Below are 55,467 nucleotides of genomic sequence, written 5' to 3' on the forward strand. Positions count from 1 at the left end.
CGTGTTCCCCTGGAACCAACATCAGAAAATATAAAAATAAGTATTTTGCTTATAAAAAAGAAAATACTGGAGAGATATCAAATGCAGACATTTTAACATTAAAAACAAACACATACAACAAAAATCTGGTACAGTACTAAAAATGGCCACCAGCTACAATAACTTTCTCCTGCAAGTAGTTAACTGAAAGTTTTTTTCAATTTAAAACACAGATATGGCATCCACCGAGTGTTGTCCTGTCGCGTCTTCTTTATATTATTGCCAAGAAGATGCAAAACAATGAAAATAATAAAATCATTATTTACCAAAAAAATAGAGTAAGTCAAAAACACATTGCAAATAAACATTCATTACAAATAAAGAAGCAGGGCGCGTCCGAGGGTGAGTATATACCTAATAAGAATATAATCACCCTCGGACGCGCCCTGCTTCTTTACGACAGCCTTCCTTCCTAAGAATCAGCCCTTCCGTGGTGTAGAGAGAGGGTGTGTTACACTCCAAGGTGTTCCCCAGGTTGCCTTTCCTGAGCTTCGATCTTCATGCTCTCGTTTAGTAGTTGTCGGAAAGTAGGCTGCATTAGGCCTACAAATTGGGTATGGGGTGGAGAGAGATGGTGTGTTACACTCCAAGGTGTTCCCCAGGTTTCCTTGCCATTGCTTCGGTCTTCCGACTCTCGTTTAGTAGTTGTAGAAAACTACACTGCATTAGGCCTACAAAATGGGTATAGGGTGGAGAAAGATGGTGTGTTCCACTCCAAGGTGTTCTCCAGGTGGCCTTTCCAGAGCTTCGATCTTAATGCTCTCGTTTAGTAGTTGTTGGAAACTACACTGCATTAGGCCTCCAAATTGGCAATGGGGTGGAGAGAGATGGTGTGTTACACTCCAAGGTGTTCTCCAGATTTCCTCGCCATTGCTTCGATCTTCAGACTCTCGTTTAGTAGTTGTAGAAAACTACACTGCATTAGGCCTACAAAATGGGTATCGGGTGGAGAGAGATGGTGTGTTACACTCCAAGGTGTTCCCCAGGTTTCCTTGCCATTGCTTCGGTCTTCCGACTCTCGTTTAGTAGTTGTAGAAAACTACACTGCATTAGGCCTACAAAATGGGTATAGGGTGGAGAGAGATGGTGTGTTCCACTCCAAGGTGTTCTCCAGGTTGCCTTTCCAGAGCTTCGATCTTAATGCTCTCGTTTAGTAGTTGTTGGAAACTACACTGCATTAGGCCTCCAAATTGGCTATGGGGTGGAGAGAGATGGTGTGTTCCACTCCAAGGTGTTCTCCAGGTTGCCTTTCCAGAGCTTCGATCTTAATGCTCTTGTTTAGTAGTTGTTGGAAACTACACTGCATTAGGCCTCCAAATTGGCTATGGGGTGGAGAGAGATGGTGTGTTACACTCCAAGGTGTTCTCCAGGTTTCCTCGCCATTGCTTCGATCTTCAGACTCTCGTTTAGTAGTTGTAGAAAACTACACTGCATTAGGCCTACAAAATGGGTATCGGGTGGAGAGAGATGGTGTGTTACACTCCAAGGTGTTCCCCAGGTTTCCTTGCCATTGCTTCGGTCTTCCGACTCTCGTTTAGTAGTTGTAGAAAACTACACTGCATTAGGCCTACAAAATGGGTATAGGGTGGAGAGAGATGGTGTGTTCCACTCCAAGGTGTTCTCCAGGTTGCCTTTCCAGAGCTTCGATCTTAATGCTCTCGTTTAGTAGTTGTTGGAAACTACACTGCATTAGGCCTCCAAATTGGCTATGGGGTGGAGAGAGATGGTGTGTTACACTCCAAGGTGTTCTCCAGGTTTCCTTGCCATTGCTTCGATCTTCAGACTCTCGTTTAGTAGTTGTAGAAAACTACACTGCATTAGGCCTACAAAATGGGTATCGGGTGGAGAGAGATGGTGTGTTACACTCCAAGGTGTTCCCCAGGTTTCCTTGCCATTGCTTCGGTCTTCCGACTCTCGTTTAGTAGTTGTAGAAAACTACACTGCATTAGGCCTACAAAATGGGTATAGGGTGGAGAGAGATGGTGTGTTCCACTCCAAGGTGTTCTCCAGGTTGCCTTTCCAGAGCTTCGATCTTAATGCTCTCGTTTAGTAGTTGTTGGAAACTACACTGCATTAGGCCTCCAAATTGGCTATGGGGTGGAGAGAGATGGTGTGTTACACTCCAAGGTGTTCTCCAGGTTTCCTCGCTATTGCTTCGATCTTCAGACTCTCGTTTAGTAGTTGTAGAAAACTACACTGCATTAGGCCTACAAAATGGGTATCGGGTGGAGAGAGATGGTGTGTTACACTCCAAGGTGTTCCCCAGGTTTCCTTGCCATTGCTTCGGTCTTCCGACTCTCGTTTAGTAGTTGTAGAAAACTACACTGCATTAGGCCTACAAAATGGGTATAGGGTGGAGAGAGATGGTGTGTTCCACTCCAAGGTGTTCTCCAGGTTGCCTTTCCAGAGCTTCGATCTTAATGCTCTCGTTTAGTAGTTGTTGGAAACTACACTGCATTAGGCCTCCAAATTGGCTATGGGGTGGAAAGAGATGGTGTGTTACACTCCAAGGTGTTCTCCAGGTTTCCTCGCCATTGCTTCGATCTTCAGACTCTCGTTTAGTAGTTGTAGAAAACTACAGTGCATTAGGCCTACAAAATGGGTATCAGGTGGAGAGAGATGGTGTGTTACACTCCAAGGTGTTCCCCAGGTTTCCTTGCCATTGCTTCGGTCTTCCGACTCTCGTTTAGTAGTTGTAGAAAACTACACTGCATTAGGCCTACAAAATGGGTATAGGGTGGAGAGAGATGGTGTGTTCCACTCCAAGGTGTTCTCCAGGTTGCCTTTCCAGAGCTTCGATCTTAATGCTCTCGTTTAGTAGTTGTTGGAAACTACACTGCATTAGGCCTCCAAATTGGCTATGGGGTGGAGAGAGATGGTGTGTTCCACTCCAAGGTGTTCTCCAGGTTGCCTTTCCAGAGCTTCGATCTTCAGACTCTCGTTTAGTAGTTGTTGGAAACTACACTGCATTAGGCCTCCAAATTGGCTATGGGGTGGAGAGAGATGGTGTGTTACACTCCAAGGTGTTCTCCAGGTTTCCTCGCCATTGCTTCGATCTTCAGACTCTCGTTTAGTAGTTGTAGAAAACTACACTGCATTAGGCCTACAAAATGGGTATCGGGTGGAGAGAGATGGTGTGTTACACTCCAAGGTGTTCCCCAGGTTTCCTTGCCATTGCTTCGGTCTTCCGACTCTCGTTTAGTAGTTGTAGAAAACTACACTGCATTAGGCCTACAAAATGGGTATAGGGTGGAGAGAGATGGTGTGTTCCACTCCAAGGTGTTCTCCAGGTTGCCTTTCCAGAGCTTCGATCTTAATGCTCTCGTTTAGTAGTTGTTGGAAACTACACTGCATTAGGCCTCCAAATTGGCTATGGGGTGGAGAGAGATGGTGTGTTCCACTCCAAGGTGTTCTCCAGGTTGCCTTTCCAGAGCTTCGATCTTAATGCTCTCGTTTAGTAGTTGTTGGAAACTACACTGCATTAGGCCTCCAAATTGGCTATGGGGTGGAGAGAGATGGTGTGTTACACTCCAAGGTGTTCTCCAGGTTTCCTCGCCATTGCTTCGATCTTCAGACTCTCGTTTAGTAGTTGTAGAAAACTACACTGCATTTGGCCTACAAAATGGGTATCGGGTGGAGAGAGATAGTGTGTTACACTCCAAGGTGTTCCCCAGGTTTCCTTGCCATTGCTTCGGTCTTCCGACTCTCGTTTAGTAGTTGTAGAAAACTACACTGCATTAGGCCTACAAAATGGGTATAGGGTGGAGAGAGATGGTGTATTCCACTCCAAGGTGTTCTCCAGGTTGCCTTTCCAGAGCTTCGATCTTAATGCTCTCGTTTAGTAGTTGTTGGAAACTACACTGCATTAGGCCTCCAAATTGGCTATGGGGTGGAGAGAGATGGTGTGTTACACTCCAAGGTGTTCTCCAGGTTTCCTCGCCATTGCTTCGATCTTCAGACTCTCGTTTAGTAGTTGTAGAAAACTACACTGCATTAGGCCTACAAAATGGGTATCGGGTGGAGAGAGATGGTGTGTTACACTCCAAGGTGTTCCCCAGGTTTCCTTGCCATTGCTTCGGTCTTCCGACTCTCGTTTAGTCGTTGTAGAAAACTACACTGCATTAGGCCTACAAAATGGGTATGGGGTGGAGAGAGATGGTGTGTTCCACTCCAAGGTGTTCTCCAGGTTGCCTTTCCTGAGCTTCTATCTTCAGGCTCTCGTTAAATTGTGGTTAAATGGAACAACTGCATTTGGCGTACTAGTTGGTTTGGGGCCTACTAACAGTGTCTGCCGCTCCTTGCTGTTCTCCTGGTTTCCTGTCCTGAAATTCCGTTTTCAGGCGCTCGTTAAGTAGTTGTTAATGTTAGACTGCATTTGGCCTACTAGTTGGGTTGGGGCCTACTATCGGTGTCTGCCACTCCTTGCTGTTCTCCTCCACTGAACAAAGCTGTGCCGCCTGTTTACTACGGTTGCCAATTTTGAACTGCATTTCGACTACTTACTGATTTGGGCCTACTCTCTGTGTCAGCCTCTCATTCCAGTTGTCCTCCACTGCAATGCCCCCTGGTTATTCCTGTGTTACCAATTTTGAACTGCATTTAGCCAACTTTATTCTTTGGGCCTATATCTGTGTTTCCTCCTCATCCTGCCCATTGCCCAGCCAGTGATAGATGAGTCTGCTGGTACATTGACCCATAACGCAACATTCCCCGTGCACGCTACACAACAACATTGTGACCCTGCTGAAAGTCAGGTTGCTCTTCCCGCATACCATACCACCTTACACGGGGACAAAGAGGAAGGTGCAGATGAAAGTGCAGGTTCCTTCATCAGGTGGGGGGAGGAATACTAGTTGGCGACGTCACTGGCACAGGGCCTCTCATAGTACGCAAAAGTGTTGCTGCCGGTGGGAGGCGCCCCCGCCGTGCAAACACACCGCTGTACTTTGAGGGGCCCTGTGCCAGTGCCAATGCCAACGAGTGGGCCCCCCCTGCTTGCTCAGGTTCACAGCACTTGCAAAGTTGAAATACTTACCTCTCCCTGCTCCACTGCCGTGACGTGGTCCAGATTTCCTGGGCCCACTAATTACTTGAACCAGCCCTACCCACCACAACTTTAGCCAAATGACCCCCAATTTCAAATGCCTTCCAATTATTATAAGGTAAATTACGCTTGACAAGCTTCATTAAGAAGAATGGATGGTTTTGACATTAAAATGGGCACTCTAGGTGTTTTCCTGGCCCCCACTCACTGCCGACTATGCTGCCCCATTGACTTGCATTGGGTTTCGTGTTTCGGTCGATCCCGACTTTACGTTATAATCGGCCGATTTCACTCGACCCGACTTTTGAGATAGTCGGGTTTCGCGAAACCCGGCTCGACTCTAAAAAGGTCAAGGTCGCTCAACTCTAGTCACCACGTAACAAAGAAATAATGATCTTTACTTGTTGAACAGGATCACCTGAGGAGCAAGGTTTCAAGGCAAGAAACAATTTACAATTATTTTTGAAATTCAAGAACTTAGATCTATCACCAAAAAACAAATCAGGAATTGGAATCCTAGGCTCTAACATCGGATTCTGAACCACAAAATCTTGAATGTTTTGTACCCTTGCAGTGAGATTATCCATACAAGAGAACAGACCTTGAATGTCCATGTTTACACCTATGTCCTGAACCACCCAGAGGTAAAGGGGAAAAAAGAGACAAAACACACTGCAAAGAAAAAAAAATGGTCTCAGAACTTCTCTTATCCCTCTATTGAGATGCATTAGTACTTTGGGCCACCTGTACTGTTATGACCTGGTGGTCAGGACAATAATGGACCTGGTGGTTAAGAGCACACGGAATGACCTGATAGTTACTGATAATTAAGGACGAGCTCTGGGACGTGGGAACTCTGCTAACCGCAATCCCTAATCCTATCAAAACACACTAGAAATAGCCGTGGATTGCGCCTAATGCTCCCTATGCAACTCGGCACAGCCTAAGGAACTAGCTATCCCTGAAGATAGGAAAATAAAGCCTACCTTGCCTCAGAGAAATTCCCCAAAGGAAAAGGCAGCCCCCCACATATAATGACTGTGAGTAAGATGAAAATACAAACACAGAGATGAAATAGATTTAGCAAAGTGAGGCCCGACTAACTGAACAGACCGAGGATAGGAAACGTTACTTTGCAGTCAGCACAAAAACCTACAAAAAGACCACGCAGAGGGCGCAAAAAAGACCTTCCGCACCGACTCACGGTGCGGAGGCGCTCCCTCTGCGTCCCAGAGCTTCCAGCAAGCAAGACAACAAAAAATAGCAAGCTGGACAGAAAAATAGCAAACCAAAGAAATACAAGCTGGAACTTAGCTTCTGCAGGGAAGACAGGTCACAAGAACGATCTAGGAGGGAACTAGACCAATACTGGAACATTGACAGGTGGCCAGGAGCAAAGATCTAAGTGGAGTTAAATAGAGCAGCCCACTAACGAATTAACCTCGTCACCTGTGGAAGGAAACTCAGAAACACCCACCAGAGGAAGTCCATGGACAGAACCAGCCGAAGTACCATTCATGACCACAGGAGGGAGCCCGACAACAGAATTCACAACACCACAGATATTTCATTGATGATGCTTATATTGTATAGCATCCAAAATATCTGACAGATTTTCATAACTTCCTTTAGATGACATGAGTGAGCAATAGGGATTGATGGTTTCATATTTCCATTGTGAAGCAACACTGCTTTCAAACGTCTCTGGTATGAGTTAAAACCCTGCTGTACTGTTCGGGTCAATATGACCCGAAATGATTTTTGAGACCGTGTAGATTTTTTTATATGAGGATTTGAAACTAGTGGTATATTGACTTCTCCTCATTTGTGGACCTCTATATATATTTTTTTGTTTACTTTTTGCTACACGCTGATTGTTACACTTGTACTGTTTGGGTCAATATGACCCAATAGCAGTTTATACTGTTCTACAGGTCTCTGATTATTTCTGACTGCAAAAGTTATGTTTTTTTATGTGTACTTCATCTGAAAATGGTGGTGGTTTCACTGTTCTTATCAGTAAACAAGTAATTATCTAGTATTATCCATTTGATGTTTGTGAGAGAAGAGACTGTTGTTCTCGATTTGACTCATGGACTAAAAGGACAAAATGTCACATGTGACAACTTTTTAACATCCTATCAACTAGGCCAGATGTTGAAGAAAAAACAACTTACCATGCTGGGTACTATAAGAAAAAACAAACCTGAACTACCGCAAGGTATCCTTAGCAAGAGAGAGGTGTACAGGTCTACTTTTTTTTCTGGAAATACTGGAAACATGACTGTTGTTTCTTATGTTCCAAAAAAAACCAAGCAGGTAATTCTAATGAGCACAATGCACCATGACAATGCCGTAAGTGATAGAGAAGACAGAAAGCCTGACATTATTTTGGATTATAATGCCACAAAGGGAGCAGTTGATGCTTTAGACCAAGCAATATCAACATATACATGCAAACGCAAAACCAATCAGTGGCCAATGATTTTATTTTATAACATACTGGACGTTTCTGCATACAATGCATTTGTCTTATGGAGAGAAATCGACCCCGATTGGAACCGGAATAAGCTGCATAAAAGAAGATTATTTCTTGAGGAATTGGGCAAATCCCTGGTTAGGCCATATATTAAAGGGACTCTGTCACCTGAATTTGGCGGGCTCTCTGTCCGGTCCGATGGGCGGTGTTTTCTCTCCTTTCATGCACCCCTTCGTTTCCCGCTGGCTGCAATATGGTCTTGAATTTGATTCGGTTTCCTCCGTAGTACACGCGTGCGCAATGCAATCTTGCCTTGTGCACGCGCAGTATGCTTTGCCCAACTGCGGGCAAAGCCGAAAAGCATTAGTGCGCATGCGCCGGCACACAGCAAAATACTTCCGGGACATAGTGCGCCGGCGCATGCGCACTAATTCGGCTTTGCCCGCAGTTGGGCAAAGCATACTGCACGTGCACAAGGCAAGATTGCATTGCGCACGCGTGTACTACAGAGGAAACTGAATTAAATTCAAGACCTTATTACAGCCAGCGGGAAAGGAAGGGGTGCATGACAGAACCGAAAACACCGCCCATCAGACCGTAAACAGAGCCCGCCATATTCAAGTGACAGGTTCCCTTTAAGAGCAGAAAAGTGACCCCCAGAAGTGAAGTAGCAACAGCCATTGTAAAAAGTGTCCAGCATGCTCAAGAAAGAGACTCCACATCCACGGCCTTCACCAGCACAGCTACCAGCAGCACAGCTGCCAGCAAAAAATGGAAGAGATGTAGGTTCTGTCCATCTTCCTGTGACAATAAGACTAATCTGACATGTGCTGGATGTTCAAAATATCTGTGTAAAGGACATGTATCTTATTATTGTGTTCAATGTAAAAACGCATGAACATGTTCAGTTTTTCTGTTTTCTTTCTAAAAAGGCTGAAGTTTTTATGATTTTTCATTTGTTGATTTATAAATATTGTTTTCAAAAAGTTAAATTTCATGTTTTAGTAATAGTAATGTAAAGCTTCTTTGTTATTTGTGTGCAGAATGCCAACAATCAAAGATAATTGTAAAAAGCCTGTATAACCTTTTTCCGAAAAAAAATAAAGTTTAAATTTAAATTTTTCATTTGTTTATGATCAACCATGTTCACATACAGTATAATAATAAAAAAAGTATTCAAATAAAACACTTAGAGTAGCTAAAAATCAAGAATTAATAGGTCGGGTCATATTGACCCGGGAACAGTACAAGTGTATAGCAAATACGAACAGAACAGCAGGGTTAATAAACAATCGCCAATCTGCAACAACATACTCTACGATTTAGTTCTTCAAAGAGTCCATTCACATTATTACAGTACACCATTGATCCATCAACTGCGAAAATTTGTGTTACAGTGTTACTTCTGTTTTGTCATTAATATACTTTGACATCATCAAGAAGATTCTTCTCTTTCAATCTAGATGCAAGAAGTTCAGCGTTATCTTTTGACAATGAAAGGTCTCTGATGAGGTCATTTAATTCATGTTGAGTAAAGCATTCTGGCTGCTAGGCTGCTCCATCCAAATCATGACAATCCAGGCAACAATGGTACAGGAACTGGCAAGGTACCATCATATGGAACTGGCCTAATCGCAGATTCAAGTTCAGGGTATTTAATCTTATGTTTATTCTTTGTAGAAAAGGTCTTCAGTTTGACAAAACAAAAGTAGCAGTCATCACTATGATTTTTGGGCTCCCTCCAAATCATGGGAACAGCAAAAGGCATAGCCACTCTCCTCATATTCAACCAGTCATGAAGACCATTTGAACAACTTGAGCATATCACATGAGGGGCCCAGCTTTTGTCTTGATCACCAAGTGGACACTTAAAATACATCTAGCACTTCTTTTTAATATCATGAGTAATTGAATGTACTTGGCCTTTTGGGGTGAAATAACCACTCACATAACAGAATCTTTTCAGATGATTGATACTGTCAGGGCATTTGTCTCCTTTAAATGAGATCAAACAGTAAGTAGAGTAACTTCAGTTCAATGGTGGTGGCAAACTAAAAAAAAATCCTATGACCCGATCGAATATATGTAGATATTTCCCCAGAGATGACAGAACTGTATTTGGAACTGATTTTACTGGAGGTAATCTGGTAGATAACTATATACAGTTGTGAGGTAAACAGGTCAGCCTATTCCTTACAGATGAACATTTTCAGACAGGCAATTTCTCAGTGTGATATTGGCTGCATTCAGGTTCTCTCTCTGTGGAGACCCTCACTCAGTTACACCTCAGTGGCTGAGCTGTTTTTTTTCCTTCTGAGGGGACTTGCCCTTCCAGACATGCAGTAAAAATCCTCTCACAATGGAGGCTGTCCGCTGCCTTCCCTTCTATCTCCCTGTGGCAGGGCTCAGATCCCTTTAGAGACCAGCCTCCTGAGTCTCACATACCAGTCCTTGCTGCCATCACCATCCTTTTTCTGACTGACTCAAATCTAACCGACTCATAATAGTTAGCTCCTCCTCATAACATATGACTTTCCGAGAAGCAGTCATTGGTTGACTGCACTGTCAATACTCTTTCCCATAAAACTCACTAAATCCTTTACTGATGTTGTCCCTGTAAGAACATTCACAATTAAGTAAGACAAGCAAAGAAAAGGGAATAACATAGGAAAAACCACATACATTGAAAATAGTATAGGGGCTGCATCGCTCAGGTCCCAGCAGTGGAGATTTATGGGTAAGGACATTAGCAAGGCCATTTGGAAACTCTGACCTTTTTTGAAAGGTCCCATATTTAATTACTAAACTTAAGATAGGTTAAATGACGTGGCAGCTTTTGAATTATTAGCACTTTATGCACTTGGCACTTTAAAAGACTAGTACTAATTTACCACATTTAAAATACCGTATATACTCGAGTATAAGCCGAGATTTTCAGCCCAAATTTTTGGGCTGAAAGTGCCCCTCTCGGCTTATACTCGAGTCAAGGTGGGCGGCAGGGTCGGCGGGAGAGGGGGAGAGGGCGCTGAGGTATACTTACCTAGTCCCAGCGATCCTGGCGCTGTCCCTGCCGTCCCACGGTCTTCGGTGCTGCAGTTCTTCCCCTCTTCAGCGGTCACGTGGGACCGCTCATTAGAAAAATGAATAGGCGGCTCCACCTCCCATAGGGGTGGAGCCGCCTATTCATTTCTCTAATCAGCGGTGCCGGTGACCGCTGATAGAGAAAGAGGCTGCGGCACCGAAGACCAGCTGTGACAGGCAGAGTGAGCGTCAGGATCGCTGGGACTAGGTAAGTATTTTATATTCACCTGTCCACGTTCCAGCCGCCGGGCGTCGCTCCATCTTCCCGGTGCCTCCATATTCCCGGCGTCTGCGCTCTGACTGTTCAGGTCAGAGGGCGCGATGACGCATATAGTGTGCGCGGCGCCCTCTGCCTGATCAGTCAGAGCGGAGAGAGACGCCGGGAAGATGGAGGCGCCGGGACCGGACGCCGGGAGCTGCAAGCAAGAAAGGTGAGTATGTGTTTTTTTTTTTTTATTGCAGCAGCAGCGGCACAGATTTATGTGGAGCATCTATGGGACAAAATGAACGGTGCAGAGCATATATGGGGCACAGATATGGGACAATAATGAACGGTGCCGAGCACAGTATGGGACACAGCTATGGGGCAGTATGAACGGTGTAGAGCATTGTATATGGGGCACAGATATGGGGCAATAATGAACGGTGCCGAGCACAGTATGGGGCACAGCTATGGGACAAAATGAACGGTGCAGAGCATATATGGGGCACAGATATGGGGCAATACTGAACGGTGCCGAGCACTATATGGGGCACAGATATGGGACAATAATGAACGGTGCAGAGCATATATGGGGCACAGATATGGGGCAATAATGAACGGTGCAGAGCATATATGGGGCACAGCTATGGGACAATAATGAACGGTGCAGAGCATATATGGGGCACAGATATGGGACAATAATGAACGGTGCAGAGCACTGTATGGGGCAGAGCTAAGGGACAAAATGAACGGTGCAGAGCATTGTATATGGGGCACAGCTATGGGACAAAATGAACGGTGCAGAGCACTGTATGGGGCACAGCTATGGGGAAATATGAACGGTGCAGAGCACTATATGGCACAGCTATGGGGAAATAATGATCTATTTTTATTTTTGAAATTCACCGGTAAATGCTGCATTTCCACCCTAGGCTTATACTCGAGTCAATAAGTTTTCCCAGTTTTTTGTGGCAAAATTAGGGGGGTCGGCTTATACTCGGGTCGGCTTATACTCGAGTATATACGGTAGTCTGTCTAGCGGCTGCGTCATTAAATGTGATAGTGATACCTACTAATTACGAGCTTAGTGTTTTGTTATGTCCTCCCATCCACTTACATATGCTGGTTCTGGGTTTTATACCCATGAAGTCATACATTCCACCTTGTCCATATGTGATTGTTCTTGTTGGTTTATGTTATGACCTAATTGTATTTATGAAATAAACTATTTGGATTTTATTCAGGATATTGTACTCTCTTATTGGTTCTTTTGTGTGGTACAGTTATTTGAGAGTGTTCTGAGATAAATTTAGCACCCCCATGATGGTATTAGAGGTGAATTGACGCTGTAGGAAATGTTTTCTGCTTTGAAGTTTGTGTTGCATACATTGAAAATGCAGAAATAACGTAATAACAAAAATCCTTCTATCTCCGAAACTTTATGTGATAGAGCAAAACTAAGCATATTTTTGTAATCAGCACATCAAACTCCATAAAACAGCCATGTTATCTTTGCTGATGAGTTTTTTGTGTGTTGACTAGTGTTGCGCATTCCGATACCGCAAGTATCGGGTATCGGCCGATATTTGCGGTATCGGAATTCCGATACCGAATTCCGATACTTCCCGCGTATCGGATACCGGAATCGGAAGTTCCCAGAATTCAAACAGAACGCAGCAGCCAATGAGGAATGATTGGAAGTGTGGGCACATCCTGTTTAGCATGGTGGGCATGTAAGTACTGGCAAGGCTGTGATTGGCTGCTGAAATGATGTCACTCTGCACTATAAAAAACGCTGCCGCCATTTTGCGCTCACTCTGCTGTGATTTCAGTTAGGGACAGGACGCTGTGTTCTAACTGAGGGCCAGTTGAGCTAGCGAATTGCTTTATTTTCCTTTCCAAAGGCTAATTTAGCAAAACGCTGTGTGTTCTTCACTGTTCACCTTGCTCTTGCCTTGCAGCGCTGTTTTAACAGCGTTCTGCAAGGTCTCTGTGTGTGTGTGCAGCTCACTCTGTAGTCTGTGTGCAGCCATATACCCGGTTGTATTCAGCTCAGGGGGGGTTCACACTGCCTCACACAGTTGTCCTTTTTTGCTCATAGTGCAGCCTGCTGCACATTTTTTCTCAAATTTCCTATTAGTGTTTTTCCACCCGTCTCCAGCTAAATTGTGGAAAAACACTACATAGGATAACCTAGAGGGGGGTTTTTGGGCCTTGCAGCGCCGTTTACGGCTGTCTGCACGGTCTCCGTGTGAGCCCAGCTCGCCCTGTAGTCTGTGTGCAGCCATAGCCGGTTGGATTCAGCTCAGGGTTCGTTACTGGCTCATAGCTTGAGAAAAAATTTCCTTTTTTTCAAATAGTGCAGCCTGTTTAAAATTTAAAAAAAAAAATTCCTATTAGTGTTTTTCCACCCGTCTCCAGCTAAATAGTGGAAAAACACTACATAGGATAACCTAGAGGGGGTTTATTGGGCCTTGCAGCGCCGTTTACGGCTGTCTACACGGTCTCTGTGTGAGCGCAGCTCGCCCTGTAGTCTGTGTGCAGCTATAGCCGGTTGGATTCAGCACAGGGTGCGTTACTGCCTCATACCTTGAAAAACAATTTACTTTTTTTCAAATAGTGCAGCCTGTTTAAAATTTTAAAAAAAAAATTCCTATTAGTGTCTTTCCACCAGTCTCCAGCTAAATAGTGGAAAAACACTAAATAGGATAACCTAGAGGAGGGTTTTTTGGCCTTGCAGCGCCGTTTACGGCTGTCTGCACGGTCTCCGTGTGATTTAAACTAGCTCTGTAGCACGATCTGCACAAAAAAAAAGTAAAGTTCACCAAACACAACTTAACACTTGTGTAGGCCACAATTGAAAAATAATAAAGTTTAGTCCACACTTTACAACATTAGTGTTTCTTACACCTGTTAGGAGGAGCATTTCAGGAATAAGCACACTAAGGCCTTAGTACTTTTCTGCTTATCTTTATCTGTCAACCAAGATGAAGAGGGCAGGGAGTAAGGCACGTGGGCGTGGGCGCGGAGCAGGGAGAGGAGCAGGGAGAGGACGTGGTGATTCTGTGCCTGCTGCGGGCGCCGGTGACTCGTCGTCACTCAGTTTCAGCAGGGAACAGTCCTTCATGCGCAGCTTTGTCGGAGAGCGCCGTGCACCGCTGCTGCGTGAAAACCAAATTGAAGCCGTTGTCGGGTGGATGGCAGCTAACGCCTCGGCATCGACTTCAGTTAGTGCCACATCCTCTCAGGCACAGAGCACTGGAGAGCAGCCATCTGTCTCTTCACCACCTGCCAAATTGGCCAGGCAGTCAGAGAGTCCAGGACAGGAGCCGTCTCTACTTCTGTTCTCTGAATCTCTTGGCTTGGAAACAGGGGGCCAGCCAAGCAGCATTGGAGAAATGGAAGAAGAGGCAGTGTGCAGTGATGCCCAACAGCTTTTTCTCTCTGACTCTGAAGAGGCAGGTGGGCCAGTGCCTCCGGTGACCACAGCGCAGTACGCATCTGATGATGAAACTCAGGTGCCGCTTTCTGATGCGTACTGTGCTGCCGAGACTACCCAGGAGGAGCAGTTGGTGGCAGAGGGTAGTGGAGATGATGAGGTCCTTGACCCATCGTGGCGTGAGGAACAGGAAGGTGGTGGGAGCAGCTCTGAGGAAGAGCTTCCCCTTACGGGCCAAAGAGGGAGAGGGAGGGGGAAGACTGCGGAGCCTGTAGCCTCCACTTTGGCACCCGTTAGGAGCCTGTCTCTTTCCAAAGCCAAAAAGGGTGCTCCCAAGACTTGCAGTGCCTGGTCCTTTTTTGACACAGTTGCAGATGACATTTGTTTTGTCAAATGCAAGCTGTTTCATCAGAAAGTAAAAAGAGGGAAAAATGTCAGCAACCTCAATACCACAAATATGTGGAAACATGTGCGGACCAGGCACGCGGTGGAGTTACAGAAACAGACTGAAGATGTAGGCCAACCAACAGCGGCAGCTACCACCTCTTCAGCTCATGTTGCCTCTTCCTCCAGCTCACGCACAGCTGGTTTGGCTTCCTCCCAGGATCGCCATGGAAGAACCTCTGGCACTGTTGTCCAGAGACCTTGTGTAATTCCACCCACAGCACCACCTTCCCAGTCATCCTCACACTCCCAGTCTACTCTACAGCCATCGGTAGTACAGGCATGGGAGAAAAGGCGGGCATTCTCGGCCAACCACCCCCGAGCACAGGCTCTGAATGCAGGCATTCCCAAACTGTTGTCCCTGGAAATGCTCTCGTTCAGGCTGGTGGAGACTGACAGCTTCCGTGACTTGATGGCATTGGCAGTCCCACAGTACAAGGTGCCCAGCCGCTTTTACTTCAGCAGGCAGGCTGTCCCTGCCCTGCACAGGCATGTTGAGGCAAACATAAAACATGCGCTACTGAACGCCGTCAGTAGCAAGGTCCACCTCACCACCGATGCGTGGACCAGTCAGCATGGACAGGGGCGATATGTTTCCCTCACTGCCCATTGGGTTAATGTTGTTGAGCCAGGTACAGATCGTGCGAGTGGCGCAGGACGTGTCCTGCCCACTCCAAGGATTGCAGGAATCCAGTCTGTACGCATCGACTCCTCCTCTTACACCAGTCCCTCAGATTCCTCTCTGCAGGATCCGTCACAGTCCACCTCCACATGGACCCGTGAACGTTTACCTATGACCGACATGAGCACAGCCGTGGCCAAACGTCAGCAGGCCGTCTTGAAACTAGTTTCATTGGGGCATCGAAGCCACACAGCGCAGGAGCTCTGGAATGCCATCAAGCAGGAGAGCGATGTGTGGTTACTGCCAGCGAATCTCCAGCCAGGCATGGTAGTGTGTGACAATGGCCGAAATCTGGTGGCAGCTTTGGCCCTTGGCAACCTCACTCACATCCCATGTCTGGCACATGTGCTCAATTTGGTTGTGCAGAGTTTTCTGAGGGACTATCCGGATCTTGATGCCCTGCTGCACAAGGTCCGCCTAGAGTGTGCTCACTTGCGGCGTTCCAGCTTGGCCAGATCCCGCATTGCTGCTCTGCAGCGCCGATTCCGCCTTCCGGAACACCGCATCATATGTGACCTACCTACCAGGTGGAATTCCACGTTACATATGTTGGAGCGGTTGTGTGAGCAGCAGCAAGCAGTTATGGAGTACCAGCTGCATCAGGCGCAAAGAAGTCGCAGTCAGCGCCGATCAGACTTCACAACCACAGAGTGGGCCACTATGAAGGACGTCTGCCAGGTTTTGCGTCCTTTTGATTATTCCACGCGGATGGCAAGTGCAGATGATGCACTAGTCAGCATGACTGTCCCCCTTATCTGCCTGCTTCAGCAAACTTTGCAAGGGTTAAGGGATGATGTTGTGGAAGAGGTGGAGGATGAGGAGTCACCTTTTCCATCAGCTTCTGGAGAGTCAGCGCCACGTGGTTCCTCACAAAGGGGTACGCAGGGGCCAATTTGTGAGGAGGATGAGGAGGAGTCAATGGAGGAGGAAGAGCTCCGTCCAGAGGAGGGAGCGACACAATTGTCCAGTGGTCAGTGTGTACAGCGAGGGTGGGGTGATGACGAGCGGGCAGAGATCATGTCTCAAGCAGGGGACAGCGTTTCTGGGCCAGTTGGCACTCTGCAGCACATGGCGGATTTCATGCTGCAGTGCCTGAGGAACGACCGCCGCATCGACCACATTCTCAACATGCCTGATTATTGGGTGTTCACCCTCCTCGATCCTCGCTACCGGGACAACGTCCAAAACCTCATCCCTGCGTTGACCCGGGAGCGTAAATTGCGGGAGTACCACGACACACTGGTGAATTCCATCATCTTCTCCTGTCCAACTGAGAGGAGTGCTGCTAGTGCTTTACAAAGCAGCTCAGTGCGTCGAGGCAGTGGGGGAGGCTCTGCCCAAAGAGGGAGCAGAAGCAGTGCCTCTGCCCAAGGTAAGCCCAGTATGGCACAACTCTGGCACACTTTTGTGTGCCCGCCCCAAATGTCTACACCATCACCGGCGGCTCCAGTCAGCAGGAGGCAACGGTTCCGTCAGATGGTGACAGACTACATGGCTTGCCCTCGTAGTGTACTCCCAGACGGCTCTTCCCCGTTCAAGTTTTGGGTCTCTAAGCTGGATACATGGCCAGAGCTAAGCCAGTATGCATTGGAGGTGCTGGCTTGCCCTGCGGCTAGTGTCTTATCGGAACGTGTCTTTAGTGCCGCAGGTGGTGTACTAACAGACCGTCGCATGTGACTATCCTCCGATAACGTTGACCGGCTTACTTTCCTGAAAATGAACCAGGCCTGGATCTCACAGGAATTTGCCACTCCTCTGCCTGATTAAGTAATTGGGTGTCATCCAGGTCTCCTGCTGTGTTCATCTTTCTACCACCTGAACTGCTATTCCTGGGCTCCAACACCGCCAGTTGCGGCTCAGAAGTGCAGGCTGCACAGTAAAAACATATGACCCAGTGTTATTGGGTTTCAGTAACGTCAGCTGATCCCCAGCTGTGTAGCCGGCAATGTGTCCTGCGACCGCCACGCTGGCACAACAACCTAAATGTAAGGGAACCTGCCCCCCCCCGTCGTTTGTTACTGAAAGAGCCATCTTGTGCAGCAGTAATGCTGCACAAGGAAAAGGTAGCTCTTTTTTTTTAGCTCCTTGCACACGCAGAACTTAACACTTATAAAATGTGTTCACTGATACCGTTATACTGTCCCGGAGCTGGGACTTTCCTTCGTAATGTGACGCAGCACAGCCGTCATTCCTACCCCCTTGGTGCCATGCGCTGCCTCCTCAGCGTTGTTTTAAGCTGTCACGGAGCCTGCGCTGTTCTGTTATCCCTTGGGCATGCCCTATTTGCGCTGCCTGTCTTCTGACATAATTTGGTGTCAGGCTGGCTGCGCCTGTGCGGCCGCGCTGCCCGAGATCCCGCCTCGCAGTGTCTTCTGATTGAGTCACACTGCGGGCCTGGGATCCATGGGCATGCGCAGTGCATATCTTCCCCTCGGGCTCTCGCTCATTTCCCTCTGCCTTCTTTAGACTGTGCGCCGTCAGCTGATGCCTAATAGCATGCCACGGCCGTGACACCGCACAGTCTGAAGAAGAGGGAAGGAGGGGAGTGAGAGTCGAGGATATGCACTGTGCATGCCCATGGTTCCAAGGCCCGCAGTGGGATTACGTTAGACGAGACTGCGAGGTGGGATCTGGAGCAGCGTGGACGCACAGGCACTGACAGCCTGACACCAAATTATGTCAGAAGACAGGCAGCGCTAATTGGGCATGGCCAAGGGCTAACAGAACAGTGCAGGCTCCGTGACAGCTTAAAACAACGCTGAGGAGGCAGCGCACGGCACCAAGGGGATAGGAATGACAGCTGTGCTGTGTCCCATTACGAAGGAAATTCGCACCTCCGGGACGGTTTAACGGTATAAGGGGACACATTTTTAGTGTTTACTTCGGTGTTTGCAAGGAGCATAATTAAAAGAACCACCTTTTCCTTTTGCATCCTTAGTGCTGCACAAGATGGCTCTTTCAGCTACAAACGTCTTGGGGGGGGGTTAAAGGTTCCCTTTCAACTTGCTCCAATCAGGCTTCGGCCTACACTCTGTTCCTCTGCTCCTCCTGCTGTCCCTGGGCTCTAACACCGCCAGTTGGTGCCTGGAAGTGCTGTGTGCACAGTCAACAGTCGCTCCTCTGTTATTGGGGTTCAGTAACGTCAGCTGATCCCCAGCTGTGTGTGCGGCAATACCTCCAATCTGCTCCTCCTGCTGTCCCTGGGCTCTAACACCGCCAGTTGGTGCCTGGAAGTGCTGTGTGCACAGTCAACAGTCGCTCCTCTGTTATTGGGGTTCAGTAACGTCAGCTGATCCCCAGCTGTGTGTGCGGCAATACCTCCAATCTGCTCCTCCTGCTGTCCCTGGGCTCTAACACCGCCAGTTGGTGCCTGGAAGTGCTGTGTGCACAGTCAACAGTCGCTCCTCTGTTATTGGGGTTCAGTAACGTCAGCTGATCCCCAGCTGTGTGTGCGGCAATACCTCCAATCTGCTCCTCCTGCTGTCCCTGGGCTCTAACACCGCCAGTTGGTGCCTGGAAGTGCTGTGTGCACAGTCAACAGTCGCTCCTCTGTTATTGGGGTTCAGTAACGTCAGCTGATCCCCAGCTGTGTATCCGGCAACGTGTCATGCGACCGCCACGCTGGCACAACTAAAATGTAAGGGGACCTGTCCCCCCCCCCCAGGCGTTTGTTACTGAAAGAGCCACCATGTGCAGCACTAATACTGCACAAGGGAAAGGTCGCTCTTGAAATTATGCTCCTTGCAAACGCTGAACTACACACTCATGTAATGTGTCCCCTCACACCGTCCAACCGCCCCGGAGGTGGGACTTTCCTTTGTAATGTGACGCAGCACAGCCGTCATTGCTACCCCCTTGGCACCGTGCGCTGCCTCCTTAGCGTTGTTTGATTCCGTCATGGACCCTGCGCTGTTATGTTATCCCTTGGCCATGCACAGTTTGCGCTGCCCGTCCTCTGACATCATTTGTTGTCGTCCTGGCTGCGCCTGTGCGTCCACGCTGCCCGAAATCACACCTCGCAGTGTCGTCTAATGTGATCCCACAGTGGGCCTGGTATCCATGGCCATGCGCAGTGCATATACTAGCCTCTCACTCCCCTTCTTCACGCTTCTTCAGACTAGGCGGCGTCAGCTGATCCCTAATAGCATGCCACGGCCGTGACGCCGCACAGTCTGAAGAAGCAGGAAGGAGGTGAGTGAGAGGCGATGATATGCACTGCGCATGCCCATGGATCCCTGGCCCGCAGTGGGACTACATTAGATTACACTGCAAGGTTGGATCTCGGGCAGCTTGGACGCACAGGCACTGCCAGCCTGACACCTACATGATGTCAGAAGACGGGCACCGCTAACTGTGCATGGCCAAGGGATAACATTACAGCGCGGTCTCCGTGACAGAACCAAACAACGTTGAGGAGGTGGCGCACGGCACCAAGGGGGTTGGAATGACGGCTGTGCTGTGTCACATTACAAAGGAAAGTCCCACTTCCGGGATGGTTTGACGGTGTGAGGGGACACATTATATGAGTGTGTACTTCAGCGTTTGCAAGGAGCATAATTTTCGGAGCCACCATTTTCCATGTGCAGTATTACTGCTGTACAAGATGGCTCTTTCAGCAACAAATGCCTGGGGGGGGGGGTTAAAGGTTCCCTTTCAACTTGCTCCACTGCAGGCTTCGGCCTACACTCTGCTCCTCTTTGATTCCCTGGGTTTCAACACTGTCAGTTGCCACCTGGAAGTGTTGTCTACACAGAAAAAACACTAGGTGATTTGTCAGTGGGGTTCAGCACCGCCAGCTGTTCCCCTGCTGTGTAGTCGGCAACGTGTCCAGCACAAGCCACGCTGGCACAACAGAACAAAAGCTGCCACCAGTGCAGGCTTCGGCCTACACTCTGCTCCTCTCCTCCTCCTGCTGACCCTGGGCTCAAACACCGCTAGTTTTTGCCCGGAAGTGCTAGCTGCACCGAGAAAAACACCAGCCAATGTGTTAGTGGGGTTCAGCAACGCCAGCTGTTCCCCTGCTGTGTAGCCAGCAACGTGACCTGCAAACGCCACGCAGGCACATGAACTGAAATTAAAGGGAACCTGGCCCCACCCCCCCAGGTGTTTCTATGTATAACAGCCACCTAGTACAGCAGTACTGCTGCATTTGTACAAGGTGGTTGTTTTTTTATCCTTGCCCACGTAGAATTAAACACGTAAAATATGTGTCTCATTACAGACCATTACAATGTCCCTGAGGTGTGACTTTCCTTTTTAATGACACGCACCAACCCCCTTGGTAGCGCTGCCCATCTTCTGACATCATTGGTTGGCTGCCTGTGCCTGTGCGTCCGCCCTGCCCGACACAACCCCCCTCGTTTCATATATTTTGGCTGCGAGGGTGTGATTGATGGGCATGTGCAGTGCATATGTTCGCCTGTCTTAACTCATCTCCTTCCGCCTTCTTCAGACTGTGCGGCCTCCTGGCCGTGGTAGGCGATAAGGGATCAGCTGAGGCCGCCCAGTCTGAAGCAGGTGTAAGGTCATGTGTGAGCGGCAAACATATTTACTGCACAAGGCCACGAATCCCAGCCATGCAGTGTGATTTTTTGAAAACACACTGTGGGCCAGGGATTCATATCCATTGCTAACCGCAACGGCCAACATGAAATGAGGTGAGAAGACAGGCAGCGCTCACAGCGCATGTCCAAGGGATCACAATAGCGCAGACTCCTGTACAGCTAATACAACGCTCAGGAATCTGCGCCCACCACCTAGGTGTAAATTTTGACACCTGTGCTGCGTCTCCTTAAAAAGACAAGTCACGCCTCGACTACGGTTTGACAGTATAATGGGCTAAATAGTGTACGTGTTTTATTCAGCGTGTGCAAGGAGCAAACTAAATAGAGCAACCTTTTACTTGTGCAGCATTAATGCTGCACAAGGTGTGGCTCTTGTACCTTGCAACACCTGAGGGGGGGTTAAAGATTACCTTTGAAATTGGTTCAACTAGGCTTCGGCCTACACTCTGCTCCTCTCCTTCTCCTGCTGACCCTGGGCTCTAACACTGCTAGTTTTTGCCAGGAAATGCGAGTGTTACGTACGCTGCGCACGCTGCGCATACTTACCCAGCTTCTCCCGTCCCTCGGCGCACTCGCGATCCTGTCCAGTGCCGCTCTGCTTCCTCCTTCGCCGGCTCACGGCGTCCGGTCCCTCTGCGCATGTGCGGTCGCGTCTCCTCCATCGCAGAGCCTTCTGGGAGGTCGCGACCCGGTGGCTCCGCCCCAACATGGCGGAGCCCATCGGGTATTTCTTCCCGGCGTCTCCCTAGGTAAGACGCCTTTGCTTTGTAGGTGCACTGTCTGCCGTCAGTGTCCCTATGCCCTAGGCTCCCCTGCACCAGTGTCTTCTCTCAGCCCAGTCTTTACTTTGTCGTAGTGTCCTGCCAGCCCGTGTTCCTGCTGTGTCTTGCCTGTCCGTGTTCCTGCTGTGTCCTGCCTGTCCGTGTTCCTGCTGTATCCTGCCAGTCCGTGTTCCTGCTGTGTCCTGCCTGTCCGTGTTCCTGCTGTATCCTGCCAGTCCGTGTTCCTGCTGTATCCTGCCAGTCCGTGTTCCTGTTGTATACTGCCAGTCCGTGTTCCTGCTGTATCCTGCCAGTCCGTGTTCCTGCTGTGTCCTGCCTGTCCGTGTTCCTGCTGTATCCTGCCAGTCCGTGTTCCTGCTGTATCCTGCCAGTCCGTGTTCCTGTTGTATACTGCCAGTCCGTGTTCCTGCTGTATCCTGCCAGTCCGTGTTCCTGCTGTATCCTGCCAGTCCGTGTTCCTGCTGTATCCTGCTAGTCCGTGTTCCTGCTGTGTTCTGCCAGCCCGTGTTCCTGCTGAGTCCTTCCGGTCCGTGTTCCTGCTGAGTCCTGCCAGTCCGTGTTCCTGCTGTGTTCTGCCGTTCCGTGTTCCAGTCATTTTCAGTTAAGTCTTGTTTTCCTATCATTCCCTGCCATCCTTATAGCCTGTGGTTTCCTTCTTTATCTTGGGTCGCCCCTTTGGCTCTAGCTGTTGTGTCTCCATTCCCCCGAGGTCCTGCTCCTAACACTCCCTGTATAGGGGGTGATTCCATCTGGTCCGCTCGACCCCGGGGGCTCTAGAGTCACGACCCAGAGGGTCCACTCTCGGATTTCAGCCCGAGTACTTACAGTAAGCAAAGGCCATGGACCCCGCTGGGGCCTCTGCTGCGCAGAAAGAGCTACTCTTTTTGCGAGAGAATCAGTCCCGCATGATGTCTTTTATGAAAGCTATGGATTCTCGTTTGTCCACGCTCCAGTCCTCCGATCCTGGCAACGCCGCTCTACTCGTTGGCTTACAGCAAGAGTTAGCTCAGCAGCGTGACACCCAGGCCCATATACTTAGTTATATGTCTTCTATTGACGATCGGCTGCTTTCCATCCAGACAGCCGCTTCTACGTCTGCTCCTGCGTCCCACCCTCCACCCCGCTTGGCTAAACCGCCTCGGTACAATGGGGATCCTAAGTCCTGCCGAGGATTTCTAAACCAATGCCGTCTTCACTTTGAGCTTCTGCCCCAGCATTACCCGACGGATCGGTCCAAAGTTGCGTTTTTGATTTCCCATCTGGAGGGTGACGCCTTGGCATGGGTTAATCCACTCTGGGAGCGAGACGATCCTCTAGTCTCCCGGTTGTCTGAATTTTTGGAGACTTTCCGTCTTGTCTTTGACGAACCTGGACGTCTGGCCTCTACAACTGAAGCTCTATTTTCTCTCCATCAGGGGTCGTTATCCGTAGGCCAGTACGCTATTCAGTTCCGCACACTCTCCTCTGACTTGGGCTGGAACAATGAGGCGTTGGTGGGTGCTTTTTGGCGGGGTCTCTCTGGGCGCATAAAAGATGAGTTAGCCGGTCGGGACACCCCTACTGTTTTGGAGGAATTAATTTCCTTAGCTACCCGTATTGACCTTCGGTTCCAAGAACGCGCCCGTGAGCGGAGGTCTCTTCCTCCTTCTTCTGCCACCCGTAAGCCACTCAGTCCTCAGCCTAGAACCTCCTCTCAGGCGTCCGCACCGGAACCTATGCAAGTGGACCGTCTTAAGATGTCCGAACAACGTCGTAAAGAGAGGCGCACTCAGGGGTTATGCTTTTACTGCGGGAGTGCTGCTCATTTATTACGCTCTTGCCCTGAACGTCCGGAAAACTCCTCCGCCTAGGTCAGGTAAGAGAGGCCTCCCTAGGTGTGTGTGATCCCTCTCAACCCCTTACTTTGTCCGTTCTTTTGCATATTGTGGGCAAAGGCATTTCTCTGGATGCGTATGTGGATTCGGGCGCAGCAGGGAATTTTATTAGGTTGGAGGAGGTTTTGAAATTCTCCGTTCCAGTCAAAACCTTACAGGCTCCTGTGATTCTTGCATCTGTGGATGGTAGACCGTTACAGGAGACCATTACTCAAGTAACACTTGAGGTGGAACTTCAGGTTGGGGCTCTACACAAGGAGAGAATTGCATTTTATGTTTTAGCGGGTCTGTCTCATCCTATGCTCTTAGGTCTTCCTTGGTTACGGAACCACGAGCCCATTTTAGATTGGCACAATGGTAATATCTTGCGCTGGGGTGAGCTTTGTCGGGAACGTTGTCTGCTGCCGGTGCGTCCTGTGGGATCTTCCTCTAATTCTTCTCCTTCCTCTTCTTTTCCCGCCTTACCCTGTGTCTACAGCGCTTATTCTGATGTCTTCAACAAGAAGGAGGCTGAGGGTCTTCCGCCTCACCGGCTCTATGATTGTCCCATAGATCTCGTGCCTGGAACTAACCCGCCCAGGGGCAGGATCTATCCTCTCTCTCCTGCTGAGACTCAAGCTATGTCTGAGTACATTCAAGAAAATCTTGCTAAAGGATTCATTCGCAAGTCTTCTTCTCCGGCCGGAGCAGGGTTTTTTTTCGTGAAGAAGAAAGACGGTTCTCTCCGTCCCTGCATTGATTATCGAGGCCTAAACAACATCACGGTGAAGAACAAATATCCTCTGCCACTCATTCCGGAACTCTTCGACCGTCTTCGGGGTGCGCAAATTTTTACCAAATTAGATCTACGTGGCGCATATAATTTGGTTCGTATTCGTGCAGGCGATGAGTGGAAGACTGCCTTCAATACTCGTGATGGTCACTACAAGTACTTGGTTATGCCGTTTGGTCTCTGCAACGCCCCCGCGGTTTTCCAGGAATTTGTGAACGATGTATTTCAGGATCTTCTCTACTCCTCGGTCGTAGTTTACCTTGACGACATTCTCATCTTTTCTCCGGATCTCTCCACTCACAGGCGAGGTGTCCGTCGTGTTCTGCAAAGGCTAAGAGAGAATCATCTGTTCGCTAAGATTGAGAAGTGCGTCTTTGAACAATCTTCTCTTCCCTTCCTGGGATATATTGTCTCAAGATCTGGCTTAGAGATGGATCCAGAGAAGGTTTCTGCTGTCCTGAATTGGCCTCGTCCTCTTGGAACAAAAGCAATCCAACGTTTTCTTGGCTTTGCCAACTACTATAGACAATTTATTCCTCATTTTTCTTCCATGACCAAGCCTATCTCTGCTCTAGTTCGCAAGGGAGTCAACTCCAGTCTTTGGACCCCTGAGGCTGAAGAGTCCTTTCTGTCTCTTAAACAAAGCTTCGCTACGGCCCCTGTGCTTCATCGTCCTGATGCTAATAGACCGTTTGTCCTTGAGGTCGACGCATCCTCTATTGGAGCTGGTGCTGTACTTTTGCAAAGATCCTCGTCCGGACGTTTGGTGACCTGTGGTTTTTTTTCTAAAACCTTTTCCGCTCCTCAGTGTAACTACTCTATTGGAGATAAAGAACTTTTGGCTATCAAGCTAGCCTTGGAGGAATGGCGTTATCTCCTTGAGGGGGCTCTTCATCCATTCACCATTTACACAGACCACAAGAATCTGGCCTATATTCAGTCTGCCCAAAGACTAAATCCACGACAGGCCAGATGGTCTTTATTCTTCGGACGATTCGAATTTGAACTTCATTTCCGACCCGGAAATAAGAATGTCAAAGCAGATGCTCTTTCAAGATCCTTTCAGCCTCTGGACCTAGAGGATTCTCCGGCTCACATCATTGATCCTGCGAAGATCGTCACTCTTGCTCCTCTAAGAGTGATTTCAACTCCTCCTGGCAAGACTCTTGTGGCTAACCAAGACAAGGAGAGAGTTTTACGTTGGGGTCATTCCTCCAAAATTGCAGGTCACGTAGGAGTCAAGAAGACACTTTCTCTTATCTCTCGGCATTACTGGTGGCCATCTCTCCGACAAGACATCACCAAATTCATCGCTTCTTGTCCTTCTTGTGCAAAAAATAAAGTCCCTAGGCAGCTTCCTTCCGGTCTCCTGCATCCTCTGCCTGTGCCTTCCGTTCCTTGGAGTCATATAGCTATGGACTTCATCACTGATCTACCTTGTTCCTCGAATTGCTCTGTCATCTTGGTTGTTGTAGATCGGTTCTCCAAGATGGCTCACTTCATCACATTACCTGGTCTGCCTTCCGCTCCTGAGTTGGCAAAGATCTGTTTACACCAAGTCTTCCGTCTTCATGGTTTTCCTCATCATATCGTCTCAGACCGTGGAGTACAATTTACCTCACGTTTTTGGAGAGCTCTCTGCAGTCTATTAAAGGTTAACTTGGACTTTTCTTCCGCCTATCACCCTCAGTCCAACGGACAAGTGGAGCGAGTTAATCAAGTCCTGACTACATATCTGCGACATTTCTCCAATGCACACCAAGATGACTGGGTCTCTCTTCTCCCCTGGGCCGAATTCTCATATAACAATCTTCCCAGCGAGTCTTCCTCCAAAACCCCCTTTTTTGTAGTCTATGGTCAACATCCGAACATTCCTCTTCCTGTTTCTCTTTCCTCGGGGGTAGCGGCAGCGGATTTCTTGTCCCGGGAATTCTCTACGATTTGGAGTGAGACCAAAGTGGCTCTTGAGAGAGCTAGCCTTAATATGAAAAAGTTTGCTGACAAAAGGCGTTTGGATGCTCCGCCATATTCTCCGGGTGATAAAGTTTGGCTTTCCTCTCGCTATATCAAGCTTAAAATTCCCTCTTGCAAACTGGGTCCCCGCTATATTGGTCCTTTTCCTATCTTGAGTCGCATTAATGATGTTTCTTATAAGTTGAAGTTGCCTGCCTCTTTACGCATTCCCAATGCCTTCCATGTGTCTCTTCTCAAGCCTGCAGTCTTTAATCGTTTTCACTCCGCTACCTCTTCCTCTCCTCAGCTCTGTACTTCTGATGGAATCTTTAATGTTAAAGACATTCTTGCCAAAAAGGTAGTTAGAGGTAAAACTTATTTTTTGATTGATTGGGAGGGATTTGGCCCTGAGGAGAGGTCCTGGGAGCCCCGAGAGAACATCAATGCTCCTCTTATCATGAAAAGATTCCTTTCTAGCCTTAAAAAGAGGGGGACTAAGGAGGGGGGTACTGTTACGTACGCTGTGCACGCTGCGCATACTTACCCGGCTTCTCCCGTCCCTCGGCGCACTCGCGATCCTGTCCAGTGCCGCTCTGCTTCCTCCTTCGCCGGCTCACGGCGTCCGGTCCCTCTGCGCATGCGCGGTCGCGTCTCCTCCATCGCAGAGCCTTCTGGGAGGTCGCGACCCGGTGGCTCCGCCCCAACATGGCGGCGCCCATCGGGTATTTCTTCCCGGCGTCTCCCTAGGTAAGACGCCTTTGCTTTGTAGGTGCACTGTCTGCCGTCAGTGTCCCTATGCCCTAGGCTCCCCTGCACCAGTGTCTTCTCTCAGCCCAGTCTTTACTTTGTCTTAGTGTCCTGCCAGCCCGTGTTCCTGCTGTGTCTTGCCTGTCCGTGTTCCTGCTGTGTCCTGCCTGTCCGTGTTCCTGCTGTATCCTGCCAGTCCGTGTTCCTGCTGTGTCCTGCCTGTCCGTGTTCCTGCTGTATCCTGCCAGTCCGTGTTCCTGCTGTATCCTGCCAGTCCGTGTTCCTGTTGTATACTGCCAGTCCGTGTTCCTGCTGTATCCTGCCAGTCCGTGTTCCTGCTGTGTCCTGCCTGTCCGTGTTCCTGCTGTATCCTGCCAGTCCGTGTTCCTGCTGTATCCTGCCAGTCCGTGTTCCTGTTGTATACTGCCAGTCCGTGTTCCTGCTGTGTCCTGCCAGTCCGTGTTCCTGCTGTATCCTGCCAGTCCGTGTTCCTGCTGTATCCTGCTAGTCCGTGTTCCTGCTGTGTTCTGCCAGCCCGTGTTCCTGCTGATTCCTTCCGGTCCGTGTTCCTGCTGAGTCCTGCCAGTCCGTGTTCCTGCTGTGTTCTGCCGTTCCGTGTTCCAGTCATTTTCAGTTAAGTCTTGTTTTCCTATCATTCCCTGCCATCCTTATAGCCTTTGGTTTCCTTCTTTATCTTGGGTCGCCCCTTAGTTATAGCTGTTGTGTCTCCATTCCCCCGAGGTCCTGCTCCTAACACTCCCTGTATAGGGGGTGATTCCATCTGGTCCGCTCGACCCCGGGGGCTCTAGAGTCACGACCCAGAGGGTCCACTCTCGGATTTCTGCCCGAGTACTTACAGCGAGCTTCACAGAGAAAAACAACAGCCAATGTGTTAGTGGGGTTCAGCACCGCCAGCTATTCCCCTGCTGTGTAGCCGGCATCGTGTCCAGCACAAGCCACGCTGGCACAACCGACCAAAATCTGCCACCAGTGCAGGCTTCGGCCTACACTCTGCTCCTCTCCTCCTCCTGCTGACCCTGGGCTCTAACACTGCTAGTTTTTGCCCGGACATGCGAGCTGCACAGAGAAAAACACCAGTCAATGTGTCAGTGGGGTTCAGCAACGCCAGCTGTTCCCCTGCTGTGTAGCCGGCAACGTGACCTGCAAACGCCACGCAGGCACATGAACTGAAATTGAAGTGAGCCTGCCCCCCACCCCCAGGTGTTTCTATGTATAACAGCCACCTTGTACAGCAGTACTGCTGCATTTGTACAAGGTGGCTGACTTTTTCTCCTTGCCCACGTGGAACTCAACACGTACAAAATGTGTCTCATTAGAGACCATTACAATGTCCCTGAGGTGTGACTTTCCTTTTTAATGACACGCAGCACCCCCATTGTTAGCGCTGCCCGTCTTCAGACATCATTGGTTGGCTGGCTGTGCCTGTGCGTCCGCCCTGCCCAACACAACGCCCCTCGTTGTCTCATATATTTTGACTGCGAGGGTGTGATTGATGGGCACGAGCAGTGCATATGTTCGCCTGTCTTCACTCCCCTCCTTCCGCCTTCTTCAGACTGTGCGGCCTCATGGCCGTGGCAGGCAATAAGGGATCAGCTGAGGCCGCCCAGTCTGAAGCAGGTGTAAGGACATGTGTGAGCGGCGAACATATTTACTGCACAAGGCCACGAATCCCAGCACCGCAGTGTAACTTTATGGAAAGGTACTGTGGGTCTGGGATTTATGGCCATCGTTAACCGCACCGGCCAACATGAAATGAGGTCATAACACGGCCTGCACTAACAGGGTATTGCCAAGGGATAACACAAGAGCGTACTCTCCTGTACTGCAAATAACAACGGTAAGGAGTCTGCGCCCAGCACCTAGGTGTAAATTTTGACACCTGTGCTGCGTCTTCTTCAAAAGAAAAGTCACGCCTCCACTACTGTTTGACAGTATAATGGGCTAAATAGTGTACGTGTTTTTTTCAGCTTGTGCAAGGAGCAAAATGAAGAGAGCAACCTTAGACTTGTGCAGCATTAATGCTGTTCAAGGTGTTGCTCTTGTACCTATAAACACCTGAGGGGGGGTTAAAGGTTTCCTTTGAAATTGGTTCAACTAGGCTTCGGCCTACACTCTGCTCCTCTCCTCCTCCTGCTGACCCTGGGCTCTAACACCGCCAGTTTTTGCCCGGACGTGCTAGCTGCACAGAGAAAAACACCAGCCAATGTGTTAGTGGGGTTCAGCACCGCCAGCTGTTCCCCTGCTGTGTAGCCGGCATCGTGTCCAGCACAAGCCACGCTGGCACAACCGACCAAAAGCTGCCACCAGTGCAGGCTTCGGCCTACACTTTGCTCCTCTCCTCCTCCTGCTGACCCTGGGCTCTAACACCGCTTGTTTTTGCCCGGAATTGCTAGCTGCACAGAGAAAAACACCAGCCAATGTGTTAGTGGGGTTCAGCACCGCCAGCTGTTCCCCTGCTGTGTAGCCGGCAACGTGACCTGCAAACGCCACGCAGGCACATGAACTGAAATTGAAGTGAGCCTGCCCCCCACCCCCAGGTGTTTCTATGTATAACAGCCACCTTGTACAGCAGTACTGCTGCATTTGTACAAGGTGGCTGACTTTTTCTCCTTGCCCACGTGGAACTCAACACGTACAAAATGTGTCTCATTGAGACCATTCAACTGTCCCTGAGGTGTGACTTTCTTTTCTAATGATACGCAGCACCACCCTTGGTAGCGCTGCCCGTCTTCTGACATCATTGGTTGGCTGCCTGTGCCTGTGCGTCCGCCCTGCCCGACACAACCCCCCTCGTTGTCTCATATTTTTTGGCTGCGAGGGTGTGATTGATGGGCATGTGCAGTGCATATATTCGCCTGTCTTAACTCATCTCCTTCCGTCTTCTTCAGACTGTGCGGCCTCATGGCCGCGGCATGCGATAAGGGATCAGATGAGGCCGCCCAGTCTGAAGTAGGTGTAAGGACATGTGTGAGCGGCAAACATATTAACTGCACAAGGGCACGAATCCAAGCCACGCAGTGTGATTTTTTCCAAGCACACTGTGGGTCTGGGATTCATGTCCACCGCTAACCGCATCGGCCAACATGAAATGAGGTCAGAAGACAGGAAGCGCTCACAGCGCATGGCCAAGGGATAACAAGAGCACAGACTCCTGTACAGCAAATAACAACGCTCAGGAAGCTGCGCCCATGCACCAAGGTGTTATTTTCGACACCTGTGCTGCTTTTCTTTAAAAAGACAAGTCACGCCTCCACTACTGTTTTACAGTAGAATGGGCTAAATAGTGTACGTGTTTTATTCAGCGTGTGCAAGGAGCAAAATTAATAGAGCAACCTTTTACTTGTGCAGCATTAATGCTGCACGAGGTGTGGCTCTTGTACCTTGCAACACCTGAGGGGGGTTAAAGGTTACCTTTGAAATTGGTTCAACTAGGCTTCGACCTACACTCTGCTCCTCTCCTCCTCCTGCTGACCCTGGGCTCTAACACCGCCAGTTTTTGCCCGGACGTGCTAGCTGCACAGAGAAAAACACCAGCCAATGTGTTAGTGGGGTTCAGCACCGCCAGCTGTTCCCCAGCTGTGTAGCCGGCAACGTGACCTGCAAACGCCACGCAGGCACAACAGAACAAAAGCTGCCACCAGTGCAGGCTTCGGCCTACACTCTGCTCCTCTCCCCTCCTGCTGACCCTGGGCTCTAACACCGCCAGTTTTTGCCCGGACGTGCTAGCTGCACAGAGAAAAACACCAGCCAATGTGTTAGTGGGGTTCAGCACCGCCAGCTGTTCCCCAGCTGTGTAGCCGGCAACGTGACCTGCAAACACCACGCAGGCACATGAACTGAAATTAAAGGGACCCTGCCACCCACCCCAAGGTGTTTCTATGTATAACAGCCACCTTGTACAGCAGTACTGCTAAAAAAACAAAATCCAGCTCACCATACCGACATTCCCAGGAGCTCGGAGCACGGAACCGCTGTGTCAGGGCGTGGACGAACAGGAAAGAGAAGGAGATCCAGCTCAACGAAATAGTGAAAAATCCATAATTTATTTCACTCAAAATACAATGAAAGGACAAAACATCAGCATACAGAAAAAATTATAAAAACAAGGTCAACGCGTTTCCGGTGACTAAGCACCCTTAATCATGATACCTGGTACAAGACATGTCTATACTTTTATACTAGTATCCGGTTATCACTCCAGTGTTGCAATTGGTAGAATTGTCTAATCAAGCAAAAATAGGCACACATGGTAATGAAAGCAAGACAAGCTTGATGGAAAGACAAAAACAAATGTTTTGGCTAAACATAAATGCAGAAAAAACAGAAATAACACAAAATACAGGAACTATATAAAAAAACAAAATGACATTACAATAATCATTAAATAAATCCAAGAATATGATAGAAAAATAATATAATAGTATGTACAGTGTCATATGTCATGAACCCACATAACAATATAGAAAAAAAACTAATATTAGCAGGAATCTCCCAAACGGGGAGCTGTAACAGCCAAAATAGGTTGGAGCAAATAGGTGAAAGCACAGCTGCAGATGCCGTGACAATGTCACAGCGGCCAGCAAGCAAGGGAAAAAAAAAAAAAAAAAAGGCTATCCTTAAGTAGACACAAACTCATATGAGTTCTGGAAAAAATGAGACATACATGTAAATCTTATAATAAATAAAACTACAAAATTCCCTAGTACCTTAAAAAATAGTGAGCTCACAGACAACCATGGATGGAAAAACAAAAAAATCAATGGCAGGAATCTCCCAATCAGGGAGCTGTAACAGCCAAAATAGGTTGGAGCAAGTAAGTGAAAGCACAGCTGCAGACGCCGTGACAATGTGACAGCGGCCAGCAAGCAAGGGGAAACAAGGGGAAACAGAAGGACAAATTGATAGCTATTAGCCTCACAAAAGAGTCATTAATTATACGGGAAATATGAACTACAAATTTAGTTACTAGATGTCAGAAAAGCAGCTTCATTGTTTGTAAACCCTCAGAATACTAATAGAAGAGCATAAGATCTTTCCTTTTGTTTAAACCATGTGGAATTCTTGTTCCGAGTTTAAAGATCCACCATGATTCCCTGTTTCTCAGGGTCACCTCGATGTCTCCTCCTCTAAATGGTTTATGAATTTTTTCAATCGCATAAATTTTGAGTGACTCAAGGTTAGATTGATGATAATTAATAAAATGTTGTGAAGCTTGTGAAGTATTCCTATTAGCACTAATATTTTCAACATCGTAAATATGTTCACGAATACGTGTTTTTAAAGACCGTATGGTACTCCCCACGTATTTAAGATGGCATGCCATGCATTCCATGATGTATACCACATTTTTGGTGTTACAGTTCATGAAAGTCTTGATGGGATAAACATTTTGATTACTGGCATCAGTGAAATTGTAGCATTTGCTCGAAAATTTGCAAGTTTTACATGCCATCGCACCACATTTGAAAAAGCCTTTTGTGCTGAGCCAATGAGAAGGTTGTGCAGGGTGGGCATGAAGAGAACTCGGAGATAAACTAGAGCCTAAAGAGGGGGCTCTTCTAGACACAATTCTGTATCCATTACTCAAAATTTGAGCTATATCAGCATCTTCCTTAAGAATAGTCAAATTATTAGTCAATATTTTCCTGATTGCATTAAATTGATTACTGTACTGGAAGACCACAGTGATTGGATTTTGAGGAGATAAACTTTGGTTTTGTTTACTATGAAAACGAGGTCGTCGAGCGACAATTTTTTCTGCTCTTTTTAAATGCCAGTCACTGTAGCCTCTCTGCACAAGTCTGCCTTTTATGCCCTCAATCTCTTGGGAGTAATCTTCTAGTGTGCTACAATTACGTTTAGCTCTTACCATCTCCCCTATAGGAATACTTTTGATAGTATGTTTGGGATGGTGACTATTTGCACGCAATATTGTATTCCCTGCTGTGGTTTTCCAGAAAGTGGAGGTAACAATCGGGGTATTAGGTATCCCCTTTAATTTTAAATCTAGAAACTCTATACACGTGTGGTCTTGACGTGAAATAAATTTGAGATTGAATGGATTGTAATTTAAATAGTTTGTTAAATCCTGTACGGTAGATACATCAGAACTCCAGATAAATATCAGGTCATCAATGTATCTACCGTACCATCGTATACAGTCTTTAAATGGATTCTCATCATTATATATGTAAGATTCTTCCCACCAACTCATAACCAGATTAGCAATGGAGGGTGAATATTTGGCACCCATTGAGACACCACTGGTTTGCATGAAATATACTTGGTTGAAGCAGAAAAAATTTGTAGTCATGAGAAAAGAAGTGACCTCTATGACATAAGACTGTAAATCTACGGAAAAATCACTATACTTCTGCATGTGAAATTTAAGAGACATCGAGGTGACCCTGAGAAACAGGGAATCATGGTGGATCTTTAAACTCAGAACAAGAATTCCACATGGTTTAAACAAAAGGAAAGATCTTATGCTCTTCTATTAGTATTCTGAGGGTTTACAAACAATGAAGCTGCTTTTCTGACATCTAGTAACTAAATTTGTAGTTCATATTTCCCGTATAATTAATTACTCTTTTGTGAGGCTAATAGCTATCAATTTGTCCTTCTGTTTCCCCTTGTTTCCCCTTGCTTGCTGGCCGCTGTCACATTGTCACGGCGTCTGCAGCTGTGCTTTCACTTACTTGCTCCAACCTATTTTGGCTGTTACAGCTCCCTGATTGGGAGATTCCTGCCATTGATTTTTCTGTTTTTCCATCCATGGTTGTCTGTGAGCTCACTATTTTTTAAGGTACTAGGGAATTTTGTAGTTTTATTTATTATAAGATTTACATGTATGTCTCATTTTTTCCAGAACTCATATGAGTTTGTGTCTACTTAAGGATAGCCTTTTTTTTTTTTTTTTTTCCCTTGCTTGCTGGCCGCTGTGACATTGTCACGGCATCTGCAGCTGTGCTTTCACCTATTTGCTCCAACCTATTTTGGCTGTTACAGCTCCCCGTTTGGGAGATTCCTGCTAATATTAGTTTTTTTTCTATATTGTTATGTGGGTTCATGACATATGACACTGTACATACTATTATATTATTTTTCTATCATATTCTTGGATTTATTTAATGATTATTGTAATGTCATTTTGTTTTTTTATATAGTTCCTGTATTTTGTGTTATTTCTGTTTTTTCTGCATTTATGTTTAGCCAAAACATTTGTTTTTGTCTTTCCATCAAGCTTGTCTTGCTTTCATTACCATGTGTGCCTATTTTTGCTTGATTAGACAATTCTACCAATTGCAACACTGGAGTGATAACCGGATACTAGTATAAAAGTATAGACATGTCTTGTACCAGGTATCATGATTAAGGGTGCTTAGTCACCGGAAACGCGTTGACCTTGTTTTTATAATTTTTTCTGTATGCTGATGTTTTGTCCTTTCATTGTATTTTGAGTGAAATAAATTATGGATTTTTCACTATTTCGTTGAGCTGGATCTCCTTCTCTTTCCAGCAGTACTGCTGCATTTGTACAAGGTGGCTGACTTTGTCTACTTTCCCACGTTTAATTAAACACGGAAAAAATGTGTCTCATTACAGACCATTACAATGTCCCTGAGGTGTGACTTTCCTTTTTAATGACACACAGCACCCCCCTTGTTAGCGCTGCCCGTCTTCTGACATCTTTGGTTGGCTGGCTGCGGCTGTGCGTCCGCCCTGCCTGAAACCACGCTCCTCGTTGTCTTGCTTATTTTGACTGCGAGGGTGTGATTGATGGGCACGAGCAGTGGATATCTTCGCCTGTCTTTACTCATCTCCTTCCGCCTTCTTCAGAATGTGCGGCCTCATGGCCGCGGCATGCGAGAAGGGATCAGATGAGGCCGCCCAGTCTGATGCAGGTGTAAGGACATGAGGGACAGGCGACAAAATTTACTGCGCAAGGTCACGAATCCGAGCTCTGCAGTGTGACTTTATTAAAAGACACTGCGGGTCTGGGTTTCATGGCCATCGCTAACCGCACCGGCCAACATGAAATGAGGTGAGAAGACAGGCATCGCTCACAGCGCATGGCCAAGGGATAACAAGAGCGCAGACTCCTGTACAGCAAATAACTACGCTCAGGAATCTTCGCCCAGCACCTAGGTGTAAATTTTGACACCTGTGCTGCATCTCCTTAAAAAGACAAGTCACGCCTCCACTACTGTTTGACAGTATAATGGGCTAAATAGTGTACGTGTTTTATTCAGCGTGTGCAAGGAGCAAACTAAATATAGCAACCTTTTACTTGTGCAGCATTAATGCTGCACAAGGTGTGGCTCTTGTACCTTGCAACACCTGAGGGGGGGTTAAAGGTTACCTTTGAAATTGGTTCAACTAGGCTTCGGCCTACACTCTGCTCCTCTCCTCCTCCTGCTGACCCTGGGCTCATAACACCGCCAGTTTTAGCCTGGAAGTGCTAGCTGCACAGAGAAAAACACCAGCCAATGTGTTTGTGGGGTTCAGCACCGCCTGCTGTTCCCCCACTGTGTAGCTGGCAAAGTGTCCTGCAAATGCTACGCAGACACAAAGCTGACTCCAGTGCAGGCTTCGGCCTACACTCTGCTCCCCCTGCTCACCCTTTGCTCCAACACCACTAGTTGGGGCTGTAGGAAGACAATGTTTGATAGGCAAAGCATCCGGGTTCCAGCACCGCCAGCTGGTTCTCGGCAGTGTTTTTGTCACAGGTACTCCCTCGTGCCAAACCTGGTTTCAGCACCATCAGCTGTTTCCGGGTTGTGTCAAACTCGCTGAGACGCCTATGCTTGCCCCGTCGTGTTGCAGTCGGGTTAGCCAACTCCAGGTGCCTCCAGTTTAGGAGCTTCCTATGTGGGCTGCGTGAACTGGTAGTCAAGGCTGGTTCTGTAGTGCCAGTAGGCCCAGCTCCCCCTGTAGGACTGTTGGGGTTCGGTAACTGCGGCTGCCTCGCGGCCTAGCTGTTCTCTCCTCTCCTGTGGGCCTTCGGGTCCACCACCTGGTTCCAGCACCGTCAGCTGGTTCCAGGCCGAGCCTTTGGCTTAGGTGCCTCCTCCTGGGTATCCGAGTTCCGCCAACCTCAGGTGGTCCTTGGTAGTGCTTTTAAGCGCGGGCACCTACAGCTTAGTAACCGGGTTTCAGCACCGTCAGCTGGTCCTCGGTCGTGCCATTGGCTCTTGCACACGGGGCAACGCATCTGGGTTCCAGCACCGCCAGCTGGTTCTCGGCAGTGTTCTTGACACAGGTACTCCCTTGTGCCAAGCCTGGTTTCAGCACCGTCAGCTGTTTCCGGGTTGTGTCAAGCTCACTGAGACGCCTATGCTTGCCCCGTCGTGGTGCGGTCGGGTTAGCCAACTCCAGGGTGCCTCCAGTTTAGGAGCTTCCTATGTGGGCTGCGTGAACTGGTAGTCAAGGCTGGTTCTGTAGTGCCAGTAGGCCCAGCTCCCCCTGTAGGACTGTTGGGGTTCGGTAACTGCGGCTGCCTCGCGGCCTAGCTGTTCTCTCCTCTCCTGTGGGCCTTCGGGTCCACCACCTGGTTCCAGCACCGTCAGCTGGTTCCAGGCCGAGCCTTTGGCTTAGGTGCCTCCTCCTGGGTATCCGAGTTCCGCCAACGTCAGGCGGTCCTTGGTAGTGCTTTTAAGCGCGGGCACCTACAGCTTAGTAACCGGGTTTCAGCACCGTCAGCTGGTCCTCGGTCGTGCCATTGGCTCTTGCACACTGGGGCAACGCATCTGGGTTCCAGCACCGCCAGCTGGTTCTCGACAGTGTTTTTGTCACAGGTACTCCCTCGTGCCAAGCCTGGTTTGAGCACCGTCAGCTGTTTCCGGGTTGTGTCAAGCTCACTGAGACGCCTATGCTTGCCCCGTCGTGGTGCTGTCGGGTTAGCCAACTCCAGGGTGCCTCCAGTTTAGGAGCTTCCTATGTGGGCTGCGTGAACTGGTAGTCAAGGCTGGTTCTGTAGTGCCAGTAGGCCCAGCTCCCCCTGTAGGACTGTTGGGGTTCGGTAACTGCGGCTGCCTCGCGGCCTAGCTGTTCTCTCCTCTCCTGTGGGCCTTCGGGTCCACCACCTGGTTCCAGCACCGTCAGCTGGTTCCAGGCCGAGCCTTTGGCTTAGGTGCCTCCTCCTGGGTATCCGAGTTCCGCCAACGTCAGGCGGTCCTTGGTAGTGCTTTTAAGCGCGGGCACCTACAGCTTAGTAACCGGGTTTCAGCACCGTCAGCTGGTCCTCGGTCGTGCCATTGGCTCTTGCACACTGGGGCAACGCATCTGGGTTCCAGCACCGCCAGCTGGTTCTCGACAGTGTTTTTGTCACAGGTACTCCCTCGTGCCAAGCCTGGTTTCAGCACCGTCAGCTGTTTCCGGGTTGTGTCAAGCTCACTGAGACGCCTATGCTTGCCCCGTCGTGGTGCTGTCGGGTTAGCCAACTCCAGGGTGCCTCCGGTTTAGGAGCTTCCTATGTGGGCTGCGTGAACTGGTAGTCAAGGCTGGTTCTGTAGTGCCAGTAGGCCCAGCTCCCCCTGTAGGACTGTTGGGGTTCGGTAACTGCGGCTGCCTCGCGGCCTAGCTGTTCTCTCCTCTCCTGTGGACCTTCGGGTCCACCACCTGGTTCCAGCACCGTCAGCTTGTTCCGGGCCGAGCCTTTGGCTTAGGTGCCTCCTCCTGGGTATCCGAGTTCCGCCAACACCAGGCGGTCCTTGGTAGTGCTTTTAAGCGCGGGCACCTACAGCTTAGTAACCGGGTTCCAGCACCGTCAGCTGGTCCTCGGTCGTGCCATTGGCTCTTGCACACTGGGGCAACGCATCTGGGTTCCAGCACCGCCAGCTGGTTCTCGACAGTGTTTTTGTCACAGGTACTCCCTCGTGCCAAGCCTGGTTTGAGCACCGTCAGCTGTTTCCGGGTTGTGTCAAGCTCACTGAGACGCCTATGCTTGCCCCGTCGTGGTGCTGTCGGGTTAGCCAACTCCAGGGTGCCTCCAGTTTAGGAGCTTCCTATGTGGGCTGCGTGAACTGGTAGTCAAGGCTGGTTCTGTAGTGCCAGTAGGCCCAGCTCCCCCTGTAGGACTGTTGGGGTTCGGTAACTGCGGCTGCCTCGCGGCCTAGCTGTTCTCTCCTCTCCTGTGGACCATCAGGTCCACCACCTGGTTCCAGCACCGTCAGCTGGTTCTCGGCAGTGTCTTTTGCTCTTGTACCTTCTGCTCCCCATCCTGGTTCCAGTACCGTCAGCTGGTTCCGGGCAGAGCCTTTGGCTTAGGTGCCTCCTTCTGGGTATCCAAGTTCCACCAACGTCAGGTGGTCCTTGGTAGTGCTTTCAGGCACGGGTACCTCCTGCTTAGTAACCGGGTTCCAGTAACGTCAGCTGGTCCTCGGTAGTTCCATTGGCTCTTGGACCTTCGGCTACCCATCCGGGTTCCAGTACCGTCAGCTGGTTCTCGGCAGTGTCTTTTGCTCTTGTACCTTCTGCTCCCCATCCTGGTTCCAGTACCATCAGCTGGTTCCGGGCAGAGCCTTTGGCTTAGGTGCCTCCTTCTGGGTATCCGAGTTCCGCCAACGTCAGGCGGTCCTTGGTAGTGCTTTTTAGCACGGGTACCTCCTGCTTAGTAACCGGGTTCCAGTAACGTCAGCTGGTCCTCGGTAGTTCCATAGGCTCTTGAACCTTCGGGTAGCCATCCGAGTTCCAGTTCCATCAGCTGGTTCTTGGAATTTTCTCAGCCTTCTTGTACCTTCTGCTAGATTTCCAAGTTGAAGACCCTAAAGTCGACGACCCGGAAGACCACCCCGATGACGACGACGACGACCCGGAAGACCACCCCGATGACGACCACGGCGGAGACGACGACGGCGGAGACGACGACGGCTGAGACGACGACAGCGGAGATGACGACACTGGAGACGACGACCCTGGAGACGACGACATGGAAGACCGAGAAGCAGAAGAACAAGAGGCTGCAGAACAAAGAGTAGAAGAACATTAAGCATAAGACTTAATATCAGAGCAAAAGATATTATCTAAATTATATGCAGAAGAAGACTAAGTAGTGTATGGGGGTGAGTCCGTTCCTCCTCGTGGTGCCCCTGGATAAAGCCTGATGCTGCAGGCCAAACTGAACGCGGACAAATGTAACTTTTGTGACTGGCAGAACGGAAGGTGTAATCTTCCAACTTTTATAGATAACAACTACGGGAATGCCTGTCACAAATGAGAATATGATGAAGAAGTAGAATAGGAAGAATAATAACAGTGGAATAAAAAGAATATGTAGAATAGGAAGAATAATAATAGTTGAATAAAATGAATATGAAGAATGTAATAAAAAAAAAAAAAAGGTAAAGGATGAAGAAGAAGATGAATAAGGTGAAGAAGAAGTTGATGTCAAAGATGCTGATGATGATGAAGATGAAAGTGTGGGAAAAGAAAAAAAAAAAAAGAAAAAAAAGAAGGGGAAGGGCGTGGAATAGTGAAACATCAATATCTGACAAAATAAAAAAAAAAATTTACATAGTCAATATCTTTGTCACTCCGAACGTCTTAAAAAAAAACAAAAAACATGCTATTCTATTTGATTGGGATAAACCTCTATGACTTTAATGTCTCCGCCACCTCCCCAAATACATCCGGCATTATTCTTAGTTGTTTTCCTTCATGTAGAATGAACCTACAAGGCAAGAAAGGGTTTATTTTAATTCCGATATTTTGGTCCCATTGACTTGCATTGGAATCGGGTATCGGTATCGGCGATATCCGATATTTTATGAATATCGGCCGATCCTATCCGATACCGATACTTTCCGATATCGGAAGGTATCGCTCAACACTAGTGTTGACCAGTGTAATGAGACACCTAGGAATTAATAATTCATTATTCATTAAGTTAAATTCCCATGGGCATATTGCTGCAGAATTGCTTTTCTCTAGAACCCATGTCCTGAGAATTTTCTTATAAAAGACACATAGGCACACATTGATGAATTTCTTCGATGCTTACATCATTTACCTCAGTCTTGAGAAGGTATTATCTGTGACAAGATTTCATTAACGGTTAATGATTAACCGAATGATACTGTAATTTGGTCTATTAATATTGCCAAGAGCAAACACAGAAAACTGCGTAACATTTGTTTCTTAAATTGATACTATATGATTAATAGCACTTCACCTAAGATGATTATGTATTTTTATTAATCTACAAATTTATAAATTTATTAATTTATTAATCCGCCTTTCTGAGGCTCTTTTGTTTCAGTGTATGTGTGGCAACAATCCGATCATTTAGTTGTAATTTAGAATTATTTTGTCGTTCTTTGGTGAAAATTAACGCTGCGCGGCTTGACCTGTGGTGGGCTGGTGCTTATACACAGCAGCCATTCGCAAAGAGCAGAGCAAGTAAGGAACAGTGAAAGAAGAAATAATCATCTTCATGTTCTCATTTTTATATACTTTTGTAACTATTTGTTTTATATGGTTTTAGATTAATTGCCACATACCAGACATCTATATTATTCCATTTGCTTACAGATTTGGACCAATACAGCTTTAAATGAAAATCTGGAGGAATAATTGTTCTGCAATGTCCATCCTTGTATTGTGCGTATGAATTCAATGGGGCAAAGAAACAGAACATTTGTCACAGAATTCATTCTCTCTGGTCTCTCCTCCAACCCAGACCTCCAGCTTCCTCTCTTTTTGCTCTGCCTATTAGTCTACATGATAACTTTGCTGGGAAACCTTATGATCATTGTATTAATTAGAGTAACTCCAGGACTGCAGACACCAATGTACTTCTTCCTCATGAATTTATCACTTCTAGATGTCCTTTATTCATCAACTATTACACCCAATATTATGGCCAACATCTTCTCTGAAATCAGAACAATCTCCATTATTGCATGTGCTATACAAATGTTTTTATTCATTGACCTGGCGAGCACAGAAGGGATGATACTTGCAGTGATGGCTTATGACCGATATGTAGCTATATGTAAACCGTTGTATTATACAGTCATTATGAACAAAGTGAAGTGTGTTAAATGTGTTATCTCAGTGTATATGGCAGGATGTGTTAATTCGTTAATTCATACATGTGCTGCATTTAACCTCCCGTTCTGTCGGTCTAATCGTGTCAACCATTTCTATTGTGATATCAATCCAATCCTAAGACTTTCATGTAAAGATACATTTCTTAACGAAGTTTTCTTATTTGTTTTTGCTGGTTCTATTGAAGTAGGCTCTTTTTTATGTATTGTGATATCATATGTCTACATTATGTTTGCCATATTTAGAATTGGTTCATCTGGAGGTAGGAGCAAGTCTTTATCCACTTGTGTCTCTCACTTTACTTGTGTAGCCTTATTCTACTGCCCGGTTTTCTTTATGTACTTGCGACCAAATTCTGCATATGCAGAGGATCAGGACTGGGTTTTGTCAGTGTTCTATACAGTAGTAATACCTATGCTAAATCCCATGGTCTATAGTTTAAGGAATAAGGATGTTAAAAAAGCTCTGGTGCAACTTAATGTAAATAGGATTTGCTTTGTATAGAAAGAGCAGAGCCACAATGACTGTATCACATGTTGTCAACTTTTCTGTATATATATATTCAATTGGGGTCAGGCCAAAATGAAAATAAAATAAAACACAAAGTTTAATGAAAATGTGAAAAGCCCTGTATCAAATATAATTAGATAAAATGCTCAAATGAGTGATCAGAGTTTATATTTCATGAATGTTTTCTTTCACTTATTATCTTGAGTTTTTTAATTTGGTTGAATGTTCATCATTTGGTGTTTATGTTTGCATTACCATTTACATTTTCCTAAAAAAACATATAGACCAACATTTGCAACTATATGCCTATTTTGTGCCATAAGACTGTCAATACAAAATGTATACCATGCGGTATGTGGATGCTGTCTATGCCTGCATAAACAATAAACGTAGAAAATTACCTATCCTTGGTCCTCTGCATGCCTGTCCCTCCGCTGCTGCTTTTCTTTCAGTGTCTAGAAGCTTATTTTTCATTCTTTTACGGTCATGTCTGTTGTGAATTCTGATCTTGGGCTCCCTCCGGTGGTTATGAGTGGTAGTGTTGCTGTCTTTGGATCGCATTTATCAGGTGTGTCCACTTATTGCAATTTGGGCTGGGCTATATAGTCTTGCTTGATCCTTTAGTCAGTGCCAGTTGCCCATTGTTTTTGGAGGATTCACATCCATACCTGGTCTCTCTTGTTTTGCTGTTCATTTCAACAAAGATAAGTTCTGGCTTTGTTTTTGCTGTCCACATGCTGTGGATCTTATAGTTCAGTGCATTTTCATGTTTTGTCTTGTCCAGCTTTGTCTGTGAAAGATTTTTTGCAGCCAAGCTGTGTCTCTGGAGATGCAGATATACCCTCCATGTCTTTAGTCAGATGTGGAGATTTGTATTTTCTATGGTGGATATTTTCTAGTGTTTTAATACTGACCGCATAGTACTCTGTCCTATTCTTTCTTTTTAGCTAGAATGGCCTCCTTTGCTAAATCCTGATTTCAGTCTGCGTATGTCATTTCCCTCTCATCTCACAGTCAATATTTGTGGGGGGCTGTCTATCCTTTGGGGATTTTCTCTGAGGCAAGATAGTTTTCTTGTTTCTATCTTTAGGGGAAGTTAGTTCTAAGGCTGTGTCGAGGTGTCTAGGGAGCGTTAGGTACATCCCACGGCTACTTCTAGTTGCGGTGCTAAGTTCAGGTTTGCGGTCAGTACAGGTACCACCTTCTCCAGAGTACGTCTCTTGCTGCTCCTCGGCCACCAGATCATAACACATGTCATCCTTCGACCCAGGCTTTAATTAGCCACACCCTACATGGGTTGCATCCCACGTTACTATTGTGGCCCAGTCGGCAGTGGCAGTGTCCAAAAGCCAAACTGAAGAAAAGGAAAGAGGAAGCTATGGGAAAAAGAAAGAGGAGGGGCAGCAGTAAGACAGTTATACGAAGGGCCAATGAGGTCGATTCAAACAAAATATAATCAATGAGATTTGATTCTCTTGCCTTCATTGAGCAAATATGTGTTAAGGTTGGCAGAACGCACTAAATAAAATATAATAACAAAGTGCGTTCGCCACCCGGGGTTCACCGTTCAGAGATGTAAAGCTGCAGCTAATGTGAAAAATGGTGAACTAAAGGTAGAGAAATAGCAACCTAAACACACAGTGTTAACCGTCACACAGTGTGAACAGAAAACTAAGTAGCAAGCTCTGTTACTCCACAGAGCGGCAACATACCGCAGAGCACTGAGTGCTATATCCGGTTAAACATCACAGGAGTATGGCAAATAATGATGCTAGATGCAAACCCTGTTAAACTCACAGAGGAACGAAGCTCACTAACAGAGCAGGTAGCATACAGTGCTCATACAGTCAGTGACTGCACTCAAAACAACTCCTCTCCGGAGATGCCAGAATTCTAGTGGCTATACCCAGCCCTGAATTCATATAAACAAACTCCTCTTCGGAGGTGCTGGAATTCTAATGGCTTACAGCCGACCATGAGCACATGCAGACAGCCCACACAATTGCAAAGTTTATACACACATGAACATAAGTTGATACTAGTGCACCAGCATGCGCCATTCAGAGCCTTTTATACCTTAAGTTCAAGTCCAGTCAGACAGGACCTTGCCTGTGCTCCAATCTGAAGCTACCACATCACCAGAGCATCTGACGTCCGAGCACCAATGAGAAGGCACCACATCACGGACATGCTAAGTAGGGTGAATTCTGGACTTGGGCTCCAGAGCACATCGCTGCACGTGTATACCAGTAGTCATCATAGGTTTAGCTGGAGAGCCAGCAGTAACTACACATACAGCACGAGCCTGGGCAAGGTGCTGGGACTTGGGTCTGTGCTGAGCAGTCATCTCAGTGGCCGAGCCGGAAAGGGAGACCACAGCACCAGACAAGGTTTGGGATCTAACCTATGCAGTGGAAAAATCCTGGCACCTATTATTTTGTTTGAGTAGAATTTCAGGAGATTTAGCGTGCTAAAGCACTAGGATGTGTAATTTATCTAAAAAGCAATAATATTTTAAGTGCTATATGTAAATTGCCAAAATGAGTCCAGCAGTATCTCCCACAGGCATAGGTAGAATCATAGAATGTTAGAGTTGGAAGGGACCTCAAAGGTCATCATGTCCGACTCCCTATTCAATGTAGAGAAGGATTCGCTATACCATCTCTGGCAGATGTCTGTCCAGCTTCTGTTGGAAGACTTCCATTGAAGAAGAACTCACCACCTCTCAAGGGAGCCTGTTAAACTCATTGATCATCCTCACTGTCAAATGTTTTTTTCTAATATCTAATCTGTATCTTCGCTCTTTCACTTTCATTCTATTGCTTCTTGTATTTTCGTGTGCAAATGAGAACAAGGATAATCCCTCTGCGCTGGAACATCCCTTCAGATATTTGGATACTTAAAGGGACACTGTCACCTGGATTTGGAGGGAACAATCTTCAGCCATGGAGGCGGGGTTTTTGGGTGTTTGATTCACCCTTTCCTTACCCGCTGGCTGCATGCTGACTGCAATATTGGATTGAAGTTCATTTTCTGTCCTTCGTAGTACATGCCTGCACAAGGCAATCTTGCCTTGCGCAGGCGTGTACTATGGAGGACAGAGAATGAACTTCAATCCAATATTGCAGCCAGCATGCAGCCAGCGGGTAAGGAAAGGGTGAATCAAACACCCCAAAACCCCGCCTCCATGGCTGAAGATTGTTCCCTTCAAATTCAGGTGACAGTGTCCCTTTAAGCCTCCCCTTAGCCTTGTTTTTTGCAAGCTAAACATTGTCAGATCCTTAAATCGATCCTTGTAGGACCTACTTTGCAGTCAGCTCACTATCTGGATAGTTCTCTGAACTTGCTCCAGGTTTTCAATGACTTTTTTAAATTGTGGTGGCCAAAACTGAACACAATATTTCAGATAAGGCCTTACCAAGGAGGAGTAGAGGGAGAAAAATACTTCACGTGACCGAGATTCTATGGTTCTCCTAATTCATCCTAGAACTGGGTTTGCCTTTTTTTTGCTGCTGCATCACACTGTAGATGTGCAGTTTGTGATCTATTAGTATACCCAAATCATTTTCACACGTGATGTTGCTTAGTTCTATTCCCTCCATTCTGTAGAAGTCTGTTTTGTTTTTCGGCAAAACTGAAAATAACATAATTTATTACGATGCCAACACAGACCATTCTCTGACACAGACTGCATGGGGAGCCCAGTATCACACAAGATAGGATTAGATACACGGCCCAGTATCACACAGGATTGGATTAGATACACAGCTCAGCAGACAGTATCACACAGGATAGGATTAGATACACAGCTCAGAGGCCAGTAACACAGGATAGGATTAGATACGCGGCTCAGCAGACAGTATCACACAGGATAGGATTAGATACATGGCTTAGCAGACTGTATCACACAGAATAGGATTAGATACACAGTGTTAGGTGTTGAGTTCCCACCGCTGCACAGGGGGAATTTTGAACCACCTCGGCTGCCGTCTCTCATTCTCCTCCGGCCGCAGTGGAGCTTAGTAACCGGGTTCCAGTACCATCAGCTGGTTCTCGGCAGTTCCTCAGCCTTCTTGTACCTTCTGCTACATTTCCAAGTTCAAGCTTTTTTAAATGGTTTTGGTAATCACTCTGGATCTCCCTGACGACGACCCTAAATACGACGACCCTGAAGACCACCCCGAAGAAGACGATGACTCTCGAGACAACGACCCTGGAGACGATGGCCCTGGAGACAACGACCCTGAAGACCACCCCGAAGAAGACCAAGAAGATGACCAAAAGGACAAAGAACAAGAAGACAACCACCAAGATACAGAAAAACAAGAGACAGCAGACCAAGAAGCAGAAGAACAAGAAGCTGCAGAACAAAAATCAGAAGAACATTAAGCATAAGACTAAAAATCAGAGCAAAAGATATTATCTAAATTATAAGCAGAAGAAGACTAAGCAGTGTATGGGGGTGAGTTCGTTCCTCCTCATGGTGCCCCTGGAAAAAACCTGCTGCTGCAGGCAAAATTGAACGCGGACAAATCCTGTTGTAAATCTTTTGTGACAGGCAGAACGGAAGGTGTAATCTTCAAACTTTTATACAGGTCCTTCTCAAAAAATTAGCATATAGTGTTAAATTTCATTATTTACCATAATGTAATGATTACAATTAAACTTTCATATATTATAGATTCATTATCCACCAACTGAAATTTGTCAGGTCTTTTATTGTTTTAATACTGATGATTTTGGCATACAACTCCTGATAACCCAAAAAACCTGTCTCAATAAATTAGCATATTTCACCCATCCAATCAAATAAAAGTGTTTTTTAATAACAAACAAAAAAAACATCAAATAATAATGTTCAGTTATGCACTCAATACTTGGTCGGGAATCCTTTGGCAGAAATGACTGCTTCAATGCGGCGTGGCATGGAGGCAATCAGCCTGTGACACTGCTGAGATGTTATGGAGGCCCAGGATGCTTCAATAGCGGCCTTAAGCTCATCCAGTGTTGGGTCTTGCGTCTCTCAACTTTCTCTTCACAATATCCCACAGATTCTCTATGGGGTTCAGGTCAGGAGAGTTGGCAAGCCAATTGAGCACAGTAATACCATGGTCAGTAAACCATTTACCAGTGGTTTTGGCACTGTGAGCAGGTGCCAGGTCGTGCTGAAAAATGAAATCTTCATCTCCATAAAGCATTTCAGCCGATGGAAGCATGAAGTGCTCCAAAATCTCCTGATAGCTAGCTGCATTGACCCTGCCCTTGATGAAACACAGTGGACCAACACCAGCAGCTGACATGGCACCCCACACCATCACTGACTGTGGGTACTTGACACTGGACTTCAGGCATTTTGGCATTTCCTACTCCCCAGTCTTCCTCCAGACTCTGGCACCTTGATTTCCGAATGACATGCAAAATTTGCTTTCATCAGAAAAAAGTACTTGGGACCACTTAGCAACAGTCCAGTGCTGCTTCTCTGTAGCCCAGGTCAGGCGCCTCTGCCGCTGTTTATGGTTCAAAAGTGGCTTTACCTGGGGAATGCGGCACCTGTAGCCCATTTCCTGCACACGCCTGTGCACGGTGGCTCTGGATGTTTCCACACCAGACTCAGTCCACTGCTTCCTCAGGTTCCCCAAGGTCTGGAATCGGTCCTTCTCCACAATCTTCCTCAGGGTCCGGTCTCCTCTTCTCGTTGTACAGCGTTTCCTGCCACATTGTTTCCTTCCAACAGACTTACCATTGAGGTGCCTTGATACAGCACTCTGGGAACAGCCTATTTGTTGAGAAATTTCTTTCTGGGTCTTACCCTCTTGCTTGAGGGTGTCAATGATGGCCTTCTTGACATCTGTCAGGTCGCTAGTCTTACCCATGATGGGGGTTTTGAGTAATGAACCAGGCAGGGAGTTTATAAAAGCCTCAGGTATCTTTTGCATGTGTTTAGAGTTAATTAGTTGATTCAGAAGATTAGGGTAATAGGTCGTTTAGAGAACCTTTTCTTGATATGCTAATTTATTGAGACAGGTTTTTTGGGTTATCAGGAGTTGTATGCCAAAATCATCAGTATTAAAACAATAAAAGACCTGACAAATTTCAGTTGGTGGATAATGAATCTATAATATATGAAAGTTTAATTGTAATCATTACATTATGGTAAATAATGAAATTTAACACTATATGCTAATTTTTTGAGAAGGACCTGTAGATAACATCTACAGGAATGCCTGTCACAAATAAGAATATAATTAAGAAGAAGAATATGAAGAAGATGAAGAAGTAGAATATGAATAAGAATAATAGTTGAATAAGAAGAATATGAAGAATGTAAAAAAAGGAATAATAGGAGGAAGGTGAAGAAGAAGATGAATAAGGTGAAGAAGAAGTTGATGAAAAAGATGCTGCTGCTGAGGATGATGAATGAGAAAGTGTGGGAGAAGTAAAAAAGAAGGTGAAGAGCAGGGAAATCGTGAAACATAAATATCTGACAAAAAATAAAAAAGCTTAACATAGTCAATATCTTTGTAACTCCGAACGTCTTAAAAAAAATTAATTCCTGCTATTCCATTTGATTGGCCTAAACCTCTATGCCTTTAATGTCTCCTACACCTCCCCCAATACATTCTACATTATTTTTAGTTGTTTTCCTTCATGTAGAATTAACCTACAAGGAAAGAAAGGGTTTATTTTAATTCCAATATTTGAATCCCATGGACTTGCATTGGTTTCCGGTATCGGAATCAGCAATACCTGATATTTTTTGGGTATCGGTCCGATCCAATCCGATCTGATATTTCCAGATATCGGAAGGTATCGCTCAACACTACCACACACATAACAGAATCTAAGTATACTAGTAACTGGTACCGCGCTTGGGTGATTAAGGTGACCTATCCCTGGATACAGGGGTACGATCCACCTGAGTGCAATGGTGAATAAAACAAATCAAATGTCCCACTGTAAATAATGGTGTGCTCAGTATCCAGCTGGTAAACCGGCTATCCACCTGAAAATGTACACCATACATGTAAAGCCACTAGGTCCCCCAATAGAGCAGGTGTCGGCAAGTACGATGGCCGCAATAACAATAGTAATAATAGTAATATGAGGCTCTTACCGTGTGCTGAATCTGCTTAGACGCCCAGCTGTTCCTGATAAGTGTCAGAGGGGATGTGCGGTATTCGGGAGGTGACCGTGGCGAATGTGGGAGCAGAGCGAGTCTGCAGGTGGTGACCAGAGGGTCAGGCGACAGTCAGGCGAGACCGGTATGGGGTGTCGCTAGTAAGTGGAGAGCCAGGGAACGTCTCGGCCGGAGGCGTCCCTGGTTGCACTTGGAAACAAAGATGGCCGCCACTGACGAGCAGCGTGTGACGTCACAGGCCTACGGAACCTCGCTGGGACCAAAAAGCAAACCGATGCGTTTTGAAGGGTAAATGCCCTTCTTCATCAGGGTTGAAGCCCTGCAGGAGAGCTCCTATTCAATATATGCCTACGCTACCCCTATGTGCCCGCCCACTGGAACTCAATACCCACCCCAGTCAATGCGATTATCATTGAACTGTGATAGCAGCACATTAACACAACAACACATCACAGTGTCCATCCCTCAGTCTGGTGCACAAATTATCCCTTACTATCAAATATTATTTGAATATTATTTGAACATGGGTCCCGATACCCGTAAATATAAGTGGCGTCGATAAACTATATAAAAAAGAGATTAAAAATACAAATAGCCAAAAAACAAAATTAAAATTAAAAATACATCCTTTATTATTAAAACATGTTAAAATGCGTTAACAAAGCTAAAAAAATGCAGATATATCATTGTGACAAAAATAGTGCAAAAATGAAATGAAATAAAATGCAAGTATATGCCCTAAAAAAACTTATATGGTCCTGTTCGCATGATGACTGTAAGATGGAACTTGGCAGTACACACTACATTATCACACCTCAAGAGGCTGCCCACAGTCATTATATTAAAAAGCTAAGATAAAATGATCTACGCTATAAAACGCATATAGTGTTTCACCTATGCCATTAAAATGCATATAATTCAAAGTCATGATTAAGGCCCTTAGGGGTAAGGCAGTCTAATCTGAATATCCATTCTGACTCTACCTTGGACATTTGTTTCAGGAAGTTGCCCCCCCTCAAATTTTGGCGGACTTTTTGATTCCCGCAAAATTGCACATCCCTCACACTCCTATTGTGCACCTCTTTGAAGTGGCGGGATAGGGGGTGGCCCAGGAACCCCTTCTGAATATTTCTCAGGTGCTCCTTAATTCGTACCATTAGCTTTCTCTTGGGCCTACCCACATACAGTTTCCCAAAAGGACAATGGATCAAGTAAATGATCCACGTTGAGAAACATGTGATCCCATCCCGGATATTAAATATCTCCATACTACTAGAGTCCCTGAATGTGGTTTGGCAACTTTTCTTAATGCCTGTGTGGATGCAACAGTAGCACCCCCCACATGGCGTATAACCCCCATTAGGCTTAGATTTCTGGCACCCCAACGGATCCTGTTTATTATAAGCCAATTTGGCTGTGGGGGCCAACAAGTTATTTAACGTCTGAACTTTTCTGTACACAAACCTCGGGTACGGAGGTAAATATTCCCCTATTATCCTGTGCCTCTGCAGGGTTGCCCAATGTTTCCGAATAATACCCTGGAACTGCTTGTATCCTGCATGGAACTGCATTATGATGGGCAGTTGTTTAATTTCTTCTGAAATAGATACTGTTCCTTGAGGATCGGATCTAGGTTTGTTTACCAAGGTACTCCTGGGTATGGCCCTTACTTCATTTGCTGCCTGTTCCACCAGTGGCAAAGGATAACCCTTCTCCAGGAATTGTTGTGTAAGATGCCCAGATTCTTGATCAAAGTCATTAAGATTAGTGCAGTTACGTCGAATCCTGGTGAATTGTCCCTTTGGGATGTTCGTGAGCCACACTGGAAGGTGGCAGCTGCTAGTATGAATAAAACTATTCGAATCCACCTCCTTCCGGTAACATTTTGTGTGAAGGTGGCCCTCTTCCACGAAGATAGTCAGATCCAGGAAATTGATAGTACTGTCACTCACAGTGGGTGTAAACTCCAGGCCAAAGTTGTTGGTGTTTAGGCCATGAATGAATGAGTCTAGGTCAGCCCTGGACCCCTCCCAAATAAGTATGACGTCATCTATAAATCGAAGCCACAATACCAACCCCGTGCGTGGCTGGCCCTTATCATAGATAGCTGACTCCTCCCACTTGGCTACGTATAGGTTAGCGAACGAGGGAGAAAACCGCGTTCCCATTGCCGTGCCCCATTGTTGTAGGCAGAAACGGCCCTCATACATAAAATAATTGTGTTTGGCAATGAACATAATGCACTCCTGAATACACTCAATTTGGATTGTGGAATATGTGCCTAGTTTGTGGAGGAAATACCCGGATGCCTGACATCCCATCTCCTGATTGATGACAGTATACAAGGATTTAATATCCAAGGTTACTAGAAAGTAATTGGGGTTCCACTTAATCGTTTCCAAAATCTCCAAAGTATGACCCGTATCCTTCAAATATGCCGGAATCAGGGCCATACATTTTTGTAAGTGGGTGTCCACGTATTTTGATAAATTTGCCGTAAGGCTCCCAATGCCCGAGATAATGGGCCTCCCTGGAGGATTCATCAGGTTCTTATGTACCTTGGGTATATGGTAAAAGAAGGCCACACTCGGATTAGAATTGGTAATAAACATCCACTCCTTTTGGCTAAGGATGCCCAATGATTTCCCCTTCAGGCCCAAAAGGTTCAATTTCCCCACATACTGTGGGGTAGGATCACCCAATAATTTTTTATAGGTGATTGTATCACCAAGGAGTCGTTCTGCTTCCTCCTGATATTTTGTCCTATCCAGGATGACAATTCCCCCACCCTTATCTGCGGGTGGATGATGATACCATTATTAGTTTGCAGATTTTTTAGGGAAATTCTTTCTTGATAATTTAAATTCCTGGATGTGTACATCCTTTTGCCTTTCTGTAATTTCCTTATGTCTGCAGTCACTAATGTGTCAAATGTGTGGAACGCATTGGAATACTCTTGTATGGGGTTAAAGGAGGACGGGTTAGACAATGTGGTATGGATGAATTTGGGTGATTCTTGAGTACTGACCGTTGTAACCGTTCATTCCTTTTTCAAAAAATATTTCTTCACGGCCAGATTGCGTAGAAACTTTTTCATCCCAATATACAAGTTGAACGGTTTGGCAGAGGTGGATAGGGCAAATTTAAGACCTTTCTGTAAGAGGGAAATATCACTAACTGTTAGCTGGTATGAACTTAAGTTTTATATTTTTTGGGAATTAACAGCCGTGGCCCCTATTTTCTTTTTGGTGAGTTTCCCTCCCCTCTTGCCTCTTTTGGTTTTGAAGGTCTTACCCGAAAAAAATCCTTACTGAGTGGTGTGTACCCACCTGCTCCTTTCAATCCTTTGTGTGCAGGGGCAGGGCCCTTACCCTTAATATTGGACTTAGGACCTTTACTGGCTGCATTTCTTAATGTACAGTGGGGCAAAAAAGTATTTAGTCAGTCAGCAATAGTGCAAGTTCCACCACTTAAAAAGATGAGAGGCGTCTGTAATTTACATCATAGGTAGACCTCAACTATGGGAGACAAACTGAGAAAAAAAAATCCAGAAAATCACATTGTCTGTTTTTTTAACATTTTATTTGCATATTATGGTGGAAAATAAGTATTTGGTCAGAAACAAAATTTCATCTCAATACTTTGTAATATATCCTTTGTTGGCAATGACAGAGGTCAAACGTTTTCTGTAAGTCTTCACAAGGTTGCCACACACTGTTGTTGGTATGTTGGCCCATTCCTCCATGCAGATCTCCTCTAGAGCAGTGATGTTTTTGGCTTTTCGCTTGGCAACACGGACTTTCAACTCCCTCCAAAGGTTTTCTATAGGGTTGAGATCTGGAGACTGGCTAGGCCACTCCAGGACCTTGAAATGCTTCTTACGAAGCCACTCCTTCGTTGCCCTGGCAGCGTGCTTTGGATCATTGTCATGTTGAAAGACCCAGCCACGTTTCATCTTCAATGCCCTTGCTTATGGAAGGAGGTTTGCACTCAAAATCTCATGATACATGGCCCCATTCATTCTTTCATGTACCCGGATCAGTCATCCTGGCCCCTTTGCAGAGAAACAGCCCCAAAGCATGATGTTTCCACCACCATGCTTTACAGTAGGTATGGTGTTTGATGGATGCCACTCAGTACTCTTTTTCCTCCAAACACGACAAGTTGTGTTTCTACCAAACAGTTCCAGTTTGGTTTCATCAGACCATAGGACATTCTCCCAAAACTCCTCTGGATCATCCAAATGCTCTCTAACAAACTTCAGACGGGCCCGGACAAGTACTGGCTTAAGCAGTGGGACACGTCTGGCACTGCAGGATCTGAGTCCATGGTGGCGTAGTGTGTTACTTATGGTAGGCCTTGTTACATTGGTCCCAGCTCTCTGCAGTTCATTCACTAGGTCCCCCCGCGTGGTTCTGGGATTTTTGCTCACCGTTCTTGTGATCATTCTGACCCCACGGGGTGGGATTTTGCGTGGAGCCCCAGATCGAGGGAGATTATCAGTGGTCTTGTATGTCTTCCATTTTCTAATTATTGCTCCCACTGTTGATTTCTTCACTCCAAGCTGGTTGGCTATTGCAGATTCAGTCTTCCCGGCCTGGTGCAGGGCTACAATTTTGTTTCTGGTGTCCTTTGACAGCTCTTTGGTCTTCACCATAGTGGAGTTTGGAGTCAGACTGTTTGAGGTTGTGCACAGGTGTCTTTTTATACTGATAACAAGTTTAAACAGGTGCCATTACTACAGGTAATGAGTGGAGGAAAGAGGAGACTCTTAAAGAAGAAGTTACAGGTCTGTGAGAGCCAGAAATCTTGATTGTTTGTTTCTGACCAAATACTTATTTTCCACCATAATATGCAAATAAATAGTTAAAAAAACAGACAATGTGATTTTCTGGATTTTTTTTTCTCAGTTTGTCTCCCATAGTTGAGGTCTACCTTTGATGTAAATGACAGACGCCTCTCATCTTTTTAAGTGGTGGAACTTGCACTATTGCTGACTGACTAAATACTTTTTTGCCCCACTGTATATGTCTTTAATTTTGTGGACGTGGTTATGTTGACAGAGGGGTAAAACGATTAGCAACCGGAACAGGGGAAATAGTATGACTATTATGGTCCGAAAGTGGACTAGTTCCCATAACAGATGGTGTATCAGGATATATGGAAAATTCTAAGGTTTTATTGGGATCGATGGGGTCAGGGGATACCTAGTCGGGTGGTCATCCCAACTCGAAGGACTAGGTCCCGAGATATGGCCCCTACTATGGACCGGTGTATACTGCGTTGAGTTGGAATCAGCGTATAATGATAAATTGGTTAAACCCTCTTCCAATACATTGCCGCTCTGAGATATACTCATCTAGAACCACCAGCTGACTTGAGCTCAGCTGTTGATCTCTAATGGATTCGTTACCTCTGATGTGCCGTGTAGGATGAATATTGTATATCTGTTCGGGTATACCATCCCTCTTAAATTTCCTAATTGTTGAGCGCCTAAGTGTTGAGCGCCAGTGATATTGTTTTGTATATTCATTTATTTCTGTGCCCTTTTTTCACTTGGCAGCCACACTATGGCTTTTCACGCGCTGTGTGAGGATAAGGAACATCGTTTTACCGCAATGAAGGATCGTTTTTCCTTTAAGTCTCCCGTTTTGTCCGAATCTGGCGCTATAACCAGACTCCTTAAGGATCTGGAAAAATTATTACTCATGGAGATGAGGGATATGTGGGAGGTAGCATCCCTGGAGAGGTATTCACAAGCCGGAGTAATACCTAAAGGCTTGGTAATTTGGCAGGGGACTTTGGTGATCCATAGATCATAATGGAATGGGATAACATATTTAGAAATTTCTCCTCAACAGCGTTACAATTTATTATAGATAAACGCTTGGCTAATGTTAAACGAACCAGCCTCCAGATCACGGAGATATTTGAGAAATTACAAGCATGTACCATCACAGATGGCATAGATGAACTATCGACCAACATCCTACATAGACTGAAAGATAAAGAGAATGAGATCATTGATTAAAAAATTTGGAAATTTAAGAGGGATGGTATACCCGAACAGATATACAATATTCATCCTACACGGCACATCAGAGGTAACGAATCCATTAGAGATCAACAGCTGAGCTCCATCCCAATAAAACCTTAGAATTTTCCATATATCCTGATACACCATCGGTTATGGGAACTAGTCCACTTTCGGACCATAATAGTCATACCATTGCCCCTGTTCCGGTTGCTAATCATTTTACCCCTCTGTCAACATATAGGGAAAAGGATCATGCCGCTGTATCCCCATTGGGGGAGGGTTGCTCAAGCACTGCTCAGTCGGAGGTAGTAAGTGATGCAGGGGCGGGTTACGGAACAGGGAGAGTAACCAACCTCCCCAAAAAAACCACGTCCACAAAATTAAAGACATATACATTAAGAAATGCAGCCAGTAAAGGTCCTAAGTCCAATATTAAGGGTAAGGGCCCTGCCCCTGCACACAAAGGATTGAAAGGAGCAGGTGGGTACACACCACTCAGTAAGGATTTTTTTTCGGGTAAGACCTTCAAAACCAAAAGAGGCAAGAGGGGAGGGAAACTCACCAAAAAGAAAATAGGGGCCACGGCTGTTAATTCCCCAAAAATATACAA

At 46.7% G+C, this 55,467-nt stretch overlaps 1 protein-coding gene across 2 annotated transcripts; it reads left to right on the top strand.

Moving 5' to 3' along the window:
* The first annotated feature begins 38,064 nt into the window (after nt 1–38,064).
* On the top strand, nt 38,065–47,669 carry LOC138674194 (olfactory receptor 5J3-like). Of its 2 annotated transcripts, none has more exons than XM_069762104.1 (2): nt 38,065–38,075; nt 40,749–41,815. In XM_069762104.1, exons 1-2 carry the CDS (start codon nt 38,065–38,067, stop codon nt 41,674–41,676), a joined length of 939 nt encoding a protein of 312 aa, XP_069618205.1. In that variant the 3' UTR covers nt 41,677–41,815. The 2 variants fall into 2 exon arrangements, with proteins under 2 accessions (XP_069618205.1, XP_069618206.1); XM_069762105.1 differs by lacking the exon at nt 38,065–38,075 and adding an exon at nt 47,117–47,669 and having other exon boundaries at nt 40,738–41,640.
* The last annotated feature ends 7,798 nt before the right edge of the window (nt 47,670–55,467 follow it).

The sequence above is a fragment of the Ranitomeya imitator genome, chromosome 4, assembly GCF_032444005.1.
Source record: "Ranitomeya imitator isolate aRanImi1 chromosome 4, aRanImi1.pri, whole genome shotgun sequence".
Classification (NCBI taxonomy): Eukaryota; Metazoa; Chordata; class Amphibia; order Anura; family Dendrobatidae; genus Ranitomeya; species Ranitomeya imitator.